Genomic DNA, 72,089 nt, shown 5'->3' on the forward strand with positions numbered 1-72,089 from the left:
ACTGAGGGTTCTGGAGGGGAGGGGGGTGGGGGGATGGGAAAAAACTTAATTGCTTTCTTGGTACAAATTACATAAAGCTTGATAAAATCATCACAGCACATGGAGGGATCAAAAAGCAGTTAACCCCCTTTCCATCATTGTCAAGGAAGTTTAAAGGAGGCCTCCTTAGGGTGAAGTAAGAATTTAGATGTTTATCCAAAAATGATGTGCTTTTTTTTTTAAAGATTAAGAAATCTTGCTCAAATTGTGTAAGACTGATGAATCACAGACCTGTACCTCTGAAACAAATAACACATTATATGTTAAAAAAAAAAAAAGAAGAAGAAGAAGATAGTAGGAAGGGAAAAATGAAGGGGGGGAAATTGGAGGGGGAGACGAACCATGAGAGACTATGGACTCAGAAAAAAACTGAGGGTTCTAGAGGGGAGGAGCGGGGGGGGGATGGGTGAGCCTGATGATGGGTATTAAGGAGGGCACGTACTGCATGGAGCACTGGGTGTTATATGCAAACAATCATGGAACACTACATCAAAAACTAATGATGTAATGTATGGTGATTAACATAACATAATAAATTTAAAAAAAAAAGAAACCTTGCTCAGATGCTTTCAATGAGTGGTTAAGGATGAAGGGGTAGAGGAAGAAATGAGCTTGTCATTCAGCACTGGTCTCAGTAGACAGTGTCCCCCAGATCCTGTCCCCTATAACACCATGTGACCCACCCCCCCACCCGATGCCTCTGAAATCTCACCTTATGTCTTCCCTCTTTCCTGAATGCAGGGAACCAAGTAACTTGGGATCCTCCCAGCCAGCCCGGTGTTGCCCATAAAATGACTCTGCGATGCTCTTCCCTGTTCTGTGACATAAATATAAGAATGGGTACACACTGTGGTAACCTAAGGAGATATTTAGTCTGTATGCCATTGGCTAATATCCCTCCCTGCCCTCAATTATACGAAGGTAGTCTGGTTCCCTGGCAGAGTCCCAAGGAGTGAGAGGAGGAATGGCTGTGGGTGCATACAGTGAAGGCAGAGTCCTGGGCATCAGAGTTCCAACCTCTGGAAACGTTCCAGAGCAAGACACTACACTTGGCACAAAGGTAGCAGAACTCCCAGGCTTCAGGAGAGAACAGGCCCTTGTATAAAGGTTACTAATAACCTTTATCAATAACTAGTGGGGGTGGGGGTGGGGCACCTGGGTGGCTCCGTCAGTTGGGCATCTGACTTTGGCTCAGGTCATGATCTCAGGGTCCTGGGATGGAGCCCCATGTCGGGCTCCCCGAGTCTGCTTCTCCCTTTCCCTCTCCCCCTCTCCCCCTCCCCGCCACTTGTGCTCTCTCGCTCTCTCTCTCAAGAAAGGAGAAAAATCTTAAAAATAAATAAATAAATAAATAACCTTTGGGGACAAAAGAGTGCAGAGATTGGATACAACCATTAGTGCAAACTATCATTCTTTATCTGGGTTCAACCCAGCAGAATTCCTGGCTGCTAGTCTGATCAGTTGTCTGGTCAGATAGGAGTTCCTATGCTGAAGAAGCGTGCAAGGTCTCAGTGTCCTGACAAGCTGGCCATTTTCCCCAGGTTACAAGTACATGGGTTTAGCCCCCTGGTGTGCTGGTAAACGTTTAACAACTGGCTTGTGGGGCGAGGCTGGATGGGAAGAGTCCTGATTTGTAGGATTTGCAGATTTCCACGGTGCAAATGGCAATTTGCAGCTACCATCCTGACATCATTGAATAGGGAGTTGAAGAGATGTGCCCACCATTATAGAGTATTTCTCACACACAGATACAGCAGTACTAAATAACTTTATGAGCACAGATAGTAAATAGTAAAATGTCATAAAATTATTTAGAAGTGATGAGGTTTTGAGTATTTCTTACCTTTGTTTTTAATATAATCTGTCAGTTTATATTATGTTAATTATGTTAATTTTAATAATATCTGTGTTCAACAACCAGATTGTGGAATTCCTGAAACTTTACCAATCAGCTGTCTTCTGCCAGTTCAAGTCAGTTCCCAGTACATCATGGATTAAGCAAAGAAGCTGGTCCAGTGAAAGGTTCTCAGCTCTCCATACATATGACTATTCCTAGGGAGCCTAGCTGCCTCTCTCTTTCTGTGTTCCCTCTACAAGCCCTTGGGAGAAGGCTGTTTGGCTCAGCTGCAAACATTACCAGCGCTGACCTAGCAGGGTCTTTGCTTCGCTTTGGGCTGTTAGAAACTGGAGCTTCCCCTCATCTAGGATAGCAGAGATGGGCCGAAGGACACAGGGACTGGAGCACCTCTGGACATCTTAGCTCCGGAACACTTCTGGTCCCACGGCAAATTCTCCATCACTCCATGTTTTTTTATACAGTGTGCTCAGATACTCAGTGCAGGTTTGACTCCGAAGTGCCAGACCACTGGAAACAGGGAGAAAATTTCCAAAGTAGAGCCTAAGGAAAGCCAGGCTGGGTGGGATTGGGATACAGTCCCGTAACACCAACCTTAAGGAAAAGAGAGAGGAAAAGTTGGAGGCTGAGGTTTAAGGAGTGATCATTCAGGCTTTAGGTCCTGCCTTTCAATACTGTGACTCCTAGGGAGGGGTGAGGCTGCGATATTCCACAAAGTTGCAAAAAAAGGGTGCCACCAAACTTAAACTGGTGGGTGGTATACATAGTGCCTCTCCCTTTCCATAAATTTCCACGGCTTCTATCAACAAAAGTCTAACTCAGTATGATCCGCCCCCCCTTTTCTCCGCACTCTCTCCACATGGAGAAAAAATGATCAACAACATGCTCCTTCGTGCGTTTATCCACTCCACAGAAGCCCAGCCTCAGACCCACAAATCCTAGTTTTGTCCTTCAACACATGCCAAGTAGGGTAGGCCTCCCTCTGCAACTTTTTTTTGACCCCTGGAGATCCCGCTTTCTCCAGCTGACCCACAATCTTTATAAAGCCAGCCCACTCTAAGAGCTCTCTATAAATTTTCCTCTGTGAGGCAGAGAGAGGCCCAGAAAAGGCAATTCATCCATTCCTTCATTCAGAAAGCATTTATTAAGTATGTATTATGTGGCAAAGCAAAACTGCCACTAGATAGTGGGGATACTACAGTGATCAAGACAGACAGGGATCCTGCTTTCAAGGAGCTTAGGGTCTAATGGAGGAGATAAATAGTAAACAAATAATTAAAAGAGTGATAAATGCATCTATTCTGGATCCAGCTTTCAGTATTACATGAAACAAAGTGGTCCAAGGGAGGTGGGCAGGGAAGAAGTAGGAGGTAAGGGCCAGAGTATCTCTGCCACGCAACCCCCAGGAGTTCTAGCTTTCTACCAGGTGGATGCCTCACTGCATCCATATTCTACCCCTTGAGAGAAATTACAGCTCAAGGCACAGCTTTCAACAACCCCTTGTTGATCCCTTTTTGGGCCCATATCATGCATTTGTCATTTGTTTCCTGCTAAAACCAACATGTTAGCATAGCCTGGCTGAGAACAGGAGCCATAGAAGATAGGGCACCGAACAGAAGCTTTGTCCTGTCAAGACCCAACCAGTGTTAAAACCATGGCAGGAAAGGAAGTACAATAAATAGAGAATAAATATTTCAATCTCAATCTGTGTGTGTGTGTGTGTGTGTGTGTGTGTCCCCCTCTAGTCTTCCACTGGCTAAATCCAGTCTGAAGCCAAACACAACCAGCATTCAGGCGATCAAGTCAATAGAGATTAGCCTGCAGGGCCAAAAAAAAAAAAAAAAAAAAATCAAAAAACCAAAGAGCCAAACACAAAATAATCAGCCAATCATACCTCATTGTCAAGAACATTTCAAAAAGAGAATAAATAGCTTTTAAAATTTATTACAAAGAGAATATGTTATTTTGGTAATAGGATTTTTTTTTTATAGATAGGGCAAAGAGCCCCAATAGACCATGTTATACATGGCAAATTTAGCCTTCACCTGCACCGTTTGCCCTGAGTTGTTAGAGAGCCATCCTGCCGAAACAGCCTGTATGAGAATCTCAGAGCTCAACCCATTGTGAGGCACATGGGTGGTCTCTGAGGTTCTAGAATTCCCAGGAGCTGTAGCTTAGCATTGGGAGCTTCTGCTCACAGTTTTCCCTCACAGCTCTTGGGTGTCCTACACCAGAGTCTCCTCTTTCCCAAAATCCAGATGAAGTTTCCCTTACTAATGAGTCTTTATCTGATTGGATGTGCCAGAGGTGAGTCCCCTATCTTAGCTCTGGGAGACTTCTTTCAGGTCTTTTAGCCCTTAAGAAGGAGGACCAGAATATTAGTTATCCAAACCAATCTAACTCAGAATCAGGAATAGCTAAACCAGTTCAACTCTGAGAACTCCTGAGCCAGTTGATTTCTCCTTGTAATGGCTTTACCATCAGAGAAGCCTGCTGGCTTGGCACTGTCTCATTCCTACTACTTTTTCAGCCACTCACCATTCGCGCCTGATGCTCTGTGAGATGAGAAAACAAGTCTAAGGGTTCTGTGGAAGTCCAATGAAGGTTTGTCCCAATGAACTGAGTGCAAGGGATCCTTATGTAGTTAATGTAGCAAGGAAAGATAGAAGGAGATAGGAATGTGATGTACCCAGAAAGCCATCTCAGAACACAGCAGGGCTATGGGCAAGAGACCTTATGAGCCTCGCCTTCATGGCCAGGTTCTACCCATCCAGTTTTCTGTATTTCTTCTTTCAGGGTCCTCATTCATGGTGGGCTGTGTTCCCTCATTCCTCCTAGAGGAGAAGAAAGAAGCCATGAGCTCTGAACTGTCGGTTAAATGACAAAGTATTTTCCATAATGTTGGTTGTCCGAGATTTTATTTTTTGCTTTCTTAGACTTTCAAAAGTTGACTCAGAAATTTAGATACATAGCTACCAAATGGTAGTATATGCCAGCCACATGGCGAAGCAGTGAGTTGTCAACTCTAAGAATGACTACGAAATGAGTATGCTTTTTCAAACCTCCTTTCTACATCAGAAATCTCTTTATTATAACTTCTGTTAACTATTAAAGAATCAATCAAGCAAATAATATTCAGTAACAACTTTTAAAAATAAGGATAGCCTTTCCAAACCTTACCTTTCCTTTATCAACATATTCTAAGCATAGTCTTTCAGAAAGTCATTGATTATAAGGATGGCAAATCACCCAGAATATGCATATCTATTGCAGGACTCTTACAGAGATAAGGGTAATTTGGAGCCCTAGGCTACCTTGTCCTCAACAGATCTTGTCATTCCTCTCAGCTTTTGGCTAGGATTAATAACTCATGTTTGTAGTCTACCCACCCTCCTCTGGGTTACTCAGTCTAATCACAGAGTAATAACCAAAATTTTTGGTGCTACTTCAATAAAATGAAAAGTACCACCTAAAGAATATTTGTCTGGTAGTCATTGGTGAGATGGATTAAAGGTAGGAGGGACTGGCCAGAAGAGAATGACCGGCTAAGAGTTTTTTTAAGTCCCAGTGTAAAGTGGGGAGGAGAGAAAAATAAAATTAATTGAACACTTAGGCGATAAACTAGGCACGTCACAATTTATCTTACTGAAACCTCATGCAACTACCTGAAGTAGGTATAATGGTACATCACAAGGAATCTCAATTCAGAAATAAATAAGCAAAGAATGTTTTTATCTTAATAAGTGATCCCAACTTTGAGTCTCCAACCCACATGGATTGGGGACTGAGTGTAAGAAAGAACTTGAATTCGCCAAATAAAAATGTCTTAAATCCCGTCTGATCATTTTTGTGGGTTCATTAGATATTTTGTCATCTCTGGTTTAAAATTTATCCTGTCCAAAGGGTAAAATCTACCTTCAATTTCAGCAAGAATTACTTAGCTATTGAACTGAGTTGTTTTCTCTTTCCCTTTTGTATTTTCATCCTTCCTGCCTTTCACCCAGAGAGGAACTGGAGGGAGGGCTTGTGGTAGACTTCTGATCTTGTGATTGATGGCATATTGATTTCCTGATGCTGGCTTTGTCAGGGAGGCACACCATTTTCCCTTTAGGTGCTTTTGGTACATGGGCTAGTGGGCCCTCCTGTACATTTCTTAATAATGTGGATCTTAAAATTCTTCCTTTAAATGCCAGAGGCAGTCTCCGTGTATTTCATTAACACCTCTGTCCTTCATGGTCTCTTGGGTAATTAGTTGACTTCCTCCAACATCTGCAATATCTTCAGATGCCTGACCAGGCCCACAGGAAACCCAGGAATCCCACGTTAGCCTTATTGCATAAGAAAAGCAGTCTTTATCCCAGACATTCTTTCTCTCACCTTCCTATCTCTCTTCTGTTCCTCTCCATCCCAGGAGCATCAGGTCAGCCTGATGAGCCTCCTGGCTCTATGGGTCATCAAGCTTCAGTTCAGCAATTTTCAGGTGAGTACTTTTCACTTGGAAACCCTTCAGATGGTGAGACTTTATATGAGACTTCTGCAGGCGAGAGCACTTTAAGTGAGCATACTTCAGGTGAGCACACCTCAGCTGAACATGCTTCAAGTGAACACGCTTCAGGTGAACGTGCTTCAGGTGAGCATGCTACGGGTGAACATACTTCAGGTGAACATATTGCCAGTGAGCACACTTCTGGTGAACAACCTTCAGGTGAACAGCCTTCTGGTGAAAAGCCTTCAGGTGAACAGCTTTCCGGCGAACAGGCTTCTGGTGAAAATATTTCTGGTGAACAGTCTTCCAGTGAAAAACCTTCAGGTGAACAGGCTTCAGCTGAAAAGCCTTCGGGTGAACAAGCTTCCAGTGAGAAGCCTTCCGGTGAACAGGGTTCAGGTGAACAAGCTTCAGGTGAACAGGCTTCAAGTGAACAGGCTTCAGGTGAAAAGACACTGGGTGAACAGTCTTCAGGCATTCCACCATCAAGCACATTTTCAGGTGAGGCACATTTTCAGGGGAATTGCATCTGGATGGGTGCTAGTCCTTGACTTCAGGGGAGAAATAGGCAACACATCAAGAAACCCAACTTTTAAGGAGAGCGTATAGAAGAAAGATTAGTTCACAAACACTTCACAGCTCTCTCAAAGACACTCTACATCTCTTTACAGTAATACCAGGAGGCAGGATATAGGTTTTGTGTAACCCTGAAGGCTAAACAATTTTGAGGGCCCTTTAAAAAAATAACACAAATACAAAATGCCAGCAATGCCTCCAACTTCACTCTATGTAAGAAATTATAAATACAAATGCCCACTGCTCCCTTGGAAGGGGCTCATGGGACACCAACCTTCATGAGCTTCATGCTAAATCTGCCTCAACAAACTATGTTAGAATGCCTCGCAAACTCTGTAAGGAGATGACTAGCCCTCAAGCTGGTGGCTCTGTTTTGTTTGTTTGAACATGGAGAATAAAGCATGAACACACTTTTGTCTGTTAGATTCATAAAGAACTTCCCAGCACAACTGCAATTCTTTGGCTCTTACTAAAAAGGGGTTGTTCAAGGAAGGACAACAAGATCCAGAGTTTGATGACCACTCAAGATATTACCAGACATAAGCACTTCACATTTCCTCCCATTGCCTAAGTAGTAGTATTCCAAATCTTCAGATGAGAGAAGTGGGGCTAATATCACATAGCTAGAAAGTAACAATCCTTGGATTCAAACTTAAGTTGGTCTGACTCCAAAGCCCACATCCTTCCTATTTCTTTATGCTTCCTTAACTAGGGAATTGGCAATGGAGATAGTAAAAGAGGCAAAATAGAAGCATTTCGCAAAGAATGCCCTTTGTGACAAATTGATATTGTTGAAGGTCAACTTGAAAATGGAGAACGATCACTCTTTACAGAGTTTGCAACATTAGAGCATTCTAACATAGCTTACTAATCAGCCAGTTCTTACTCTAAGTGTGCCCTGTGGGTGAGAGTATGATGGGGGAGTAAAAAGGGGAACCAGTCATGTGATTAAAGCTCTACTTTGCTCCTACGGAGTTAGACATGGCAGAAGCCAGTGGGGATATGAATTGGAGTAAACATCAGTATTATAGAGAGAAATTTGGGATTCTTCAGCAATGAAAATTATAGATGAAGCAGTAAGAATGAAAGAATTTCCTCTGGCCCATAAGAGAGACTATGCTCTATCAGATGCAGGGCCCTCAAATGCCCAACAAGAACCAAACAATGAAATGTGTTGTATCCAGGCTACTTACTGCCCATCATTCCTCTCCTTGTGATTTGTGGCTCCCTGCCTGGTCCATCAGGAGATTTCATCAGGTTTGTCTTAAATTTGCAGGCCCAATATTAAATTGCCACACATGCTCATATATGAATGATCATGGAAAATGTCTTCGTGGAGAGGGAGTCTGCTCCACTCAGAATTCTCAGCAGTGCATGTTAAAGAAGATCTTTGAAGGTATGTGGGGACTTCATAATACAGTCTGCCAGGGAAACACATCAATTAACTTCAGTACTCTTGGGAGCAGCTGGGGTGGTGGGAGCCTGAGGAGGGGTCAAGCTGTGATTCCCTAGAAACTTGGAGATTCAGGAGAAACTTATCCTAAATTAAGAGCAGAATTCTAGCTACTGATGGGGAGGCGGAGGTCCTTCCCAGCAGGCCTATGATGTCTTAAAAGGAGACAGGGAGACTGGCTCTCTTCCTACAAAAGAAATATATGAGTTACACCTTGAGATGTTGAGACATTAACCATAAGCTCAGGACTGTATCTGTCTTGTTCATGGTTATATATTCCTAGCACTTAGTACAATGTTTAGTACATGGTAGGAATTTAGTAAATACTCAATAAATGAATAAACAATTGTCTATCAGTCAGTGTTCACAGGTTGCCAGACGTGTCTTGCTATATTCCCATACTTTCTACCCTTATACTCACTCCTCATCCCCAAAATAAAGGATCTTGGTTACTGCCATCCCGTGAACCATACTGCCTGACTTCCCTTGTGATTTGTCTAGTCCCTCAATAGAGGCAGTGGGCAACAGATGTGGGGAAGGGCCCAGAAAAGACAGATGGAAGGAGAGGGGGAGGAAGAATCCAAAAACTGGAGGTCTTGGTCGTGCCTGCATGGGGACACTGGGGACCATGGATGAAGGTGAAGGTCGGAGGAGGAAGCCTTCAGCTCACTACAGTCTGTCTCTGCTTCTTTCAGGTGGAAAACTCCAATTCATGGTTCAGGGGTGTGAGAACATGTGCCCATCTATGAACCTATTCTCCCATGGAACCAGGATGCAAATTATATGCTGTCGGAACCAATCTTTTTGCAACAAGATCTAGAAGTCTGTGCCTTTGCTTCCTGCCCTGACTCAGGCAGTAAAAATTCTCCATCACCCTAAAGGGCTTAATTTATATTTTGTTTCTTCCCCAGTCAATAAGTAATCACGTCTGTCTCTGCCTGAGTGTCAGACAGGATGTTCAAATACCTCACCCTTCCTCTCCTATCCATGCTTCTCTGTCTTCTGTCTTCCCTTACCCCATCTCTCAACATTCTTTGCTTTCTCAATAAATCCTGCATGGTCAAGAATACAGACTGGTGATGGACTTCTTTTCCCATCAGCCAGCTGCAGGATCAGCCTGAGCCTGCTTCCTCCACATACTAAAGTGGATGTGTTTTAAATCACTCCACATTCGTCAAAATGGAGGGGTCCCCCAGGGCAGAGATCACAAAAAGGAATGCAGGGTAGCTTAAACAATACTGTGGGACCTTCTCTGACCCCCCATTTCCATCCCAATAGAAACCTTACCCCGTTCTACCACCCGTGATGGTGTCCAAAACTCACCCCTTCTTTGGCTCTTGAGTTTTCAGTCTTCAAGAGTCTGCTCTTAACAAAATTATAACAATAAAATGGCTCTTTTTTATTTGCTATGTAAATATGTAGTAGGTGATAATTGCTTAAATCTTTTTCTCACACAATGTTACCAGATCATCTCAGTATAGAGGAGCAGGTGGAAATACTGTAATAGTCCCTCTCTCACCTTGTATTAGTGTTATATTCTTTAACGTATTTGCACATACATGGTCTCATCTGATTCTCAGAAAAGAGCCCAGTAAGGCAGACAAGAAAGACAGAATCATCCTTAGTTTAAAAATACATAGAATTTATTTATTAATACACCATGTTGTTCCAAACTGGCCATGGTTACAGAGTTAACATTGAGCCAGGGCTGGATTTCAAAACCAAATCCGCATGATTTCAATTTGAGTTGCTTCTACAACATGATAAATATTAGGCAGAATGGTTCTTTCAAGACAAAATCAATCCTCTCTTCCAACACAAGCCCATCTCCTTTTACCACTGCTCTCCCACATCTCTATTTAAAACCACCTGAAACCAGCTGCGTGGTCTTAAGTGTCTTGTGCAGAGCAAAAGCCTCAATTTTAATAAAATCCAATTTATTTTTTATTTTATGGACAGGGCTTTAGGTTTCATGCTTAAGAACTCTTGGAATACTACATCAAGAAACAAATTTTACAGGCACCTGGGTGGCTCAGTCAGTTAAGCATCCACCTTCGGCTCAGGTCCTGGTCCCAGGGTCCTGGGATCAAGCCCCATATTGGGCTCTGCTCAGCGGGGAGCCTGCTTCTCCCTCTCCCTCTGCCCCTCCCCCCTGCTTGTGCTCTCTATCTCTCTCTCTCAATAAAATCTTTAAAAAAAACAACAGATTTTACTGTTTGTGAGATTTAAAAAATTATACACATACACACATCATGGACCTTCTCCCAAAAACATTGGTAATAACTGTTGGCTAGAAGACAATGGAACTTACCTTCAAATTTCTTTTTTTTCCCAACAGTTATTATTTTTCCCAGTATATATATAATTTTAATTTCCATTGTCTAAAATTCAGTGATGCTTACATTCATATTTATTTGTTTTTAAATGGGAATATCCAAATTGACAACACATTAAATATTTTTATACTTTAATAGAGAAATATAAGCTGTGGTTGATTTAGTATTTTCACCTATGGATTTAAGTATGTACTATTTGCTGAAAACCAAGTGGGCTGGGACTTTGAATAACTATTTCCATGAAGACATTCATCATTGTGAAGAGAGTGGTAAGTAGCACTTACAGAATATATACTCTATGCCGTGTGATGCATTTAGCAGTTTTGTTTATACTTTCTTTTTTTATTATTTTATTATTATCTTATGTTAATCACCATACATCATTAGTTTTTCATGTAGTGTTCCATGATTCATTGTTTGCATTTAACACCCAGTGCTCCATGAAGAACGTGCCCTCTTTAATACTCATCACCAGGCTAATGCATCCTCCCACCCCCTCCCATCTAGAACCCTCAGTTTGTTTTTCAGAGTCCATCATCTCTCATGGTTCGTTTCCCCCTCAAATTTCCCCCCTTCATTCTTCCCCTCCTGCTGTCTTCTTCTTTTTCTTCTTCTTTTTTTAATATATATTGTATTATTTGTTTCAGAGCTGCAGATCTGTGATTCAACAGTCTTGCACAATTCAGAGCGCTCATCATAGCACATACCCACCCCAATGTCTATCACCCAGCCACCCCATCCCTCCCACCCCCACCACTCCAGCAACCCTGTTTTTTTCCTGAGATTAAGAATTCCTCATATCAATGAGGTTGTATGATACATGTCTTTCTCTGATTGACTTATTTCGCTCAGCATAACACAATCCAGTTCCATCCACATCATTGCAAATGGCAAGATTTCATTCCTTTTGATAGCTGCATAATATTCCATTGTATATATATTCCACATCTTCTTTATCCACTCATCTGTCGATGGACATCTAGGCTCTCTCCATAGTTTGACTATTGTGGACATTGCTGCTATGAACATTGGGGTGCACATGCCCCATCTTTTCACTACATCTGTATCTTTGGGGTAAATACCAAGTGATGCAATTGCTGAGTTGTAGGGTAGCTCTATTTATAACTTCCTGAGGAATTTCCATACTATTTTCCAGAGTGGCTACACCAGCTTGCATTCCCACCAACAGTGTAGGAGGGTTCCCCTTTCTCCACATCCCCGCCAACATCTGTTGTTTCCTGATTTGTTAATTTTAGGATTCTGACTGGTGTGAGGTGATATCTCATTGAGGTTTTGATTTGGATTTCCCTGATGCCAAGCGATGCTGAGCACTTTTTCATGTGTCTGTTGGCCATTTGGATGTCTTCTTTGGAAAAACGTCTGTTCATTCTTCTGCTCATTTCTTAATCGGATCACTTGTTCTTTGGGTGTTGAGTTTAAGAAGTTCTTTATAGATTTTGGATATTAGCCCTTTATCTGATATGTCATTTGCAAATATTTTCTCCCATTCTGTCGGTTGCCTTTTGGTTTTGTGGACTGTTTCTTTTGCTGTGCAAAAGCTTTTTATCTTGATGAAATCCCAATAGTTCATTTTTGCCCTGGCTTCCCGTGCCTTTGGCGATGTTTCTAGGAAGAAGTTGCTGCGGCTGAGGTCGAAGAGGTTGCTACCTGTGTTCTCCTTTAGGATTCTGATGGACTCCTGTCTCACGTTTAGGTCTTTCAACCACTTGGAGTCTATTTTTGTGTGTGGTGTAAGGAAATGGTCCAGTTTCATTCTTCTGCATGTGGCTGTCCAATTTTCCCAACACCATTTGTTGAAGAGACTGTCTTTTTTCCATTGGATATTCTTTCCTGTTTTGTCGAAGATGAGTTGACCATAGAGTAGAGGGTCCATTTCTGGGCTCTCTATTCTGTTCCATTGATCGATGTGTCTGTTTTTGTGCCAGTACCACACTGTCTTGATGATGACAGCTTTGTAATAGAGCTGGAAGTCCGGATTTGTGATGCCACCAGCTTTGCTTTTCTTTTTCAACATTCCTCTGGTTATTTGGGGTCTTTTCTGGCTCCATACAAATTTTAGGATGATTTGTTCCATTTCTTTGAAAAAAGTGGATGGTATTTTGATGGGGATTGCATTGAATGTGTAGATTGCTCTAGGTAGCACTGACATCTTCACAATGTTTCTTCTTCCAATCCATGAGCATGGAATGTTTTTCCATTTCTTTGTGTCTTCTTCAATTTCTTTCATGAGTATTTTATAGTTTTCTGAGAACAGTACAGTTTCTTTGCCTCTTGGGTTAGATTTATTCCTAGGTATCTTATGGTTTTGGGTGCAATTGTAAATGGGATCGACTCCTTGATTTGCCTCTCTTCTGTCTTGTTGTTGGTGTATAGGAATGCCACTGATTTCTGTGCATTGATTTTATATCCTGCCACTTTACTGAATTCCTGTATGAGTTCTAGCAGTTTTGGAGTGGAGTCCTTTGGGTTTTCCACATAAAATATCATATCATCGCAGAGAGTGAGAGTTTGACTTCTTCTTTGCCGATTTGGATGCCTTTGATTTCTTTTTGTTGTCTGATTGCTGTGGCTAGGACTTCTAATACTATGTTGAATAGCAGTGGTGATAGTGGACATCCCTGCCACGTTCCTGACCTTAGGGGGAAAGCTCTCAGTTTTTCCCCATTGAGAACGATATTCGCTGTGGGTTTTTCATAGATGGCTTTTATGATATTGAGGTATGTACCCTCTATCCCTATAGTCTGAAGAGTTTTGATCAAGAAAGGATGCTGTATTTTGTCAAATGCTTTTTCTGCATCTATTGAGAGGATCATATGGTTCTTGTTCTTTCTTTTATTAATGTATTGTATCACATTGATTGATGTGCGGAAGTTGAACCAAACTTCAGCCCAGAGATAAATCCCACTTGGTCGTGGTGAATAATCCTTTTAATGTACTGTTGGATCCTATTGGCTAGTATTTTGGTGAGAATTTTTGCATCCATGTTCATCAAGGATATTGGTCTGTAATTCTCCTTTTTGATGGGTTGTCAGGTTTGGGGATCAAGGTAATGGTGGCCTCATAAAACGAGTTTGGAAGTTTTCCTTCCATTTCTATTTTTTGGAACAGTTTCAGGAGAATAGGTATTAATTCTTCTTGAAATGTTTGGTAGAATTCCCCTGGGAAGCCATCTGGCCCTGGGCTTTTGTTTGTTGGGAGATTTTTGATGACTGCTTCAATTTCCTTAGTGGTGATAGGTCTGTTCAGGTTTTCTATTTCTTCCTGGTTCAGTTTTGGTAGTTGATACATCTCTAGGAATACATCCATTTCTTCCAGGTTATCTAATTTGCTGGCATAGAGTTGCTCATAATATGTTCTTATAACTGTTTTTATTTCTTTGGTGTTGGTTGTGATCTCTCCTCTTTCCTTCATGATTTTGTTGATTTGGGTCATTTCTCTTTTCTTTTTGATAAGTCTGGCCAGGGGTTTATCAATCTTGTTAATTCTTTCAAAGAACCAGCTCCTAGTTTCGTTGATCTGTTCTACTGTTCTTTTGGTTTCTAGTTCATTGATTTCTGCTCTGATCTTCATTATCTGTCTTCTCTGCTGGGTTTAGGCTTTATTTGCTGTTCTTTCTCCAGCTCCTTCAGGTGTAGGGTTAGGTTGTGTATTTGAGACCTTTCTTGTTTCTTGAGAAAGGCTTGTATTGCTATATACTTTCCTCTTAGGACTGCCTTTGCTGCATCCCAAAGATTTTGAACTGTTGTATTTTCATTTTCACTTGTTTCCATGAATTTTTTAAATCTTTTTTAATTTCCTGGTTGACCCATTCATTCTTTAGTAGGATGCTCTTTAGCCTCCATGTATTTGAGTTCTTTCCAACTTTCCTCTTGTGATTGAGTTCTAGTTTCAAATATTGTGATCTGAAAATATGCAAGGAATGATCCCAGTCTTTTGGTACCAATGGAGACCTGATTTGTGACCTAGGATGTGATCAATTCTGGAGAATGTTCCATGGGCACTAGAGAAGAATGTGTATTCTGTTGCTTTGGAATGGAATGTTCTGAATATATCTGTGAAGTCCATTTGGTCCAGTGTGTCATTTAAAGTATTTCCTTGTTGATCTTTTGCTTAGATCTGTCCATTTCAGTGAGGGGAGTGTTAAAGTCCCCCACTATTATTGTATTGTTGTCGATGTGTTTGTTATTAATTGTCTTATATAATTGGCTGCTCCCACATTAGGGGCACAGATATTTACAATTGTTAGATCTTCTTGTTGGAGAGGCCCTTTAAGTAGGATAGTGTCCTTCCTCATCTCTTATTACAGTCTTTCGTTTAAAATCTAATTTGTCTGATATAAGGATTGCCACCCCAGCTTTCTTTTGGTGTCCATTAGCATGGTAAATGGTTTTCCACCCCCTCACTTTCAATTTAGGGGTGTCTTTGCATCTAAAATGAGTCTCTTGCAGACAGCATATCGATGGGTCTTGTTTTTTTATCCAATCTGATAGCCTGTGTCTTTTGATTGGGGCATTGAGCCCATTTACATTCAGGGTAACTATTGGAAGATATGAATTTAGTGCCATTGTATTGCCTGTAAGGTGACTGTTACTGTATATTGTCTGTGTTCCTTTCTGGTCTATGTTACTTTTAGGCTCTCTCTTTGCTTAGAGGATCCCTTTCAATATTTCTTGTAGGGCTGGTTTCGTTTTTGCAAATTCCTTTAGTTTTTGTTTGTCCTGGAAGCTTTTAATCTCTATTTTCAGTGACAGCCTAGCTGGGTATAGTATTCTTGGCTGCATATTTTTCTCATTTAGTGCCCTGAAGATATCATGCCAGTCCTTTCTGGCCTGCCAGGTCTCTGTGGATAGGTCTGTTATCAGTCTAATGTTTTTACCCTTGTAGGTTACAGACCTCTTCTCCTGAGCTGCTTTCAGGATTTTCTCTTTGTCTCTGAGACTTGTAAGTTTTACTATTAGATGTCGGGGTGTTGACCTATTTTTATTCATTTTGAGAGGGGTTCTCTATGCCTCATGGATTTTGATGCCTGTTTCCTTCCCCAAATTAGGGAAGTTCTCTGCGATAATTTGCTCCAATATACCTTCTGCCCCTCTCTTTCTTCTTCTTCTGGGATCCCAATTATTCTAATGTTGTTTCAACTTATGGTATCACTTATCTCTCGAATTCTGCCCTCATGATCCAGTAGTTGCTCTTTTTCTCAGCTTCTTTATTTGCCATCATTTGGTCTTCTATATCACTAATTGTCTCTTCTGCCTCATTTACCCTAGCAGTTAGAGTCTCCATTTTTTATTGCACCTCATTAATAGCCTTTTTGATTTCTACTTGGTTAGATTTTAGTTATTTTATTTCTCCAGAAAGGGTTTCTCTAATAACTTCCATGCTTTTTTCAAGCCCAGCTAGTATCTTTAAATCATCATTCTGAACTCTAGTTCCGACATCCTACTAACGTCCATATTGAGTAGGTCCCTGGCAGTCAGTACTGCCTCTTGTTCTTTTTTCTGAAGTAAGTTTTTCCACCTTGTCATTTTGTCCAGAGGAGAATAAATGAATGAGAGAACAAAATGCTAACAGGGTAAAAATGTCCCCAGAAAATATACACTAAACAAATCAGAAAAGACCTGAAACTGGAGGAAAAGAAAGGGAAAGAAAGAAAAAAGAAAAAGATAAAGATAAAGATAAAAACAAACAAAAACAAAAACAAAAAAAACAATATGATCGAATATGATCAGGCTGGTGCACAGATCAGTGTCACACACTAGATTTTGGGCATATTTTGGTCTGTTAGAAGAAAGTACGTCCCAAAATTTTAAAGAAAGAAAAACTTTTATATGTACAAAAATAAGGGTTAATATGATAAGGGGATGGAATATGACTATAAAGGTGAAAATTATAAAAGATCTTATAAAAGGAATTGATAAGATAAGAAGTTGGTTGAAAAAAGAAAGAAAGAAGAGGATTTAAAAAAAGGGGGGGGAGAGAATGTGATCAGGCAGGAGACTAGAACAAAGCCATACACTAGAGATTAGGGTATATTTTGATCTGTTAGATGAAATTGTATCTCAAAATTTTAAAGAGAGAACAACTTATATATATATATATATATATATATATATGCCAAAAATAAGGGTAACTACTATGAAGGGATAGAATATGACTCTAAAAATGAAAAATAAAAAATGTTTTTTAACAAAAAGGGATTGATAAGATGTTGGTTGAAAAAGGGAAAAAGAAAAATTCAACAAAAAAAAGAAAAAAGAAAAGGCAGTTAAAAAAAATTAACTTTGAAAGACTAAAGAATCATGGTAAAAAAGCCATGAATTCTATGTGCAGTATTCCCCTAGCGCTGGCACTCTGCCATTCTCATTGATGGGTAAACTTGGTCTTGGCTCGCTGTTCTTGCTGGTCTTCTGGGGGAGGGGCCTGTTGCCGTAGTTCCCAAATGTCTTTGCCCCGCCCTTGTCGGTCCGGGCTAAGTAATCTGCTCGGGTTTGCTCTCCAGAACTTTTGTTCCCTGCAAGCTTTCCCTACAGCTTTGGAGGACGAGAGTGAAAATGGCGGCCTCCCAATCTCCGCCCCAGAGGAGCCAAGAACTTGAGGCCCTGCTCCTTAGTGGACCCCCAGAGAAAAGCAGTAAATCTTTTTTCTCCCGGTCTCCGGCCGCACTCCATGCTCACCCAGCCTGTGACCGAGCGTTTCTATCTCTAGCACCCGACCCCGTGTGGAGTCTGCAAACCCAGCAGATCCCTGCGGTGTGCTCCCGTGCCACTCCTTCCGGGGGGGAGGAAGGGGAGTCTCCCCAGATCTGCCTCCTGTTGGGTCCCTGCTGGAGGAGCAGGGGCCTGACTGTGCCGAGGATCACGGTTTATGGCCACCCCAAGCAGAGAGCCCACGCCTCGGCTCCGTCTCTGCAGCTGGCTTCCCCGCTCCGATACCTGGGAGCTCTGCCGCACTCAGGCACCCCCGGTCTTTCTGTGACCCCGAGGGTCCTGAGACCACACTGTCCCGCGAGGGTTCCACCCCCCGCTTAGCCACTGCAGCGACGTCCCTCAGCGGAACCGCCTTCTCAAAGTTCCGATTTTGTGCTCTGCGGCTCTAGCACTTGCCAGAAGCAGCCGACGGAGGGCCCCCTCCCCCGCCGTCTATCCTCCTGAATATCGCCTCGGATTCACTTCTCCGCATGTCCTACCTTCCAGAAAGTGGTCGCTTTTCTGTTCAGAGAGTTGTTGCTATTCTTTTCTTCGATCTCCTGTTGAGTTCATAGGTGTCCAGAAAGGTTTGATCCCTATCCAGCTGAATTCCTGAAACCAGACGAAATCCAGGTCTCCTACTCCTCCGCCATCTTGCTCCTCCCCCCATGCTTTCTCTTTTAATCCTGAAAACAATTTTACAATATTATTAAGATTAGGGGAGGCTGGTGGCTCAGTCGTTAAGCGTCTACCTTCGGCTCAGGTCATGATTCCAGGATTCTGGGATGGAGCCCCACATAGGGCTCCCTGCTCCGCGGGAAGCCCGCTTCTCCCTCTCCCACCCCCCCTGCTTGTGTTCCCTCTCTCGTTGTGTCTCTCTCTGTCAAATAAACAAATAAAATCTTTAAAAAAATTAAGATTACAGGATCCTAAGCAAGACAAATTGGAGAGTTTTGTCATAAGCCAAAATAAATGGTGGTGGTCCAGAGACTCCTTCAGGCTCCTTTTAAAATTTCTGAATGAAAATTATTTTGGATACACAGTACTATCTCTTCATTAACTGCCATTCAAAAATAAAGGCCCAAAACCTTGGAATTCCAAAAGAATTCTCACCTTGAAATATGGTCTACTGGGGTGCCTGGGTGGCTCAGTCTGTTAAGCATCTTACTCTTGGTTTCAGCTCAAGTCCTGATCTCACGGGTCCTGAGATCAAGACCTGCATGGGGCTCCCCACTCAGGAGGAATTTGCTTGGATATTTTCTCTCTTCTCTGCCTCTTCACCTACTTGTGCTCTCTCTCTCTCAAATAAATAATAAAATCTTAAAAAAAATACGGTCTACTGAGGGCAAGAAGAAAAATGAAATTCTACTAACATTATTGACATTTTTTTGAGGGAAGGGGATAAATATTAGCTAAATCTGTTCTATAAATATAGCTACATATGTTGAGGAAATAAGTTCAAACATGTGGTTAAAATGTAATGGAAGGAAAGTTCTGGCTTCCATTAATAGTGGAAGAGTTTGGTTGAACTAACCCTCCTTTAGATAACAATTATAAACGGGGTGAAAAATAAGAAAGAACTATTTGAAAGTTCCCTGAAAGGTACTGGAAAGAAGTCACCCCTAAAAAGACAGGAACAGCGCCGAGTGAGATTTGCAAGTCTGTGGCCTTATGCCTGAGAGGACTTCTTAGTCCACATATCAAGGGAGAGCAAAAATCCAGTTTACTGGTTTGAGGATTCAGAGAACAAAGATTAGAGCAGGCAGAGAGTTGTAAAATTAGGGAAATCCTCGAAAGAAAGAAACCACAATTAAACCTCAAAATGAGTATAAACTGTGACCAAATTCTTGGCTGATCACTGACTCCAGGAGGTCTGACAATAGCAAATAGAAGCTGAAAGAACTGAGCAGAGATGTGTGCTGCTGTCTATCTCAAAGAAGACAGAGTTTGGACTACAAGTCAACCTAGGAGAACACAAGTCAACACTCTTCAGAGGAACACAGAGTCCAGAACTCCACATCATTCACTATGTCCACTATATAATAAGAAATTAGTAGACACAGAAATAAAAATGTGACCCATAGTAAAGAAAAAAAGGTTATTGACCCCAGATGTACCAGACGTTGGAATTAGTGAACAAAAGCAATAAGCAGCTATTAGAGATGTGTTCAAGAATCTAAAGGAAAATAGTGTCATATGAATGAAGAGATAAGGAATCTCAACACAGAAACTAAAACTATAAAAAAGAACCAAATGGAAATTTTAGAACGGAAAAGTACAATAACTGAAAAAAAACCACTAAATTATCTTAACAGCATAACAGGGACCACATCAGAGTCAGCAATTTTGGAGAGAGCTCAATAGAACTTATCCAATTTGAAAAACAGAGGGAAAAAAAGTATTAAAGAAAGTGAACAAAACCTCAGTGACTTGTGGGACACTATCAAGCAATAAAACGTATAATTAATTGGAGTCCCAGAAGAATAGAAGAGAGATGAGACAGAAAAAGCATTAAAAAAAATAATGGCCAAAATTTTCCCAAATTGGGTGAAAAACACAAACTTACACATCTAAGAAGTTCAGTGAACTAAAGGTAGGATAAACACAATAGAAAACCACATAGGCACATAATAGTCAAATTACTAAAATTCAAAGATAAAGAAAAAAAACTCAAAATTGGTCCAAACAAAAGATACATTGTAACATGTATATAGAACACTGACACAAATGTCAGCTGACTTCTCATCAGAAACAACAGAGAGCAGAAAACAAGAGAATTATATGTTTAAAGCCATAAAAGAAAAAAACCTGTCAGTCAAAATGTTACAAACAAGACAATTATCCTTCAAAAATGAAGGTAACAAAGACATTTTCATATACCCAAACAGGAAGAGAATTCATAACCAACAGACTTGGAGACCAGGAGAAAAAAAAAGGCGCTAAGGTAATTTCTTCATGCTCAAGGAAGCTAAAGGAAAATGATGCCAAGGCAACTCTGATCTACAGGAAGAAATGTGGAGAACAGATATAATGTGGTAAATTTAAGACATGTATACTATTTCTTCTAATTTTAAAAGCCATGCCTGTTTAAAGCTAAAATTATTTTTTTATTTATTTATTTTAAAGATTTTATTTATTCATTTGACAGAGTGAGACACAGTGAGAGAGGGAACATAAGCAGGGGGAGTGGAAGAGGGAGAAGCTGGCTTCCCACTGAGCAGGTGCAGGGCCCGATCCCAGGACCCCGGGACCATGACCCGAGCCAAAGGCAGATGCTGAACAACTGAGGCACCCAGGTGCCCCTAAAATTATTTTTAATGTAAAAAGATATAACAATAATAGCACAAAGGAAAGAGGAGGTAACTGGAACTATACTTTCAAAAGTTTCTTATTTTGGGGGCGCTTGGGTGGCTCAGTTGTTTAAGCATCCAACTCTTGATTTCAGCTCAAGTCATGATCTCAAGGGTTGTGAGTTCAAGCCCCATGTTGGGCTCCATGCTGGGCATGGAACCAACTTAAACAAAAAGTTTCTTATTTTTTTTTAAAGATTTTATTTATTTGACAAAGATAGAGCACAAGCGGGGGCAGTGGCAGGCAGAGGGAGAAGCAGGCTTCCCGCAGAGAAGGGTGAGCTTGATGCGGGGCTTGATCCCAGGACTCCAGGATCATGACCTGAGCCAAAGGCAGTTGCTTAACCAACTGAGCCACCCAGGCGCCCAAAAGTTTCTTATTTTTAAGTGAAGTAGTCAATGTTAATTTAATTCAATTGTGAAGAGATATAGTAATCCTTGGAGAAAAATTATTTTAATAAATACACAAAGGCATAGCTAAAAAGCCAATGGGAAAATTAAAACGGAATACTAAAAAGTATTTGATTGACTCAAATAAAGGTAGAAAAGTATGGCTGTGGGGGAGGGTTTTCCATTTTCTCTCTTGACTGGCTGGTTCCTCCCTTGGAGTACACTTTAAAAAAACTTTGCTAAGATCAACAAGGAAATAAAGACTTTAAATGACACACTGGAACAAATGGACTTCACAGACATATTCAGAACATTCCATCCCAAAGCAACGGAATACACATTCTTCTCTAGTGCCCATGGAACATTCTCCAGAATTGATCACATCCTAGGTCACAAATCAGGTCTCAACCGGTACCAAAAGATTGGGATCATTCCCTGCATATTTTCAGACCACAATGCTTTGAAACTAGAACTCAATCACAAGAGGAAAGTTGGAAAGAACTCAAATACATGGAGGCTAAAGAGCATCCTACTAAAGAATGAATGGGTCAACCAGGAAATTAAAGAAGAATTAAAAAAAATTCATGGAAACCAATGAAAATGAAAACACAACTGTTCAAAATCTTTGGGATACAGAAAAGGCAGTCCTGAGAGGAAAGTATATAGCAATACAAGCCTTTCTCAAGAAACAAGAAAGGTCTCAAATACACAACCTAACCCTACACCTGAAGGAGCTGGAGAAAGAACAGCAAATAAAGCCTAAACCCAGCAGAGAAGACAGATAATGAAGATCAGAGCAGAAATCAATGAACTAGAAACCAAAAGAACAGTAGAACAGATCAACGAAACTAGGAGCTGGTTCTTTGAAAGAATTAACAAGATTGATAAACCCCTGGCCAGACTTATCAAAAAGAAAAGAGAAATGACCCAAATCAACAAAATCATGAAGGAAAGAGGAGAGATCACAACCAACACCAAAGAAATAAAAACAGTTATAAGAACATATTATGAGCAACTCTATGCCAGCAAATTAGATAACCTGGAAGAAATGGGTGCATTCCTAGAGATGTATCAACTACCAAAACTGAACCAGGAAGAAATAGAAAACCTGAACAGACCTATAACCACTAAGGAAATTGAAGCAGTCATCAAAAATCTCCCAAGAAACAAAAGCCCAGGGCCAGATGGCTTCCCAGGGGAATTCTATCAGACAGTTAAAGAAGAATTAATACCTATTCTCCTGAAACTGTTCCAAAAAATAGAAATGGAAGGAAAACTTCCGAACTCATTTTATGAGGCCAGCATTACCTTGATCCCAAAACCAGACAAAGACCCCATCAAAAAGGAGAATTACAGACCAATATCCTTGGTGAACATGGATGCAAAAATTCTCACCAAAATACTAGCCAATAGGATCCAACAGTCCATTAAAAGGATTATTCACCACGACCAAGTGGGATTTATCCCTGGGCTGCAAGTCTGGTTCAACGTCCGCAAATCAATCAACGTGATACAATACATTAACAAAAGAAAGAACAAGAATCATATGATCCTCTCAATAGATGCAGAAAAAGCATTTGACAAAGTACAGCATCCTTTCTTGATCAAAACTCTTCAGAGTATAGGGTTAGAGGGTACATAGCTCAATATCATAAAAGCCATCTATGAAAAACCCACAGCGAATATCATTCTCAATGGGGAAAGGCTGAGAGCTTTTCCCCTAAGGTCAGGAACACGGCAGGGATGTCCACTCTCACCGGTGCTATTCAACATAGTATTAGAAGTCCTAGCCACAGCAATCAGACAACAAAAAGAAATCAAAGGCATCCAGATTGGCAAGGAGGAAGTCAAACTCTCACTCTTTGCAGATGATATGATACTGTATGTGGAAAACCCAAAAGACTCCACCCCAAAACTGCTCGAACTCATACAGGAATTCAGTAAACTAGCAGGATATAAAATCAATGCACAGAAATCAGTGGCATTCCTATACACCAACAAGACAGAAGAGAGGCAAATCAAGGAGTCGATCCCATTTACAATTGCACCCAAAACCATTAGATGTCTAGGAATAAATTTAACCAAAGAGGCAAAGGATCTGTACTCAGAAAACTATAAAATACTCATGAAAGAAATTGAAGAAGACACAAAGAAATGGAAAAACGTTCCATGCTCATGGATTGGGAGAACCAATATTGTGAAGATGTCAATGCTACCTAGAGCAATCTACACATTCAATGCAATCCCCATCAAAATACCATCTACTTTTTTCAAAGAAATGGAACAAATCATCCTAAAATTTGTATGGAACCAGAAGAGACCCCGAATAGCCAGAGGAACGTTGAAAAAGAAAAGCAAAGCTGGCGGCATCACAATTCCGGACTTCCAGCTCTATTACAAAGTTGTCATCATCAAGACAGTGTGGTACTGGCACAAAAACAGACACATCGATCAATAGAACAGAATAGAGAGCCCAGAAATGGACCCTCAACTCTATGGTCAACTTATCTTTGACAATGCAGGAAAGAATGTCCAATGGAAAAAAGACAGTCTCTTCAACAAATGGTGTTGGGAAAATTGGACAGCCACATGCAGAAGAATGAAACTGGACCATTTCCTTACACCACACACAAAAATAGACTCCAAATGGTTGAAAGACCTAAACGTGAGACAGAAGTCCATCAAAATCCTAAAGGAGAACACAGGTAGCAACCTCTTCGACCTCAGCCGCAGCAACTTCTTCCTAGGAACATCGCCAAAGGCACGGGAAGCCAGGGCAAAAATGAACTATTGGGATTTCATCAAGATAAAAAGCTTTTGCACAGCAAAAGAAACAGTCCACAAAACCAAAAGACAACCGACAGAATGGGAGAAAATATTTGCAAATGACATATCAGATAAAGGGCTAATATCCAAAATCTATAAAGAACTTATCAAACTCAACACCCAAAGAACAAATAATCCAATCAAGAAATGGGCAGAAGACATGAACAGACATTTTTCCAAAGAAGACATCCAAATGGCCAACAGGCACATGAAAAAGTGCTCAACATCGCTCGGCATCAGGGAAATCCAAATCAAAACCTCAATGAGATACCACCTCACACCAGTCAGAATGGCTAAAATTAACAAGTCAGGAAATGACAGATGTTGGCGGGGATGTGGAGAAAGGGGAACCCTCCTACACTGTTGGTGGGAATGCAAGCTGGTGCAACCACTCTGGAAAACAGTATGGAGGTTCCTCAAAAAGTTGAAATTAGAGCTACCATTTGATCCAGCAATTGCACTACTGGGTATTTACCACAAAGATACAAATGTAGGGACCCGAAGGGGTACGTGCACCCCACTGTTTATAGCAGCAATGTCCACAATAGCCAAACTGTGGAAAGAGTCTAGATGTCCACCAACAGATGAATGGATAAAGAAGATGTGGTATATATACACAATGGAATATTATGCAGCCATCAAAAGGAATGAGATCTTGCCATTTGCAACGACGTGGATGGAACTGGAGGGTGTTATGCTGAGTGAAATAAGTCAATCAGAGAAAGACATGAATCATATGACCTCACTGATACGAGGAATTCTTAATCTCAGGAAACAAATTGAGTGTTACTGGAGTGGTGGGGGGTGGGAGGGATGGGGTTGCTGGGTGATAGACATTGGGGAGGGTATGTGCTACGGTGAGCGCTGTGAATTGTGCAAGACTGTTGAATCACAGATCTGTACTTCTGAAACAAATAACGCAACATATTTTAAGAAAAAAGAAAAAGAAGAAGATAACAGGAGAGGAAGAATGAAGGGGAGTAAGTCAGAGGGGGAGACGAACCATGAGAGATGATGGACTCTGAAAAACAAACTGAGGGTTCTAGAGGGGAGGGGGTGGGGATGGGTTAGCCTGGTGATGGGTATTAAAGAGGGCACATTCTGCATGGAGCACTGGGTGTTATGAACAAACAATGAATCATGGAACACTACATCAAAAACTAATGATGTAATATATGGTGATTAACATAACAATAAAAAAATTTAAAAAAAACTTTGCTGTGCTTTACTTTTTTTTCACTGTCCTGTAATTCTTTACTGTGGCAGTGAAAAGAACCAAGGCTTCTTTCTGTTTCCATCTCACTCTCAGTAACAAAGGGAAGGCTCATGCACTGTTGGTGGGAATGCAAACTGGGGCAGCACTCGTGGAAGCAGTATGGAGGTTCCTCAAAAATTTAAAAATAGAACCACCCTATGATCCAGTAACCGCACTGGGTTTTTACCCAAAGAATATGAAAACACTAATTCAAAACAATGCATGCACGCCTATGTTTACTGCAGCATTATTTATAGTAGCCAAATTATGGAAGTACCCCAAGTGGCTGCTGATAAGATGAATGGATAAACAGGATGTGAGATACACACACACAGACACACACACACACACACACAGACACACACACACACAGACACACACACACACACAGGAATATTACTGAGCCATAAGAGAATGAAATCTTGCCAGTTCTAACAAGATGGATGGACCTAGAGAGTATAATAAGCAAAATAAGTCAGTCAGAGAAAGATAAATACTATATGATCTCACTCACATTTGATGGTTACCAGAGGGGAGGTGGATAGGGCAATGGGTGAACTAGGTGAAGGGGATTATGATGAGCACTGAGTACTGTATAGAACTGTTGAATCACTATATTACACAGATTCAAAGAAGCTAAAAGAATCTCACACAGATGAGTACTGAAAACACCACCACAATCATCAAATTGCTTAAAACCAAAGAGAAAGAGCAAATCTTGAAGACATCAGGAGAAAAAGGCACTTTAAGTAAATTTTGATAAATTAAAGGTGTATACCATAAGCCCTAAAACAAGGTATGTCTCTGCATGATAGGAGGGGATTGCTAGTGAGATCTACTTTGGCCACTATTTTATACCTTTTTCTAAATTGAATATTTTACTTATATAATTTAAACATAAAAACAAAAATTCCAAAACAACACCAACCTAAAAAGATACAGGATTTATTAAGAAAAAAGCTACACAGTAGAAAGGGGGAAAGACTGAGGAAGTTGTGTGTGTGTGTGTGTGTGTGTAACTGAAAGGCTGGTGAAGGAGTTCCCTCCAGCCCTAAGTTCTATGAGTAAGAGGGAGGCAAGATATTGGAGCCATTGTGACTCTGGTCAGCCTGGCAGAAAAGAAGCCTCTACACGGAAGGCACATTGAGGACAGGGATCAGGTCTGTTTTATTCACTGTTCTAAAATCAGCATCTAATTACAGGACCAAGCAGGCAGAAAAATATGCATTGAAGGAAGGAAAAGAGGGAGGGGGGAAGGCTTGCTATCTGGCAGCCAGTGACAGGAGAAAGGAGGGAGGGGTGGAGGTACAGAGAGAGAAAGGGAGGGGACAGGAATCAGAGGCAAAGAGCAGCAAGGGCGATGGGAAGCAGAAAGCCTTGATCTGGTGGGTGAAGCTGTACGAATGTCATTACCCAGAGCTGAGGAGGAGCAGGCTTTGGGGCTTGAACAGTGCTGGGGCAGGGGGGCCCCATCCTTTGAGGCTACAGGGGCACAGAAAAGGGCTAAACGAGTAACTGAGCGGGTCAAAGAAGGGCCAACTCTCTACAATCGTTTACAGTGTCACAGTGGGATTCAAAACCAATTTGAGCCCTTGGTCTCAAGAAGGGCATGGAGAGGTCCCCACGGTCCTGGTATCCATACGGGAGACTGTCATCTGGAGAGAAAGACAAGAAAAGAGGATCTCTGATTTGTGGCCTCCAAGATCAAGTGTTTGCCACATTCGAGATAGACGATACATATTTGTTGAAAGAATGAGTGATTCGGCCAATGGGAAGAAACAGCACATGGTCCTGAGCAGTCAGGTTGCCAGGTAAGAAGGGACATCAGCCACCCTGCAATGACAGAGGGGGGCCCCTAGTGGGCCATCTTCCCCCAACCCCTCACCTTGCTCCCAAGGCCTCAAGTTCCCAAAAGCACTACCACAAACAAGCCCCACTGCAATTTTCATCCCAGTTCCTCCCAACCCTGAGTCTGCCTGGGGACTCCCCAAAGACCTAGGTGCCCCTCAACAAGTCCTTTTCCCCCTGATAACTCTGTTGGTCCAGTCAAGGGCCAGTGGCAGTCCAGCACCAGATCCAGGACCCTTGTGCAACTTTTGTTTTTCCCAAAGGATTTCACAGCCCTTTTTTCACTATCATATGTACGCTTAGATGATATTTAAATACTGCCACTTTGATTTCAGCCCTTGGCTCAAACAATGGAAGCATTAATTTTGCAAACAGTGCCAGAACCCGGATCTGGGATAGCTTTCCCAGGGCTTGAGGGTGGAGTATGCAGGGAAGAGCCAAATGCCAAGCCCTGTAAGGAATTTCCAGATTATAATTCCAGGGAGCTGATTATAGAGCTATGGTGAAATTTAGTTAAAACCACCACCCACGGGGAAATCCATGATGCATTCTGGCCACGACCCCTTTTGTAACTTTTTAAGGGGAAAAAAAGAACCCTTCCCAGTCTCTCAGCCATTGACCCCAGGGCTCCTGAGAGCTACCTCCCTCACGATCAGGTAAAGGTCACCCAGGTGACATCTCAGATCCCACCTACCTTCATGGTCTGTCCTCAGAGAGCTTTGTTGGCTCCCTTCAGTCTGGATGGCACTTTGCCCAGCCTGGGAAACCCCAGGGTAATGAAAGCCCTACAGATGTTGACTCTTCCATTCTGGAAATAGTCTAGGATTGGAAAGTGAAACAGACATAATGAGGCTCTCCAGGCCCTGCCTTCCCACAGGTCAGGAGGGTGCACACCGTCTGGGCCACTGGCAGCCTGGACAATGCCAGTTCCCAGGCCCGAGGAGGTGGCTGAAATCGGGGGATTTCTGGATGCTTGGCTCATACCTGCGAGTACTGACAGGATCCCCCTCTCCTCCCAGGGATGGACTGTGCTGCCCGGGGAAGGTTGCGTCCTACCCTGTAGCCCCTCCAGCCCCACCCATATGGCCCCGTGACCATTTTCCCAATCCTTCCCAAAAGGCAGCCCACATTGCCTTCACCACCCACAAAACTTTCTTTGCTCCCTTTCAACTCAAATTTAGGGCTCTCAGCAAGAAAGCCTGAGGAACTGGGGAGTGTCAGGGATTAGAACTGAGGTGGGAAGGAGGTGAAGTAAAATTGGGAAGAGGAGAGGAAGGAGAAAGGGAAAAGCAGGGACAAAAGTGGAGGAAGCAAAGGGGAGGGGAGGCAGAGAGGGAGGAAACCCAGTGGAGTGAGGGGGCAAAGGCTGTGATGCCCCCTGAGGTTAAGGTTAGGCCCTTGTGCCTTGCTCTTCACCTCTCCGGGGCCGCCAATTCACAGCTCACCTAGAGCCAGACCCCAAAGTACTTCCCGATGCACAGCAGGGTCTCTACTGGAAGCCCAGCAGGAAGGGGAGGGACAGCAACAGCACCACCGGGGGCAGCAGGAGCAGCAGTTGGGGGAAGCCAGGTCCCATTGTGCCTGAAGGACCAGGGCGCAGAAGAAGATAGGGCAGAGCCACCGGCACACAGGCCCTGAGTATAGGGCTTTACAACCCCAGCTGGGAAGGGCCGCCGATGGGAGCGGGGGCAAAGGGTTGCACGTCCACCACAGAAGGAGCAGAGTGGCCGGTGGGAGCCCAGGCTTCCTGCCTGCCTTGCAGGGGCGGGGCACACCACCACGTGGTTTCTCATCCTTAGGCCACTTGCCTGAGTATGCTGTGAGCCCAGACTGAAATCTCCTTTCTTGGAAATGGATACGTGCCTTGACTGTTGCAAAAACAAACAAACAACAAAAAAAAACCGCACTATAGTGAACATCCCCTTTGACAAAACAGCAGGCTAACAACAAGGGGTTCCCCCTAGCAGCCCTAGCAAGGGCTAGCCACAAAAATTTTCCCCACCCCAAGACAGCAGTACTCACCGCCTGAACCCGAACCTGGAACTAGCCCTCAGCCTGTAAGCTGTAAGAGGGCTCCAGCCTTAGCTGGTGACGCCGTCTGCAGGGTTCTGTTGCCACAATAACACCTGTGTTTGCCATAGAGCTGCCATCTCCCTCTCTCCTTCACCCCGCACTATGGGGATTAACCCAACATTTTGGTGCCAAACCTCTGGGCACAGGGCTCCAGCTGTGCAGGAGAAACCCATCCTGCACCCTGAGAAGCGGCGGGCAGCAGCGGCCCGCCCCGGGCTAACTCTCCTGTCTCGCTTCTGACCCTGTCTCGGCCTAGACTTCCCCCTCCTGTTGCTTTCTCTTCTCTTCCCTTGGGCTCCGGCAGGGGCCACTTCCCATTGCTGGACATCACATCCAACACCAGCCGTCTTCATACAGGTGAGTTTTCCCATTTCTCCTTCCCCCGAACCCTCTCATATTTTCTGACTGCCAGGCATCCGGGCTCTGACACCGGCGTGCCCTCAGGGGGTGCCCTCTGAGCCCTCCTTGCTCCTTCCTTCAAAAAATAGTAGAAGTCTATGGGGATGCCCCTCTCATCTAATATTTTTCATTTCTTTGGGGACTGGAATCTTCATTCTCTCAGCCTCCATCATGGGTCAGACCCCCTTAAAGCCCCCTTGCGACCTTCCTCTTGGGTGTCTTATCCATAATATCCTTGGGCCTGACCTCCAGCATTAAGCCAAAAGCATCTCATTTTCGATTGCAATATGGCCTGGCCTCAGTATGAACTAGATAATGATAATCGCTGGCCAAAAAATGGCACTTCTAATTTCCAAATATAGCGTGACCTCAGAAACTTCCTCCAACACAATAGAAAATGGTCTGACTGAGGTCCCTTATATCCAGGCCTTTGTCCACCTCTAATCTAAACCCGCTCTCTGTCAACCCTATTGCCCTGCCAAGTCCTTCTCCTCAAAAGAAAACCCCACTCCTCCCCCTCTTCCCTCCCAAAAGAACCTTCCGCCTGCAATTTCAGGCAGACGCATAGCCCCCATTACCACCTCCTACTTCTCTGCGCCTGTCTCCAGCCCATCCCTCGGTGCCTCCTCCCCTACCCCCCTCAAAAAAAAAAAACCTCATGCCCCTGCCAACATGTTCCCCTCCTCAGGGAGGTGGCAGGGGCCAAAGGCACTGTCCGCGTTCATATGCTATTCTCCCTCACTGACCTTTCCCAAATTAAAAAGTGCTTAGGCTCCTTCGTCACCAGCCCTACCACCTTCTGAAAAGAACGCCTATGCATCAAGCAGTCCTGTAATCTTACCTACTACATCTACGTCACCCTCGTCCACGCTCTCCCCCAAGGACGAGGAACACATCTGGGCAGCAGCTCAAATTCATGCAGACACCCTCTAGCAACAGGATGCCCCCACAACCCCATTGGCACCGTCGCTGTCCCCAGAATTGATCCCAAATGGGACTACCTGCCCAATACACCCGATAAGCAGAGGAGGGGCCACATGATTATCTACCTCCTGGCTGGTATGGATAACACCGATCTCAAGGCCGTCAATTATAAAAAGATAAAAAAAAGTCACCCAGGGCCCTGATGAAAAACCTGCCCCCTTCTACTCCTGGCTTTCAAAAGCTGTAACGAAATATACTACTTTCACTGCCAACACAGACAAGGAAAGGATCTATCTTCACTTACACTTCACTTCACAGTTGGCCCCAAATATCCGTAAAAACCCCCAAAATTGGAAGATGGCCCACAAACCCCACAATGGGATTTAATTAAGGTGCCCTTTACGGTGTTTGATAATAGAGAGGAGGAGCAAAAAACCCCAAAACCTCAAAAGAGATCAGGTAAAATATCAGACACTGGTAGCTGTCATCAGGCAAGTCTCCCAGGGTCCTCAAAAACCTAATGCCCCACACATAACCCCACCAGGACCACGCTTTAAATACAGCCAGCAGGGCCACCAGGCAAGAGCTTGCCCCAACCCCAAACCACCACCAAAGCCTTGCCCTATCTGTGGCAAAAAGGGGCACTGGAAGTTGGATTGTACTCTGCGAGACTGTTTCCCATCCAGCCACTTCCAACTCCAACCAACCCCCTAACCCAAATCTAGGCCTGGTGAACCTACTGGGTCTGCCACCAAAGACTGACAGGGCTCGGGGTCTGTTGCCCCCACCACCATCACTGCCTCAAGACTCAGGGTAATGCTGTCAGTATCTGGTAAGCCCATCTCTTTCTTACTGGACACAGGGGCAACATTCTTAGTCTTACCAGAGTTTTCTAGCCCCCTCCATAGCTCCTCCATCTCTACCGTTGGGGTGGATACCCTCCACACATAAACGACTGGCCCTTTACTCTGCAACCTGTTTGACACTCCCTTCATTCATTCCTTTTTAGCTACCCCACAATGCCCCACTGCAATCTTAGGGAGAGACATCCTAAGCAAATTCCAGGCCTCCCTCCAATGTGCACCCTTCAATTCAACCCCCTTCATCCTACTTTGCCACCTAGATGCTTCTCCCTCCCCTCTATCTCCTCTATCCACCCTCCTCCCCCAAGTGGATCCCACCATATACAGTGGAACCCACTGTAGCCACTCACCATATGCCTGTCACAATCAAACTCCAAAATCCCTCACTCTGTTTCATCAGCCACAACATCCACTAAGTCCTGCAGGTCTTCAGGGATTAAAGCCCATTATTTCCAAATTCCTTCAGACTCACATCCTAAAACCCACCAAATCCCCCTACAACACTCCTATGCTAGCTGCTGTCAAAAAATCAGACAAGTCCTATTGCCTTGTCCAAGACCTCCAAATTGTTAAACAGGCTGTAATTCCTATTTACCCCATTGTGCCTAATCCCTACACCCTGCTCTCCCACATCCCCCATCCACCACTTGTTTTTTTCAGTGCTCAACCTAAAAGATGCATTTTTTTACAATTCCCCTAGACCCCATCGGCCAGGATCTTTTCTCCTTTGCATGGACTGACCCTCCAAAACTGCCTAACACCAAATCTCCTAACTGCCCACGCTGAGAGAACATACACTTTTTTTTAAAATTTTTTTAATTAAAAGATTTTATTTATCTATTTGACAGAGAGAGATCACAAGCAGGGGGAGTGGCAGGCAGAGGGAGAGAAGCAGGCTCCCTGTGGAGCAGGGAGCCTGACGCAGGGCTCAATCCCAGGACCCTGGGATCATGACCTAAGCCGAAGGCAGTCACTTAACCAACTGAGCCACCCAGGAGCCCCAGAACATACACTTTCCTACAAGAGGAGTGCTGCTTTTATATCAGTAAGACCAGACAGGTCATTACTCACCTAAGTAACTCAAAGAACCTCTCCTCAATGGAAGGGGTTCACGGATGGTGGGACTTATTATGCAGCCAACAGTTATGCTGGCTATGGCCCCTCTTGCCTTTTTCTGCATAATTCTGTTGTTGGGACTTTGTTGCATACTTAACATCCTATCTAGCTTATCTCCCAAGAACTAAATTCCTTTTAACAGACAGCCATCCAAAAACACATGGTCAGCATCTCCCTCCCGTGCCAAATGAGATATCTTCTAAGCCAGAAAAACACCATAACTTCAATGCTCCCACTAAGCAGGAAGCAGCCAGATGACTCACATTGCCCTCAACAACCAAATCCCATTTCTTTTTTTAAGGAAAACGGACTGAAAGGTTAGCCAAAGGCACGCCATTTTCTACCAGCTGCCACCTCAGGTGACTGGACTGGAAAATTACCACCTAAACCCGGGGCCCATAGTACATCCTGTTTGACAAAAAAACAGTTTAACTGCAAAGCAGTCCTCCTTAGCAACTCTAGCCACGGCTAGCTGCAAAAATTTTTCCCACCCCAAGACAGCAGTTCTCACCTCCTCAACGGGAACCTATAACTACCCCTAAGCCTGTAAGCAACACGGGCTCCAGCCTTAGCTGGTGATGCCCTCTGCAGGTCTCTGTTGCCACAATAACACCTGAGTTTGCTATAGAGCTGTTGTCTCCCTCTCTCTCTTCTTCACCCCTCATCACGGGGGTTAACCTAACACGACCTAGCAATTACACTACTAGGTATTTACCCAAAGGATACAAAAATACCGATTTGAAAGGACACATGCACCCCAATGTTTATGGCAGCATTATCAAATAGCTAAATTATGGACAGAGCCCAAATGTCTATCAACTGATGGAGTAAGATGTGGTGTGTGTATATATATATATGCACACCCACACAACGGAATGTTACTCAGCCACCAAAAACAATGAACAATCTTGCCATTTGCAATGATGTGGATGGAGCTAGAGTGTACGATGCTAAGCGAAATAAATCAGAGAAAGACAAATACCATATGATTTCACTCATGTGGAATTCAAGAAACAAAACAGATGAAAATAGAGGAAGGGAGAAAAAAGAAGAGAGGGAGGCAAACCATAAGAGACTCAACTATAGAGAACAAACAGGGTTGCTAGAAAGGAGGTGGTTGGGGGAAGGGCTAAATGGGTGATGGAGATTAAGGAGGGCACTTGTTTTGATGAGCACTGGGTATTACGTGCAAGTGATGAATCACTAAATTCTACTCCTGAAATCAGTATTATACTATATGTTAACTAAAATTTATATAAAAACTCGAAACAAAAAAGAAATCTACTTTAACAACCATCATAATTAAATGTCTAAAAACTAAAAACAGGGCGCCTGGGTGGCTCAGTTGGTTAAGCGACTGCCTTCGGCTCAGGTCATGATCCTGGAGTCCCGGGATCGAGTCCCACATCGGGCTCCCTGCTCAGCAGGGAGTCTGCTTCTCCCTGTGACCCTCTTCCCTCTCGTGCTATCTCTCATTCTCTCTCTCTCAAACAAATAAATAAATAAAATCTTAAAAAAAAAACTAAAAACAAAGAAAAAATATTTTAAATTTTTTTATTTTTAATTGAAGTATAATTGACATGCAATCTTGTATTAGTTTCAGGTGTAAACAGTGATTTGAAAATTATATAGATTATGAAATGCTCACCACAGTAAGTACAGCTACCATCTGTCAGCATAGTTATTAAATTGACTATATTCCCTATACTGTACTTTCATCCCTGTGATTTATTCATAGCTGGAAGTTTTGTACCTCTTCACCCCCTTTACCTATTTCTCCCATTCCCCCACCCTTCTCTCCTCTGGCAACCACCGGTTTCTTCTGTATTTTTGAGTCTGTTTCTGGGCTTTTTTTGTTTTTTTACTTTCCACATATAAGCAAAATCATATATTTGTCTTCTTCTGACTTATTTCATTTAGTGCAATACCCATAAAGGTCCATCTGTATTGTCACAAATGGCAAATTTTCTTTTTTTTTATGGTTGAGTAATATTCCAACACACACACACACCCCCCTTATCTTCTTTATCCATTCATGTATCAATAGACATTAAGTTGCTTCCATATCTTGACTATTGTAAATAAAGCTACAATAAACATAAGATGAATATATCTTTTTGAATTAGGGTTTGGGGGGGGTTGGTAAATACTCTGAAGTGGAATTACTGGATTGTATGGTATTCCTATTTCTAATTTTTTGAGGAACCTCCATATTCAAAGAAAAAAAATATTAAAAACAGCCAGAGAAAAATGAAGCCTTATGTATAGGGAGAAAACAATTAGAACTCCACTTTTGCACATGATTTGAAAGATAAATGCATAAAAATAATTGTAAATCTATGTTAGATGTAATTTGTGACATCAGTAAAATAAAATGGGAAAGGGAAGAAGCAAAGCTGTGGAGGACTAGAGTCCTTTCATGACAAAATTAAGATGTAACATATTGTTATAACTCTAGGATGGTAAGAATGTAAAATGGTACAGCCACTATGGCAAACAATATGGAGTTATCTCAAAAAATTAAAATAGATTTACCATATAACCAGCAATTCCACTTCTAGGTATATGCCCAGAAGAACTGAAAGCAGAGACTCAAATAGATTATTTGTACACCCATGTTCACAGCAGCATTATTCACAATAGCCAACAAGTACAAACAGTTCAAATGTCCATCAAAGGATAAATGGATAAACAAAATGTGTATTATAAATACAATGGAATATTATGCAGCTTTTAAAAGGAATGAAATCTGATACATGCTAAAATATGGGTGAACCATGAAGACAAATGCTGAGTGAAATGACCCAGACACAAAAGGACTAATATTATATGATTCTATAATATGGAGGACTAGAAGTTTTCAAATTCATAGAAATAGACAGTAGAATGGTGGGTGCCAGGAGCTGGTGGGGAAGGGTAAATGAGGAGTTACTGTTTCATAGGTACAAGAGTTTCAGTGCAGGAAGATGAACAAGTTCTGAGAATGGATGATGGTGATAATTACACAACAGTGTGAATATACTGAACACTATTGAACCGGCACTTAAAAATAATTAAAATGATAAATTTTATGTTGTATACATTTTACCACAATTAAAACTAAAACCCAGGGGCGCCTGGGTGGCTCAGTCGTTAAGCATCTGCCTTCGGCTCAGGTCATGATCCCAGGGTTCTGGGATCGAGCCCTGCGTCAGCCTCCCTGCTCGGCGGGGAGCCTGCTTCTCCCTCTCCCACTCACCCTGCTTGTGTTCCCTCTCTCTCTGTGTCTCTCTCTGTCAAATAAATAAATAAAATTTATAAAAAAAACAAAACAAAATAAAACTAAAACCCAGCAAATTTCTTTTTTTACATTCAGACAAGATTATTCTGAAATGTATATGAAAAAACAAAGGACTAGAATATCTAAACCAATTTTGAAGAAGATAAACTGGAAGGAATCAATCTACCAAATTCACAATATATATGCATAGTAATCAAGGCTGTGTGGTATTATTGGACAAACAGACAGACACAACAATGAAACAGAACAGAGAACTCAGAAAGAGACCTACAAATACACCCAACTGATGTTTTTACAAAGGTCTGAAAGCAATTCAGTGGAGGAAAGATAACCTTTTCAGCATATAGCAATGGAACAACTAGATATTGAGAGGCCAAAAAAAAAAAAATTAAACTCAACCTAAGGCTCATACCTTACATAAAAATTAACTCAAAATGCATCACAACCTTAAATGTAAAATGAAAAAACAAAAACTTTCAGGAATAATATAGGAAAAATCTTTGCGGTCTAAGTCTAGACAAAGGATTGTTAGACTCTGTGTTTAACAGATCCCAAAAATGTCATTTGTAAAATGAAATAATAACTGGACTTCATTGAAATTTAAAACTTTTGCTGTTTTCAAACCTGTTGAGAGGATGAAAAGGCAAGCTATGGAATGGGAGAGCACATTTGCAAACCACATATCCAACAAGGAACTAGTATCTAGGACATATAAAGAATTTCCAAAACCCAATATAAAAAATTCCAATTAGAATATGAATGAGATGTGACACCTGGGTGGCTCAGTCGGTTAAGTGTCTGCCTTTGGCTCAGGTCAAGATCCCAGGGTCCTGGGATCAAGTCCCATGTCTAGCTCCCTGCTTTGCTGGGAGTCTGTTTCTCCCCCTGCCCCTCCCCCCACTCGTTCTCTCAATCTCTCTCTCCCAAATAAATAAAATCGTTTTTAAAAGTGTCCTGTAAAACATAAGAACTGGAAATCTGAACACTGAATGGATATCAGGAGGAAAAGGATAATCTTTGCAATTAACCAATGTTAAACTGGATAGCCAAGTGGGGGGAAAAATGAGCCTTGACCTCTCCCCTCACACTATACACAAAATCCACTTTCAGGTGGATTATAGATCTAAACATGAAAGCCAATGCTATAAAGCTTTTAGAAAATAATATACAAGAAAATCTTCATGATCTTGAAGTACAGAATGAGTCCTTAATAGGAAACAAAGCTAGCCAGGAGAGATCTTAATGGAACTACATTAAAATTACAAACCTCCATGAAATTTGAAACAATAAGCCACAGAATGGGACAGTGTACATGCTATACATGCAACTGACAAAGAACTAGTATGCTGACTGTATAAACAACTGAAATCATTAAGAAAAAAAAAAAACAGAAAAATGGGGAAAAGACTGGGGGAGGCACATCATAAGATACTCAACCTTATTTAAACTTAGGTATGAGCAAATTAATACCAAACAAATATTACACCAGTAACTTGGCAAAAATTAGACTGACAGCATCAAATGGAGGGGAAAGTCTGAAATACTAGAAACACATATTCTGCTATTAAAATTCTGATACTTTAATAGATCATTCCAAACTGTTTTTCCAGCAATTGCATCCTCTTTCCATGGCAGTGTAAATTGGTACGATCACTTTTGAAACAGTTTGCCATTATTCTACTTAAGTTGAAGATATGCATATCCTAAAACCCATCCATTCCACTCATAGGTATACACACTAGTCTCCAGGACCTAGAGAATTCATGGACATGAACAACAATGTTCTTAGCAGGAGTGTTAATAATAGTGTCGGAGTGTTAATAATAGTGTCAAACTGTAAATAACGCAAACATCCATTAGCAGTAGAAAGCATACATAATTTTAGTGGTATGCTCATAAATGGCATCCTATACAGCAATTAAAATCAATGAATTCGATACATGCAAGCTATTCATGCTAATGAAAATAAAAAAGCAACACATAAAAATTACATACAGCATAATTTCATTTATATGAAGTTCTAAAATAGGCAAAAGTAAACTACGTCATTTAAAGATGCATAAATAGGGGCGACTGGGTGGCTGAGTAGGTTAAGTGTCTGCCTTCAGCTCAGGTCGTGGTCCCGGGTCCTGGAATCGAGTCCCACATCAGACTCCCTCCTCAGCGGGGAGTCTGCTTCTCCCTCTGCCCCTACCCTGCTTGTGTTCGCTCTCACGCTCTCTCTCAAATAAATAAATAAAATCTTTTTTAAAAAATAAAATAAAGATGCATAAATAGCTGAGAAAACTAAAGGAAACCAAGGAGAGGATTATTATAAAAATAAATTTTATGATTACTTCTGGGGGAAAGGAGTGGGTTCTGAGTGGGAAGGGGTACAAGGGAAGGCTTGTGAGGGTCCAGAAATGATCTTTCTTCAACTGAGTTTGGTTAAACAGATTAACTTTACAACTGCTTGTTAAACCATACACATTGTATGTATTTATATTTATCTCAACAATCATACCCACTTCATACACCACACTATGCATACACACAACGCAGCACGCGTTGACCTTTCCATCAAAATTTTAGCTGTTATCTTTGGGTAATAATTCCATTCCCCCCATTTTTGCATTTTGCAAATTTTCGTTGCTAAGCAAACATTACTTTTAATAATGGGAGTAGGGCGCCTGGGTGGCTCAGTCGTTAAGCGTCTGCCTTCGGCTCAGGTCATGGTCCCAGGGTCCTGGGATCGAGTCCCACATCGGGCTCCCTGCTCCGTGGGAAGCCTGCTTCTCCCTCTCCTACTCCCCCTGCTTGTGTTCCTGCTCTTGCTATGTCTCTCTCTGTCAAATAAATAAAATCTTTAAAAAAAAAAATAATAATAATAATGGGAGTAAACACATTCTCCCAACAGTATAATGAACACTGCAGAAAAATTATGGCGGCTTATGTTTATTGAATGCCTTTTGTGCAACACAGTATACTATACTCTTTATACACATTAACTCATTTAAGATTAAAAACAACTCTAAAATGTCGTTATTATCAGTCTCTTTACAGAGGCGGTTGCCAATGCTCATGTAATTATTACTGTGAGAGCTAATCTGTCCAAGTCTGAATGGAACTTCCCCCTCATTCTACACAAATTCCAATAGCTGAGAAAGTTTGTTTACTATCCATCTATTCACCTTCCCCTTACAATATTCTGTAGCATTTTCTTCATCTGATATTTAATTTATTTGTTCAACAAATATTTACTTAGGGCCTACTATATTCCAGGTACTGTTCCACATACAAAATATACAAAGGGGCAGGAAGGGGCGGGGGAAGATATACAAAGGGAAAAAGAAATGAAGAAGTCTAAGTTTACATTTTGGTGTGGGAGACAGACTATAATTTCAGATAGTAATCAGTTCTATGAAGAAAACAAAACAGTGGGACAGTGATTGGGGAATATCCTCAGATATATTCTGAGGATAGACCGGATCAATGGAGTGTCTATTTCTTCATTAAACAACTATTCATTGCATGCTGTAATACATTAGGCACTCTTCTAGGTGCTGGGGACACAGAAGTGAACAGGACATATAGGATCCCTGACCTCAAGGAGCTTATATATTACATAGCAATGAGGGAAATGGACATTTAATAGGTAAATAAAAATATCTTATAATGTCAGATGGTGTTATGATGAAAAATAAAGAATGATAGAAGTGGGGTAACATTTTAGATAAGTCAAGGAAAGACTTTGCATAATGGGTGACACAAGCAAGGACTTAAAGTGAAGCACAAGCCACATGAATGTTTGGGAGTAAAGCACTCCAGGGAGAGGGAACATCAAAGGAAAAGATCTTGAGATAAGAATGTGTCTGCTCATGTAAACATGAGAACAGCAAAGCAGATACAGCTAGGGCAGGATAATAAGTAAGAAGAGGGGCAGAGGAGGCCCAGGCGCTGGTAAGAGGGCAGATCCCGTAAAGCCAGGAGGTGAGAAAGAAAATTTTGAATTTTGTTTGAAGTGTGACGAAAAGCCATGAGAATCGAGAACAGGGGGAGGATAACTGATTCACATTTTAGAAAGATCATTCTGACTCTTTGAACTGTTGTAGGATAAGTAATATGAAAAGAGAGGTAACAGTGCCTTCAACTAGAGTGCTTCTAGTAGAGGTGTGAAGTAGGATAGATTGTGGATAAATTTGCTAAATGGAATAGGATTTGCTGAATTAAATGTACAATATGAAAACCAGGTCAAGGAGGATTCCTGGGGTTTTGGCTTAAGGAACTGGAGAGCTGAATGTAGCATTTACTGGGATTAGGAGAAATTAGGGAAGAACAGGTTGGAAGACAGGGACCAAAAGCTGGTTTTGGTCTCGTGTTCACTATTAGTCAAGTGGAAATGTCAGCTTGGCTGTGTCTGTAAAGGTCTAAAGCTCACAAGAGAGGTCAAAGCCTGAGATAACTTTGTTTTTGAGAGTTACTAGTCACAATTCTCAAGAAAAAATTTTTCGTATTTGAGAATTTACTGGCTCAATTCTTAGGAGTCACCTATTGCTTCAAATTTATTTCTCCTATGGATATACTGCAGTGAACACAATTTACCAGTATATACTAATAAGCGATAAACTCTAACCATAAAATTTCACATGTTCTTAGCTTCAGACTAAAATGATTAATTTTATAAATTACCAAGAGAAAGGAATACAGGTCCCAACCTAAAACATTCAAATATTAATATAAATTTTATCAGAAGAACAAAGTCTTAGTAAACTTAATAGTAAAAGAATTAGGATCAGATCTATTTCTATCACAGCTTCCTTACTTCTCCCTCCTCTTTTATTCCCTACTACCTAGAAGCTTGGTCACCAAGAAGTCCACAGAGTTAGCTATTCATTTTCAAAATAGAATTTATTTCTGTAATAAAGAATTAAAATATGGCTGTGAAAGTAGAAAATAATATAGAAAAATATTTAAAATGTGCAATAGTAATTTTACAGTAAAGGTAGTTAAGCACTAGAGTCCATGCTCAACTTCTACTTGAAAGACAAACCAGTATTTTATATATTATTAACTACAATGGAGAAAACATACCTACTTGCAATTTTAAGTAACAGTTATAATTCAAAAACAGATTTATGTACTTGGTAAGGCCCTTGTGAAAATATAAGTACAAATCATGGGGATATATTTTTTGAAGTTGGTTTCACTTTATAGACTGATAAATCTACTGTCCAAAAGTCACAGGATTGCTTTATTACTAATCCATCCATATAATTAAATCAACATAGGAAACACCTACTTTTTGGATGAAACCAAATGTTTTGTTACCAATGCGACAAGAATATTTTTCATTACACTGGTATAAAAGCTGGTAAGCTCATGTATCCCCAAAGCTTGGTTTCCATCACATGGGTCTTTAGACACTAAACACAGGATGAAGAAATATCTAATGAGTTCTATCCATCCGTTCCCCAAAGCTTTACTTACAATGAAGATATAGGTATTGTTTGTATGAAGAACATACAAAAAGAATTGGAAAATGTTTGGCTAGAGGGAAGACAACTCTTCAGAGACTATTGTTTGCAGTTTGCAGAATAGGATAATCTTCTCTAGGAAGAATAATGTCAACATAGCAGCACTATATTCACCAGGAATCCAGTGGATCTCTCATGTGGCAGGAAGCCAAACCTTCTGGCTGCTCACAACATCGCTCAGCTTTCCTTTAATCTTCAGGAAGTGTCTCTTGAATTCTAATCCATCACCCTATATTAGGAATAATATCCAAAAATAATATCAAAAAAGAGACTGCCATAAAATCAAACTCTCTTTAGTGGTAAGTAGAGACAATTGTAGGTGGACATAGCTAAGGATGTCCACCTACAATTCTCTTCAGGTCCTCTTCTGAGGACCAAAAGTCTTAGAAGAAATAGCTACATAAGTAATTCCAACTTGCTTTTGGGCCCATCACAGTTCCCACCACACTGGGCTCAGAGAGCAGAAACAATGGCATCTTGTCTATTTCAAGCATTGTTATCTATGGACCTAAGTCACTGTTTTCCATAGGCACTAGGGGTTTGTAAACTAAAATTAAGCTACACAACTACACTGAAGTCTTGCCAAAATACTGTGGCAACAAAGCCAGTGATTCAGTTATGAGAAGAATTTCATTACACTAGGATCTTAATAATTTAATCCCATACTAAGCATCTAGACAATGGTAATGCAGCAAATTTCCAATTTTAGAATGTGACTTGTTTCTCCAACCTCCTTTAGAGCCATACACAATCTCTCAGCAAACATATTTGGTCTTACATACCAAGGCCAAACTATAACCTCAGAATCAGTAATTTCTAAAGAAATAACCAGAAATGTGAATAAGACTCTACGTATACAAATACTAATCACAGACTTACTTATGACAGATGAATGCTCATTAATTATATTGTACACTTGGACAAACATAATTGTTATTAAAAAGATATATATGGATTAAATAAGTTTAGAATGCTTTAAAATATTCAGGGTAATTACTGTTGGACAGTATAATTTAGGATTATTTTTATTTTATTTTTACTTATTTATATTTTCTACAAAAAAACTTCTATAATAAGGAAAATGTCATTTGAAAAAACTATGTTTTAGAAGGATAATGACAAAAAATAAATGTTCAGAACACTGAATGAAATCAATGTTACCATATATTTACGAATGCCATGTATATACAAATATAATGCCATTGAAAAAAAAATCTCTACATATAAGAGCATTTCCATATAGCACATACTAAAGAAGTAGTAAGACTACCATAATGAAATACAGTATAAAATAGGTCTCTGTTCTCTCTGGATGATTAGATTAAACTTGATTCATATTTTCTCCTTTATATGTTTTCATATTTTTTAGGTTTCTACAGTGAACATGTAATACTTCTTTAATAACAGTAAAACAAAGTTAAAAAAACAAACAAAACAGAAAACATATTGTTATATGTACCTTAGAAAGCCGGAAGTCAACCAAGATCTTCTCATCCATTTCTACCAAATTTACTTTGAAAATCAGTTTATTGTTTCTCCTATCAGTTGTTGATACAGTAACCTAAGGCAATATAAATAAGTTTAGCCTCAATTACAAAAACATTTGTAATACTTCTCATTTCAAGGAATGACTAAAAAATACACTGGTATACCACTATTGTGCAAAACTGGAACCTCATGTTCTGGGAAAGTACAAGATGCTTAACACATACACTGCTGGTGGAAATGTACAATGGTGTAGCTGCTTTGGAAAACCACTTGACAGCTCCTCAAAAAGTTAAACAGAGTTACTATACGCCTTAGCAATTCCATTAGCAGGTATATACGTAAGAAATTGAAAACATATTGTTATGGGTTGAATCGTATTCCCTCAAAATTCGTATGCTAAAGCCCTAACCCCTCAGAATATGACTGTATTTGAAGACTGGGTCTTTAAAGAGGTAACTGAGTTAAAATGAAACCACTAAGTGGGTCCTGATCCAATATGACTGGTATCTTTGTAAGAAAAAAAAAATTAGGATACAGAGAGAGACAGATAACAGGTACCCATGTGCACGGAGCAAAGGCCATATAAGGAGGCAGCAAGAGGACAGCCATATGAAAGCCAAGAAAAGAGGCTTCAGAAGAAACCGAACCTGCCAGCACCTTGATCTTGGACTTCTGTCTCTAGAACTGTGAAAAAATAAATTTCTGCTGTTTAAGCACCCAGTCTATGGTATTTTGTTATGACAGCCCTGGCAAAGTTTGTACAAAAACTTGTACAAAAATGTTCATAGCAGCATTACTCATAATAGCCAAAAAGTAGAAACATCCCAAATGTCCATCAACAGGTAAATGGATAAATAAAATAGTCTTCTATCCACAAAATGGAAGATTATTCCCCATAAAAAGGAATGAAATACTGATAAATGTAAACAATGCGGATTAACCCTGAAAACATTATGCTAAGTTAGAGAAGACAGACACAAAAAGCCATTTATATGATATTATATAATTCCATTTATATGAAATATCCAGAATAGGCAGTCCATAGAGACAGAAAGTAAATCAGTGGCTGCCAGGAAAGGAAGGAGTGACTGTTAATTGGTATAGTTTATTTTTGAGGCAATGGGAGGTTCTAGAATTAAATGATGGTAGCACAATCTTGTGAATATACCAAAACCACTAAATTATACACTTTAAAATGGTTAAAGTGATGATTTTTAGGTTACGTGAATTTCATCTCAGTAAACCTACCTGATTAAAAGAATAAATAAATTACCTACACAAGTGAGAGGAAAATCAGGCTGGCCTCAGATTTCTGCACAGTAACAATTTCCCCCAACTTTTAATTTTGAAAGCTTACAAATCTACAAAAAAAACCCTGAAAGAATCTACAATAATAACTATATACCCTTCACTGGTCTTATCAACCTAGATAAGTATATGTTTACTTGTCTTTTTTTATGTGGTTGTCTTTTTTTTTTTAGTTTTTCAACCAAGCTATAGAAGACAAACACTTCCACGTTTCTCCTATGAACAAAGACATTCTCCTACAAACCACAATATTATAACACTCAAGAAATTTGGCACTTATACAGAAACATTATCTAATATAAAACCATATTCAAATTTCCCCAATTATCCCAATAACATCCTTTATAGCTTTCTTTTCTTTAAATCCATGATTTAGTGAAAGATCATGCATTACATTATTTATCAGTCTTCTTTAATACATAATATTCACCTCTAATTGTTTTTTATGACATCAGATTTTTGAAAAGCCTAAAGACAGATTAGAATTTCAATGTTACAAATATGCTATAATAATATAAACAACAAAAACTGGTAGGTGGGAGCAGGGGAGATGGAAGAAATATGGGACTGTTAATGTATTCATCTTTCATAGAAGGGTATCTTTGTTACTGTTACAATTTAAGTATATATAGTTTTTAAAAACAATGATTTGCCTCTCGATATTTTTAATAACCTTTAAGAAGACTTTCAATATTATTTCTTAAGGTAAAGAACATTTTACTTAAGTCTTTTCAATCTCAGTTGTTTCTTTTTAAGATTTTTTTTTTTTTTTGGTCAGAGAGAGCAAGCGAGAGGAAGAGGAAGAGAGAGAGAGAGAGAGTACACAAGCAGGGGGAACAGCAGGCAGAGGGAGAAGCAGGCTCCCCGCTGAGCAAGGAACCCGATGCAGGAAGCAATCCCAGGACCCTAGGATCATGACCTGAGCCAAAGGCAGACGCCTAAGCGACTGAGCCACCCAGGCATCCCCCAATTGTTTCTTTTTCAAAAATATACTGATAATGATCGTTTTTTACTTAAATATTTACATTTTTCTTCAGGAAAATCAATGAAACATACCTGATTCATACAACTCTTTTTCCACTGATAGCCCAATTTCTCACAAGTCTCTTTCAGGCATTGATAAGATTTGTCTGCATCCAATTTGGTAAAAAATCGTGTCATCCTTTTAACCAAGCGCTGCCAAGGGTTCTACATGTCAAAGAGAGGAAACCTGAATAAATTTGGTATTACCAAAAGCAGTCATATCATAGCTATTCGGTCTGAAAATTCTTTTATGTGACTTAAGATTCTTATACAGGAAAGCATCCTCTAATTCTCTCCTCCTTGTTAAAAAAAAAAATCTGTATACACTAAAGTGTTAATACTATATTTCTAAGATTTATACATTTAAAAAAAGGTTATGACAAAAACTAGAAGTTTTTCATCACTTACTTGAAAAAACTAAATTCCCTTACCTGTGAGGATCCTGGGGTGCCAAGTAACTGACTATTCAGCAGCATATGATCAGGACATGTGGGTTGGGAAAAACTGATCCCTTGTACCAATTTATCAATATATGAAGGGCTGGTGTCCCATAAAGAAAGACCTGTCCGTGGTTCTGGCTGGGAACTGGAGTACTTCACATTTTCTTCACTGGAGCATTAAGATATGGGAAAAAAATATATCTTCAGATAAAATCAATCAGGCCTTTCTTATATGACATTACCATTCTCACACTGATAAAAATCACATTCATTATTAAGAAAAAATCTATACATGCATTCCTTCTTATGGGAACATTACATTCAACAACTATTTGATCTTTATTGATTAATCTTACCTAGAGGCACTGTTCACTGGAGAGAAGTCCAAATTGGATTGAATGTGTTTAGAAAAGCCACTAGGAGACTCTGATACACCACCTGAAGTGACTCGGGGCCTCTTTGCCCCTAAAAAAGAAAACATAAATACAAATGTTTTAAAACCACATCTAAATCCATTTATCCAAAACAAAATAGTTATATGACAAATAGTGGCTCCTTGTACATGATTACATAAGAAATGTGGTCATTATAAACTTAGGAGGACTCACTTGTCAAATTACACATTTCACAAATCCTGACTTGTAAGTATGTTCCAAGTGTGGGGTTTCACATAAAGGTCATTATTTTAATGGTACCATTTATAGTAACAGACAATGGTCTATGAAGACAAAGAGACCTAGCTAAAAAAATCAAAACTTTTTAAAATAAAAAATAATTTATGATAATGGCAATAAACATTATCAATCTACTCTATCCAACATTCTTTGCTCCCCTGAAAAAGGCACCAAGAATAATTATTATATAGAAAATGATGCCACTATAAATTCATGGTTACTATCCTTAGCTGGATCCTCAACACTGACAGTTAGTCCTATGTTTCTCTAGTCAGTTTCCTCTCCCTTTCTCCAAATGATTACTTCAAAACTTCTATACTCTTGTGAAATTTCCACAACTACCCACCCTTCCTTCCCTTCCATGCTCCTATCCAATGCCCATCCCTCTACTTGTATGTGAGCCCCATACCCTCCTTTCTCTTCAGGGGTCTTGATGCTCCTTCATTCCTTCTCTCTTAGACCTTCAGCCTTTTCCTATCAACTGGAACTGTCTCAAAACCATTTACACACACTTTTATTTAGCCAAACATTTTATTTATTAATTCATTTATCCAAATATTTTATTAAAGCTACTATGCATCAGGCAGTAAGATGAAAGAACAGCATACTGGCATGTTAATGAGAAAGCAGGAGAGAGAGAAAAATTAATGATACAGGACAAAAACAAAAGAATTGCTAGACAATGTCCCTGAGTAAGCAAAGGAGAACTGGGCATCGTGCACAAGACAGAGTTGGCTTATATCTGGAGCAGACAATTTATTCCTAGCAACTGAGGAGAAAGCAGAGTATACGAGCACAGAGGCAGCTGGTTAGGTGAGTAGAAATGGTGATGGGAGCTTGTGGAAGTTTCCTTATGATTGTTTCTACTTCTCAGTGAAGCAGGAAGTACTGTCACCAACTGAGAGTGAGGATGGGGAAGGAGGTATTAGAAGTTGAAGAAAAAAGAAAAGGCATACAAATGTGATTTAGGAGAGTGAGGTTGTGAAAGAAGTAAAGAAAGGCATTATAATTGCCTGGCAGAATTAAGGGCTCACTTGAGATTAGTGAGCCTGAATTTAAAGTGAACACTGTCATATATTTTGGTCCAAATGTGATCAGCTATGCAGGTGTTAAATGTAGAGTAGGCAGAAGACTGGATTAAACTTGGGTTAGGTTTTGACCAGTAAGCATAATGAAGAGAGAATAGGGCCGGAAAGCTGAAGCTGAATGTAAAGAAGACATTATAATGACTGACCTTGGGATTTAAAGTAGTGAGGATGGAAATGAGGACCTAGGGAGGGGGCAGATAAGAGATAGTGAAAAGGAAGTAGAATTAGTGGATTACATATCCAAGTAGGGTCAAAGGATTGCTGGAGTCAGGGTACTAGAGGAGGAAACCAGAAAAAAATATACCAGTAATCAAAGCAGGATGCTTGAAGAGATCAATAGAGGAGAGAGGGTCAAGGAAATATGAGATCAAGATATTGGAAGAATCATCCAAATGAATATTTAAATCACCAAGAACCATGACAAAATGTACATCAAGAGTCATGTTGGAGAGAGTGACAATGTGGCAGGAATTTTAATTGGGGGTTCAGAAGCTGACTGTAACAAGGATGGAACTGTGGGTGGTAATCTGATAATATGAGATTCAAAGTGAAGAGGGGGAGAAATGTAGGAAAAGGGGGAAAAGTGGCAATGAAGAACAAAAAGGATGTCTGCCCCACCCCGTGTTTCAAGGGTAGGAGCATGTGGGAAAGAAAACATCTACCACTGGAGAGGAAGCCTGTGTTCTCAGAAGAGAGTTGGATTCCTATTAGAACAGAGTGAAAGGTAAAAGACACATTCAGAGAAGAGTTAAAAACTCCTCATTCATCTCTAGCCATTGTGGTCTCTCCTCCCATTCACAGCCAGACTGCTTGAATGAGCTGTCTACACTCTGCTTCACTACCTCTCTTTTAGACTATAATCACTGTACTTAATTACTCCCAGGTCTCCACCAAACCTGTTCCTGCCACAATCCTGAATAACTATCGGGAAATTTTAGGGTTCGTTATTAATTCACTTAACAGTATTAGCTAGTATCATGCGTTTTCTTCTCTTAGCCTCAATTCCTCCATATTCTCCTATTATTCCTCCCATCTCTTTGGCTATTTTTCTCTGTTTCCCTGGCCTCTACCTATCTCTTAAATGTTAGAGATTTAAGTTTCCTTAAAGTTTCATACACTCAATTTCATCTACTAGTTTAAATTACTGTCTATTTGCAGAAAACACCTAAATACTGACATCTCAAGCCTGGTCCTATCTCCTGAGTTACACACATACACACATCTCTTGATTAGACAGTTTTACTTCTTAAATTCAACATGTCTAAAATCAAATAAAATTTCCCCCAATTCTGTTTTTCCTGAGTTATATTCCAGTAAATGGCACCACCACTTTCTGAGTTGGTAAACCCAGAAAGGAGTCATCCTGGATTCCTCATCCTCCTTCATTTTCTATATATAAACAATCACCAGTCCTATCAATTCTAATTGGTAAATTTCTTTGGAATCTACTTCCTCCTTCCAATCCCACTGCCACTAACCTCATCCAAGGTACCATCTTCTCACATTCAGGATCAAAAATGTCAAAAACAATAGGGAAAAAAAGGTAGCTAGAAAGATCTTTTAAAACTGAATATATTTAAAACCAGATCACGTATTTCCTGGCTTAAAATCTCTCAAAGGCTTCTTCAGTGGCCTCAAGTTAAAGTCCAAAATCCTTAATGTGGTTTATAAGGTCCCCCTCCACAATTTGGTCACTGTCTACCTTTCAACCTTCATCTCAAACCTCTCTCCCTCTCCCCCTTCTTTATTCACTCATTTATTCAATAAACATTTACTGAGAGCCTACAATGTACAACACACCGTGCTAACCTCTGGTGACAACCGTGATGAATAAGCCAGATACAGTCCATGCCATACTGGCCTTCTTTCAAGTTCTTCAAATGTACCACCTTCCAAATTCCAAGACTCTCCAGATGCTGCTTCTTCTGTTCAGAATCTGACACTCATCTTGCTAGTACTCATCTAGCTAGCTCCCCTTTAATCTTCAGACCTTAGATTTAATGTGATTTCCTCAGAAAGACAAGTTTTCTCTGTCACTTAAGACTTGGTCAAACACTTAGCTATAGTACTCTGACTTTCCACCTTATTAATAAACTTCAAAATTCATTTTTGTATTTCTGTTTTCCCTACTAGACATTATAACCAACCAACATGAGGACTTAGACCACAGGTATCTTGTGTTGTTGACTTGTAATACTGACTGCCAAGGGTCTTTTCTTTCACAGAAAAAAAATACTTGTATTTTTCATGATATTACCTTTCTTGAGAGGTTTGTTGTACCATCGATCTTTTTTGATGTCTGGGATGGTAATTCTTACTGATGGATTCTCAACTAGGATTTTATGCAGCAAAGCTGAAAATAAAATATTAATACAACATTTACAAAAGAGTCATGCAGATTAGAAACTTGTGCTGTGGAACATATTCTCTATTAGTCTCCTTATATCCAAATATTTCTGGGCAAGAGAAAGAATAAAGCTACTACATTATTGCTTTAATTTCATGTAGTTGCTCTTTGCTACTGTCTATATCTTAGAAGATCATTCTCAGATCTAATTCTCAGCTGTCTGCAAGTAAGCAGAATAAGAGTCTGGTGGAAATGTTTCTCCCCATGTGACAACATTAACAAAAAGATACAAAAACCCTCATCCGCTTTCAATACCAAACTTCATTGTTCCAATATGTCATGTTACATCCTCATTCACACAGTTTTATAAGGAAAATTTACTTTCCAGTAACTTTTTAAGAGACAATAATGTAAGCAACTATCATCCTAAAGTATCTTAATTATCTTGATAAAAAATTCATACATCTCCGAAAGCCAAAATTATTTTCTAATGGACCAAAGATTTAAATGAAAAACTGAAGCTATAAAAACACGAAAACACAGGGAATTTTTTTCTAAAGTTAGGGGTAGGGAAGACCTTTCCAAACATAACAATACAGTCAGAAAACCACAAAGAACAAAATAATAGATCTGAATAAAAATATAAAATTTCTGCATGTGAAAATAACATAAACAAAATAAAAATGCATGGCAAATTGTGAAAAATATTTGTAACAAATGCAAAGATCTAATGACATTAATGTTAAAAAAAAAAACTCATACAAAGTAGTAAGAAAACCTCACTGCCACAAGTGAGCAAAACAGATCATCTATAAAAATGGACAAAAAGCTAGCAATGGATGTACAACCTCATTGGTATTAAATTAAAAATAAAAATAAGAAAACAGTGAATACAGGGGTGCCTGGGTGGCTCAGTCGGTTAAGCAACTGACTCTTAGTTTCCACTCGGGTTGCGATCTCAGAGTCCTGAGATCGAGCACCATGTTGGGCTCCATGCTCAGTGCGGAGTTTGCAGAAGACGGTCTCTACCCCTCCCCACTGCATGCATCATGTGTGCTCTCTCTCTAAAATAAATAAATCTTTGGGGCGCCTGGGTGGCTCAGTCAGGTAAGCATCTGCCTTCGGTTCAGGTCATGATCTCAGGGTCCTGGGATTGAGTCCCAGATCAGGCTCCCTGCTCAGTGGGGAGCCTGCTTCTCCCTCTGCCTGCCGCTGCTCCCCCTGCTGGTGCGTGCACTCTCTCTGTCAAATAAATAAATAAATAAAATCTTTAAAAACAAATAAATAAAATCTTTAAAAAATTTTTTTTAAATATTAACTAATGAGATTGTGATGAAATGGTACAAACTTTCTAAAAAAGCAATTTGGGGGGGTGGGGGGGTGAGTTAGCCTGGTGATGGGTATTAAAGAGGGCATGTATTGAATGCAGCACTGGGTGTTATACGCAAACAATGAATCATGGAACACTACATCAAAAACTAATGATGTAATGTATGGTGATTAACATAACATAATAAAATAAAATTTTAAAAAAATTATAAAACACAGAAGAAAAAAAAGCAATGTGGCCAAGTAAACCATAATAATTAAAAACTGCATACATTCCTGACACTTGTGGATTTTTTTTAATTACATGATTTAAAGGTATGTGCATTACGTGGATGATCACCGTATCTCTTTCATAAGTGAAAAATTTTAAAAAAATATATAAATCTCTAAAAGAAGTGAATTGGATGACTATAGTAAAACATACCCACATAGCAAAATTCCATCACAGCCTTTAAAAACAATGATGTAGACCTACAATTACAGTCATGGAAAAATGTCCATGACTACAGCATTAAGACAAAAAAAAGGTTATAAAATAGCATGTGTAGTGTGATCTCATTTTCTATAAAAACATACATAGTTATAAATAATATACATACATAACAAACATATTTGTTATACATTTTTACAACAAAGTGTAGAACTGCATATCAAAATATTAAAAGAAGCTATTTCTGAGTGCTGGAATTATACAGTCGGCTTTTTTTAAAAAAATTATTATTTTCTAATCTATCTGCAAGGACCACATATTACTTATGTGATTATTTAAAAGTTAAAAAGAAAAATATATATATATAAGAAAAAATTCAAACATCACTAAGCTTCATTATCCAAGAAATCAGTACTTTCAATCAACATAACCCAGTTACCTAGAGGAGCTGAATCAATTTTTTTCCAAGGGTTGAGGTATGTCTTTTTTTCTTTCCAATCAGAATATTCCTGACAACTGTCACTGGGCTGGTCCCATGGCAATTCTAAAAAAGAAACAAGTCCCGGTTTTCTGAATGTTCACATTATTATATAGTAAAGTTTTAAAGGAAAATAGTCAATGATACAAACCCATTAAAAGTTTCCTCCAAATTAATTCAATATGGTTTTCAAAGTAAGAATGCCAACTCACAGACATATGAGGCACTTCAAAGATAAACTATCACTTCTGCTCTACTGTTTCCAAAATTATTCACATGAATCTTAAGAGATTGCTATTGTGATATTTTATTTAATAGCTATACATACCTCATTTTTAAAAAGTTTTGGGATTCAAAGTTCCAACTTAGTTATAAATAAGTTCACTATTAAAATACAATCATATAGGGGATGCCTGGGTGGCTCAGTCCGTTAAGCATCTGCCTTCAGCTCAGGTCGTGATCCCAGGGTCCTGGGATCGAGTCCCACATCGGGCTCCTTGCTCAGCAGGGAGCCTGCTTCTCCCTCTGCCTGCCACTTCCCCTGCTTGTGTTCTCTGACAAATAAATAAAATCTTTAAAAAATTTAAAAAAAAATATTATCATATAAATATGGATTTCCTTGGTTTGTTTAATTTATTTTGGTATAACAAATCTGGCTTTCCATAGGACAGGAGTTTCATCATGATTAATTAAACAGCTCTTACCTCCAGCCAACATTGCCGTAAGTACTATTCCACAGGACCAAACATCAACTGGCTCTGCATGAAATTCTTTTCTCTTTAGAAGTTCTGGAGCAACATAAGGTAAAGTACCACACATCTTGTTCAATAAACGTTCACGATTATTATGCCGAAACACTGTTGCCAAGCCAAAGTCAGAGATTTTGAGGTTATCTAAACCAAAGGAAAAATGAATGGCACTGGATAAAAATGTTCTATAAATAGATATACTTAAAGGAATTAAGTTTTACTGGAAAATCACTGGTGTTAAAGTGTGTAGCACTTTTCTACCTTAAAATGACAAAAAAGAAATTTTTTTTAAGATTTTACTTATTTAATAGAGAGAGAGAGAGCGCACAAGCAGGGGGAGAGGCAGGCAGAGGGAGAGAAAGAAGCAGGCTCCCCACTGAGCAGGGAGCCCAATGCGGAGCTCTATCCCAGGACCCTGGGATCATGACCCGAGTGAAAGCAGACCCTTAACTGACTGAGCCACCACGGCACCCCAAAAAAGAAATTTTAAAAAAGAAGAAATAAAAGATATCATCACATAACTAAAAACTAGAAAAAGGCCTCATTGTTTCTATTAAGAGAAAAATCATCAACACACAAAACAGTTTGGACCAGGTTCAAGAAAGACACTGGAGTCAAAAGGGGTTGCCCTTCTGGAAAAAGGACACTCTAGTCTTAGGTTGAAAGCGAGCCAAGACCTTCATCAACTTGTACAGAGGGCAGGAAGGAGACATCAATAACATGACAGGCATAACTTTCTCAGCAGCAAACAAACCCAGCTGGCAGGAAGAAAATATGTAAAGATGTACCAAAGCTAAAGATCCACAAACCACTAGAACTTCTTGTCAAAGCAGCTAAGTTTAGAAAAGGAGGAACTCTGCACAAAAAATAAACCAGAAGAGCAAATTTCCTCTAACTTCCCATCTCTAACACACAACTGCAGGCAGAGCTTTCAATTATCCTGTTCTTAGTGAATATCCGCTGTAACTGAGTGACACTTTGCTAGCCAATGCAGGTACACAAATCACTGAAGATTAACAATAGCCAACTGCTACGAAAGTTATAAAAATACAAAGCATTATAAGATCTTATAGCAAGGGAATCTAATCTAATCTTAGGAGGGAGGGAAGTCCCCCTATTACCAAGGTGTCAAACGGTATAACCTTTTTAGAAGGCAATCTGACAATCTGGAAATTTGAAATATTCACTCTTGGAACTAGCAATTCCCATTTCCAGGACCACAAACACAGAAATACTCCCTAAAATTCACAAATATAAGGATATTCCTAGCAATATCATCTGTAGATAGCTTAAATATCCATCAATAAAGAAATGATAAAATCTTACTGCACATGTATACAATGAAAACTATGTTGGTAAGTTGTTATTTAAAGAAAAGGGGGGGGCGCCTGGGTGGCTCAGTCAGTTGAGTGTCCAACTATTGGTTGTGTCTCAGATCATGATCTTGAGGTCGTGGGATCAAGCCCTGCGTCCACCGTCCACCCCGCATTCAGTGCAGAATCTGCTTGTCCCTCTCCCTCTGCTCCTCCCCCTGCTTTCTCTCTCTCCGGAATAAATAAAATCTTAAAAAAAAAAAAAAATCTATCTATAGTACAGACATGGAATAGGGTGTAAGTGAAAAAAAAAGACAAGTGCCATAGCAAATATCCATTATAACACGACCCAATTTTTATATTGGGCCTGTGCACAAATTTATAGAACAGACATTGCTGTTCTATCTTTTTAAATCTAGAAACAACTTTAATGTCCTAAAATGAGGATAAAATCAAGTATATCCACACAATATAATAATGTAAGGCATGGATGATGTTTACCTGCATTTGAATTGGGAGGTAGCTCCTCTAATTATCCTTTTAATAGCTATACATGACACAATCTTGACAAACCACTGGGATTAAGAGTGCCAAGTTACCAGTGAAAATGCTAATGAATAACTGTAACATTCCTCGTATTTTGTTGTTTCCATATGTCTGCAACATAATACTCAGGTTAAAGACCTGCATATAATAAATTCTAAACTGAGGGGTGTGGTTATCTCTGAGAAAAAGGGAATACATTTGTGAAGGAATACACAGAGCTTGGACTATATTCACAATGTTTGCTTTTTAAAAAAAACTATTGTTAAATATTGAATAGGAACAAAAGAATATTTATATAATATGCAGGATATGAGGATATAATGAACATCCACTTATCCAATACTCAATTTAAGAACATTCTATTTCCTTTGAAACCCCCTATAATTACTTGTCTCAAGATAGTCCCTTCCCTACTTTCTCAGAAGTGACCACCATTCTGATTTTTAATATATTCTTTTTTCTTTGTGGTTTTCCCCATATGTGTATCTCTAACTGATATATTTAATTTTACATATTTCTGAACTTCATTTAATAGAATCATACTTGTATGAATACTTCTACGAAACATATCCATGTCATTACTTTCACTACTTGTACCTATCAACAACAGAATAGACATTTAGGTTGTTTCAGTTCTTTGCTATTATAAACACCGATGCTTTGAGCAATGTACATATGTATAATGTTTTTTGTTTTATTTTTAAGATTTTATTTATTTTTGTGAGAGCGCAAGCATGAGTGGAGGGGGGCAGGGAGGGGGCAGCGGGAGAAGCAGACTCCCCGGGGAGCAGGGAGCCCAATGCTGGGCTTGATCCCAGGACCCTGAGATCATGACCTGAGCCAAAGGGAGACACATAACTGACTGAGCCACCCAGGCACCCTAACGTTTTATTTTTTAAGCCAGGTTGGTACACAGGTAGTTACTGTATTTTTATATTATATCACATGTGTTTTAAATAAACTTTTATATGCCTGAACTTTCTTAAGTAAGCTCTACACCCTGGGCACCTGGGTGGCTCAGTAGGTTAAGCATCTACCTTCAGCTCAGTTCATGATCTCAGGGTCCTGGGATTGAGCCCGACATTGGGCTCCCTGCCCAGCAGGGAGTCTGCCTCTCCCTCTGCCCCTCTGCCAATTTATGCGTTCTCTCTCTCAAATAAATAAAATCTTAAAAAAAAAAAAAAAAGTAAGCTCTACACCCAACCTGGGGCTCAAACTCACAAGCCCAAGATCAAGAGTAGCATGCTCTACCAACTGAGCCAGCCAGGCACCCCATGTCTAAATGTTTTTTTAAGTTTTAAGTAACGTAAAGGTTTTTATACACTATAAATACAAAATAAAATGAAGTCCTGAAAAATAAAGTCCACATGCACATTAAAAAAGCATATATCCTATGGTCCATGCCATGCCAGGTCCCTAAAGTTTGGAGTTTTAAAACTCAGCCAGCCTGCCTGGGATAGAACACAGGTACACTGCGATGCTGGCAGGCAGACAGCCCAGACACAGACAGGGTGAAGGAAGCGATCTGAGGGATTCCTCTGGACACACGCTTTTCTGGGAGGGCTTCCTGGACAGTGGCAGGTACAAACTCCCCTCTCCAGGGATGAGGGAGGGGGCTGATGCCATTTCTCTCCCCTGCCCCTCAGCATAAACTAACTTCAGTAAGCAGCACAGCACCAACACTGGTAGCGTGAACTGCTTATACCAAGCCTCACCCACCCAGTGCTCTGAAGGTGCTGTTTTTCTCAGACAAGTATGCCTGAGACCGGTGCAGCAGACCGCTCCCTCAGAAGACCAGCACAAATCCCCCACATGCACCAAGTCTACTGACAAGAGAGTTCTGCGGAGCTTCAGCACTAGTGGAAATAGCATCAGGTCTCTTTTAACAAGCAGACCAGAACATACCTAGCTAAAACTCAGCATACTCTGGCCAAGGTCCAAACACTCCCCACTGCAGGCAAGGAGAAACTCTGCAGAGGACTAACCTGAGGGAAAGAGCAACCAAAATACAGCCAGAGAGTACATACACATACCTCAGAGACACTTCCTAAAGCACCAGGCCCTAGACAGTGTAGGACCTCTTCTTTATAAAGCCATTACTCCCAGAAGCAGGAGACATAACAGGCTTTCCTAATACACAGAACAAAATAAAGACCTAGACAAAATGTCAAGATGGAGGAATTCATCCCAAAATAAAGAACAAGAAAAGGTCACAGCCAGGGCTCTGATTGAAACAGATATAAATAATACGCCTGACCCAGAACTTAAAGCAACAATCGCAAGAATACTAGCTGGACTTGAAAAAAGCACAGAAGACACGAGGGAGTCTCTTATCTCAGAGATAAAAGATCTAAAAACTAGTCAGACCAAAACAAAAAATGTAATTAACTGAGATTTAAAACCAACTGGATGTAATGACCACAAGAATGGAAGAATTGGAGGAATGAATAAGTGATACAAAAGATAAAATTACGAAAACCAATGAAGCTGAAAAGAGGGAAAGAAAAATATTAGATCACAAATGCAGACTTAGGGAATTCAGTGACTCCATCAAACATAATAACATTCGTATCATAGGAGTCCCAGAAGAGAGTGAAAAGGGGACAGAAGGTTTATTTGAGAGAATAATAGCTGAAAATTTCCCTAATCTGGGGAAGGAAACAGATATCCAGATCCAGGAGGCACAGAGAACTCCCATCAAAATCAACAAAAGCAGGCCAATACCAAGACATAACACAGTTAAATTTGCAAAATATAGAAATAAGGGAAAAAATCCTAAAAGCAGCAAGATAAAAGAAATCCCTAACTTACAGGGGAAGACAAATAAGGTTAGCAGCAGATCTCACCACAGAAACTTAGCAGGCCAGAAGAGAGTGGTGACATATTCAACATACTGAATGGGAAAAATATGTAGCCAAGAATACTTTAGCTAGCAAGGTTGTTATTCAGAATAAGAGGAGAGGTACAGAGTTTCCCAGACAAACAAAAACTAAAGGAGTTTATGACCACTAAACCAGCCCTGCAAGAAATATTAAAGGAGACTCTTTGAGTGGGAAAGAAAGACCAAAAACAACAAAGACTAGAAAGGAACTGAGAAAAATCTCCAGAAACAACAACTTTATAGGTAATGCAATGGAACTAAATTCATATCTATCAATAATTACTCTGAATGTAAATGGACTAAATGCTCCAATCAAAAAACATAGGGTGTCAGAATGGATTAAAAAACAGAATGGATATGCTGCCTACAAGAGACTCATTTTAGACTTAAAGACACCTGCAGATTGAAACTGAAGGGACAGAGAACCATTTATCATGTTAATGGAAGTCAAAAGAAAGCTGGCGTAGCAATATTTATGTCAGACAAACGAGATTTTATTTTATTTTATTTATTTTTTAAAGTAAGCTCCACACCCAGCCTGGAGCCCAACACAGGGCTTGAACTCACGGCCCTGAGATCAAGACCTGAGCTAAGATCTAGAATGAGATGCTTAACCGATTGAGCCACCCAGACACCCCGAGCCGAATGAGATTTTAAGCCAAAGACTGTAACAAGAGATGAAGAAGGGCATCATATCATAATAAAGGGGTCTATCTAACAAGAGGACCTAACAAGTATAAATATTTATGCCCCTAACTTGAAAGCACTCAAATATATAAAACAATAACAAACATAAGGAACTCATTGATAATAATACAATAATAGCAAGGGACTTTAACACCCCACTTACAGCAATGGACAGATCATCTAAGCAGAAAATCAAGAAGGAAACAATGGCTTCAAATGACACACTGGCCCAGACGGACTTAACAGATATATTCAGAACATTTCATCCTAAAGCAACAGAATGCACATTTCTTTCAAGTGCATATGGGACATTCTCCAGAACAGACTACATACTGGGTCGTAAATGGGCCCAACACGTACAAAAAGACTGAGATCATACCATATATACTTTTTGACCACGACGCTATGAAACTTGAAGTCAACCACAGAAAAAATTTGGAAAAACCACAAATACATGGAGATTAAAAAACATCTTACTAAAGAATGATTTGAGAAACAAGGCAGAGGATCATAGGGCAAGAGAGGAAAAAATGAAACAAGAAGAAACCAGAGAGGGAGACAAACCATACAGACTCTTAATCTCAGGAAACAAACTAGGGTTGCTGGAGTGGAGGTGGATGGGAGGGATGGAGTGGCTAGGTGATGGACACTAGGGAGGGTAAGTGTTGTGGTGAGCACTGTGTATTGTGTAAGACTGATGAATCACAGACTTGTACCCCTGAAACAAATAATACATTATATATTAATAAAAAAAATTCAGCTCAGTCACAATAGGCATATTTTGAATGCTCAATGGCCACATGAGGTTAGCAGTTACTCTTGATGTACAGAGGTACAGAACATTTCGATCATTGCAGAAAGTTCTACTGTACAGTGCATTAGTCTAAAGAAAACTGACTGCTACACAATTACAATAAATGAGGTACTTTTACTACTCATTTTGGCATATAAAAAAAATATGCTACTAAATAATGAATGGCCCACCCAGGAGATTAAAGAATTAAAAACCACATGGAAACAAATGATAATGAAAACATGAAAAAGCCTTTGGGATGCAGCAAAAGCAGTCATAAGAGGGAAATATATAGCAACACAAGCCTGCCTCAAGAAGCAAGAAAAATCTCAAATAAGCAACAACCCTTACACACAAAGGAGCTAGAAAAATAACAAATGAAGCCTAAAGCCAGCAAAAGAAGGGAAATAAAAAAGATTAGAGAAGAAATGATACAGAAACAATCAAAAAACCCAGCAGAACAGATCAGTGAAAACAGGAGCTAGCTCTTCAAAACAATAAAATTAATAAACCCCTAGCCAGACTTACCAAAAAGAAAAGAGAAAGGACCCAAATAAACAATGAGAATGAGAGAAGAGAGATAACAACCAACACCACAAAAATATAAACAATTATAAGAGAATAGTATGAAAAATTATATGCCAACAAATTGGGAAATCTGCAAGAAATGGATAAATTCCTAGAAACATGAAAACTTGAACAAACAAATAACAAGGAAAGAAACTGAATCGATAATCAAAAATCTCCCAAAAAAAAAGTCTGGGGCCAGATGGCTTCACAGAGGAATTCTACCAAACATTTAAAGGAGAGTGAATACCTATTCTCAAACTGTTCCAAAAAATAGAAATGGAAGGAAAACTTCCTAACTCATTCTACGAGGCCACCTTACTTTCATTCCAAAACCAGACAAAGAACCACTAAAAAAGAGAACTACAGGTCAATATCCCTGATGAACATGGATGCAAAAATTCTCAATAAGATACCAGCAAATCGAATCCAACAGTACATTAAAAGAATGATTCACCGCAATCAAGTGGGATTTATTCCTGGGTTGCAAGGGTGGTTCAACATCCGCAAATCAATCAATGTGATACAATACATTAATAAAAGAAGAACAAGAACCGTATGATCCTCTCAATAGAGGCAGAAAAAGCATTTGACAAAGTACAGCATCCTTTCTTGATCAAAACTCTTCAGACTATAGGGATAGAGGGTACATACCTCAATATCATAAAAGCCATCTATGAAAAACCCACAGCGAATATCATTCTCAATGGGGAAAAACTGAGAGCTTTCCCCCTAAGGTCAGGAACATGGCAGGGACGTCCACTATCACCACTGCTATTCAACATAGTATTAGACGTCCTAGCCACAGCAATCAGAAACAAAAAGAAATCAAAGGCATCCAGATTGGCAAGGAGGAAGTCAAACTCTCACTCTTTGCAGATGATATGATACTTTATGTGGAAAACCGAAAAGACTCCACCCCAAAACTTCTAGAACTCATACAGGAATTCAGTAAAGTGGCAGGATATAAAATCAATGCACAGAAATCAGTGGCATTCCTATACACCAAGACAGAAGAGAGAGAAATTAAGGAGTTGATCCCATTTACAATTGCGCCCAAAACCATAAGATACCTAGGAATAAATCTAACCCAAGAGGCAAAGAAACTGTACTCAGAAAACTATAAAATACTCATGAAAGAAATTGAGGAAGACATAAAGAAATGGAAAAACATTCCATGCTCATGGATTGGAAGAACAACTATTGTGAAGATGTCAATGCTACCTAGAGCAATCTACACATTCAATGCAATCCCCAGCAAAATACCATCCACTTTTTTCAAAGAAAACGGCATAAATCATCCTAAAATTTGTATGGAACCAGAAAGACCCCGAATAGCCAGAGGAATGTTGAAAAAGAAAAGAAAAGCAAAGCTGGTGGCATCACAAATCCGGACTTCCAGCTCTATTACAAAGCTGTCATCATCAAGACAGTATGGTACTGGCACAGAAACAGACACATCGATCAATGGAACAGAATAGAGAGCCCAGAAATGGACCCTCAACTCTATGGTCAACTAATCATCGACAAAGCAGGAAAGAATGTCCAATGGAAAAAAGACAGTCTCTTCAACAAATGGTGTTGGGAAAATTGGACAGCCACATGCAGAAGAATGAAACTGGACGATTTCCTTACACCACACACAAAAATAGACTCAAAATGGTTGAGAGACCTCAATGTGAGGCAGGAGTCCATCAAAATCCTAAAGGAGAACACAGGCAGCAACCTCTTCGACCTCAGCCACAGCAACTTCTTCCTAGAAACATCGCCAAAGGCAAGAGAAGCGAGGGCAAAAATGAACTATTGGGACTTCATCAAGATAAAAAGCTTTTGCACAGCAAAAGAAACAGTCAACAAAACCAAAAGACAGCTGACAGAATGGGAGAAGATATTTGCAAATGACATATCAGATAAAGGGCTAGTATCCAAAAATCTATAAAGACCTTATCAAACTCAACACCCAAGGAACAAATGATCCAATCAAGAAATGGGCAGAAGACATGAACAGACATTTCTGCAAAAAAGACATCCAAATGGCCAAAAGACATGAAAAAGTGCTGAATATCACTCGGCATCAGGGAAATACAAATCAAAATCTCAATGAGATACCACTTCACACCAGTCAGAATGGCTAAAATTAACAAGTCAGGAAACGACAGATGTTGGTGAGGATGCAGAGAAAGGGGAACGCTCCTACACTGTTGGTGGGAATGCAAGGTGGTGCAGCCACTCTGGAAAACAGTATGGAGGTTCCTCCAAATGTTGAAAATAGAGCTACCCTATGACCCAGCAACTGCACTACTGGGTATACCCCAAAGATACAAATGTAGGGATCCGAAGGGGTATGTGCACCCCGATGTTTATAGCAGCAATGTCCACAATAGCCAAACTATGGAAAGAGTCTAGATGTCCATCAACAGACGAATGCATAAAGAAGACGTGGTACACATATCTACAATGGAATATTATGCAGCAATCAAAAAATGAAATCTTGGGGCGCCTGGGTGGCTCAGCCAGTTAAGTGGCTGCCCTCGGCTCAGGTCATGATCCCAGGGTCCTGGGATCGAGCCCTGCGTCGGACTCCCTGCTCCGCGGAGAGCCTGCTTCTCCCTCTCCCTCTGCCCTGCCGCTCTACCTATCTGTACTCTCTCTGTGTCAAATAAATAAAATCTTAAAAAAAAAAATGAAATCTTGCCATTTGCAACGACGTGCATGGAATTAAGAGGGTGTTATGCCAAGTGAAATAAGTCAATCAGAGAAAGACAATTATCATATGATCTCACTGATATGTGGAATTTGAGAAACAAGACAGAGGATCATAGGGGAAGAGGAAAAAATGAAAGTAGACAAAACCAGAGAGGGAGACAAACCATAAGAGACTCTTAATCTCAGGAAACAAACTGAGGGTTTCTGGAGGGGGAGGGGGTGGGAAGGATGGGATGGCTGGGTGATGGACACTGGGGAGGGTATGTGCTATGGTGAGCGCTATGAATTGTGTAAAGACTGATGAATCACAGACCTGTACCTCTGAAACAAGTAATACATTATATGTTAATAAAAAAAAATTCTTCTTGAGCAATCCAAGCAAAATTGTTAAAAGCACATGGATCAGGTTGATGTAAGTGAAATAAATGTATTACGATTAAAAAAAAAAAGAATGATAGAAATCTGTTGGATTTCTATACACCAATAAAGCAGCAGCAGAAAGAGAAATCAAGGAATCGATTGTACCAAAAACCGTAAGATACCTAGGAATAAAACCAAAGAGGTAAAAGATCTGTACGCTGAAAACTACAGAACACTTATGAAAGAAATTGAAGAGGACATGAAGAAATGGAAAACCATTCCATGCTCATGGATTGGAAGAACAAATATTGTTAAAATGTCTATACTATCCAAAGCAATCTACTCATTTAATGCAATCCCTATCAAAATACCACCAGCATTTTTCACAGAGCTAGAATAAACAATCCTAAAATTTGTACGGAACCACAAAAGACCCCAAATAGCCAAATCAATCTTGAAGAAGAAAAGCAAAGCTGGAGGCATCACAATTCTGGACTTTAAGCTGTATTACAAAGCTGTAATCATTAAGACAGTATGTACTGGCACAAAAACAGATACATAAATCAATGGAACAGAATAGAAAATTTAGAAATGGACCCACAGCTATCTGGTCAACTAATCTCCAACAAGCATGAAAGAATAACCAATGGAAAAAAGACGGTCTCTTCAACAAATGGTGTTGGGAAAACTGGACAGCAACATGCAAAAGAATGAAACTAGGGGTGCCTGGGTGGCACAGTCCATTGAACATCCAACTCTTGGTTTCGGCTCAGGTCGTGAGATCTCTGTACTCAGTGTGGAGTCTGCTTGAGTTTCTCTCTCCCTCTCCATCTGCCTCCCCACCTCATACTCTCTCCCTCTCTCTTAAATTAAAAAAAAAAAAAAAAGAACGCAAATGGACTACTTTCTTACACTATACACAATAACAAATTCAAAATAGATGAAAGAGCAGGGGCGCCTGGGTGGTTCAGTTGGTTAAGCATCTACCTTCGGCTCAGGTCATGATCCCAGGGTTCTGGGATCGAGCCCCATGTCAGGCTCTCTGCTCAACGGGGAGCCTGCCTTTCCTTTTCCCTCTGCCTGCTGCTCCATCTGCTTGTGCTCGTGTGTACCCGCTCTCTCTCTGTCAAAAAAATAAATAAAATCTAAAAAAAAAAAATAGATGAAAGACCTAAACATGATACAGGAAACCCTCAAAATCCTAGAGAGGAACACAGGCAGCAACCTCTTTGACATCGACAGTAGCAACTTCTTACTAGACACATCTCTGGAGGCAAGGGAAACAAAAGCAAAAATGAACTATTAGGATTTCATCAAGATAAAAAGCTTCTTCACAGCAAAGGAAACAATCAACAAAACTAAACAGCAACCTTTGGAATGGGAGAAGATATTTGCAAATGACATATCTGATAAAGGGTTAGTATCCAAGATCTATAAAGAACTTCTCAAACTCAATCACCTAATAAACAAATAATCCAGTTAGGAAATGGGCAGAAGATACGAACAGACATTTTTCCAAAGACATACAGATGGCTAACAGACACACAAAAATGTGCTCAACATCAACAGGGAAATGCAAATCAAAACTACAATGAGGTATCACCTCACACCTGTCAACAACACAGGAAACAACAGATGCTGGTGAGGATGCAGAGAAAGAGGAATCCCCTGGCACTGCTGGTGGGAATGCAAACTGGTTGCAGCCATTCTGGAAAACAATATGAAGGTTCCGCAAAAAGTTAAAAATAGAATTGCCCTGGGGTTCCTGGGTGGTGCAGACGGTTAAGCCTCCCACTCTTGATTTCCACTCAGGTCATGATCTCAGGGTCCTGAGATCAAGCCCCAAGTCGGGCTCTGCACTCAGCATGGAGTCGGCTTGCCCCTCTCCCAATCCCCCCCACACACACTCTCTCGCTCACTCACTGTCTCTCAAATAAATACATAAATAGATAAAATCTTAAAACAAAAAAACAGAACTACCCTATAACCCAGCAACTGCACTATTAGGTATTTACCCAAAGGATACAAAAATACCGATTTGAAAGGACACATACACCCTGTTGTTGATAGCAGCATTATTAACAATAGCCAAATTATGGAAAGAGCCCAGGTGTCCACCGGCTGATGGATAAATAAGTTGCGGTATATAATGGAATATTATTCAGCCATGCAAAAGAATGAAATCTTGCCATTTGCAATGAGGTGGATGGAGCTAAAGAGTATTATGCTAAGAGAAATAAGTCAGTCAGAGACAAATGCCATATGATTTCACTCATATGTGGAATTTAAGAAACGAAGCAGATGAACATGGAGGCGGGAAGAGAGGCAAACCATAAAAGAGACTCTTAACTATAGAGAATAAACAGGGTTGCTGGAGGGGAGGTGGGTGGGGGGATGGGTTAAATGGATGATGGGTATTAAGGAGGGTACTTGTGATGAGCACTGGGTGTCATATGTAAGTGATGAATCACAAAATTCTACTCCTGAAACTAATATTACACTATATGTTAACTAACTGGAATTTAAATAAAAATTTGAAACAAACTAACTATCTACCTAATTAAATAAAACAAGATAAGGCTAAAGTCCAGGGTATTCCAACAGAAACTTTAATTCATTGAAAAGTCATTTTAAGACTATTCATACAGCTATTCATTTAGTGAGCATCTAGGTTAGATTTCTCTCTCATCCACAACTGTATCAGGAAGGACTTGTGAAGTCTAAATATATGGAGTCTCTCAAACTTCCTAGACTTTTCAGATTTTCTGCCCTAAGATTTCTTTTTTTTTTTTTTTTTTAAGATTTTATTTATTTATTTGAGAGAGAGAGAATGAGAGAGAGCACGAGAGGGAAGAGGGTCAGAGGGAGAAGCAGACTCCCCGCTGAGCAGGGAGCCCGATGTGGGACTCGATCCCGGGACTCCAGGATCATGACCTGAGCCGAAGGCAGTCGCTTAACCAACTGAGCCACCCAGGCGCCCTGCCCTAAGATTTCAATAATGCAAAAGCTTCGAACCTGCCTTCTATGGATTAAAATAATTTAGGCAGGGACGTCTGGGTGGCTCAGTCAGTTAAGCAGCTGCCTTCGGCTCAGGTCATGATCCCAGGGTCCTGGGATGGAGTCCTGCATCGGGCTCCTTGCTCAGCGGGGAGCCTGCTTCTCCCTCAGCCCGCTGCTCCCCCTACTTGTTTTCTCTCTCTCTAGGTTTAAAAAAAAATAAAATAAAATAAAATAATTTAGGCAGCAGTGACAAAATGCTCAACTTACCCCTTTCATCCAATAGGAGATTTTCTGGCTTAATATCCCTATGAGTTATCCCAATACCATGTAGATAAACCTAAAAGAGAAACAGAGGGAAACATACCAAAATTTGGTAACTTACTTCATTCATAATAATTTTAAGCAAAAGGAAAAGAGACAACTGTACCTACCACCCCTGCCATGAGTTGATGGAAGAACCTCTGAGCATCTTGTTCAGGCATGCCTATGTCTGGCTCTGTAAGAATTAATAATGAAAGTTAGTTTGCCAGGTAAACATAATCAGGTATCAACCACAGTCTCCTAATTAGGTTAGACTTTTGTGATGGTACTCTGGCAAACAGAATCTTATGGTAACAATTAAGACCCTGGTGTCCACTAACTTGTACAATATTTAATAACTCACATTTCCCCATCTGTTATGTGGCAAAAATAAATTAACATCACAGGAAAGTTACAGAGAGAAACAACAAACTACTATCCAAATCAAGAATGGAAGCCATACCTTGAAAATCTCTGCTTATCATACACTAACCATCATTCATTTGGTATCTTTCAAATTCTCCCCTAATTTCTTCCAAATGCTGACAATATTGTCCCCACCCCTGAAATGTAATTGCCAAAGTGTAAGCCTGGGCAAATATAAACTGATTTCACTAAATATTTAAATTTTGATCTCCCTCTTTACCTCTTGGTTTCTTTTACACTGAACTCTCTCCTGAGATACATACTGGAGAGTCTAATAATCAGCTTTTAAATATGAACACAACAGCTTTAAATAATAAATTTAGATCCACATAATATTATTCTTGTGTACTTCTCAGAGTCCTGCAATACCAAGCCTTTGAATCTACATAGAACATTGAAGTAGCAAGTACAGAATTTACTAAATATAGGCAAAGCAATTCTAGAAAATTCTCAAGTTCATTTCACTTAAATAAATAAAGAAAAAATATAACATGCTATTATGTTGGCTCTGTAAATGTATGTAATGATTTCATATAACTGGAATGTCTATAAAGAAAAATCACTGTATAGTGAGTATACATTGCACTAATGATACTTCACCATGAGATTAGTTTATCATCCTTAAACTCTACAAAACAGCAATCCTGACCAAAATCACATATACAATTTGGGGAAAAGGTTTTCCTTGATGATTCCATATATGCTTTAATGTGTTAATGTAACTTGTAAAAACAAGAAAAGTTACTCCAATTTCACTATTGCATAAGCAGTTCTGAATGGACAATGACCAAATAGCAGACCCAAGATTAAAAAACAAATTTAGAAACTTATTTAGTAGAATAGTTATCTTAAAGCTTATTTCCATACCAATTCTGTCAAAAAGTTCTCCTCCACTACAGTACTCCAGAAATAGATACTGGATATTGCCTTCTCTCCTGTGACCATAGAATTTCACTACATTCTCATGATTTAACATTTTATTGATACAGATCTCTTTCTTAATATTTTCTGGACAGTCTATGGCACGCTTCATGTCTACAATCTTGACTGCAACTGCTTCTTCAGTTCTTCTATTCACAGCAAGTTGAACCCTAAAAAGGAAAAGGAAGACAACTGAATTCGATTTCTTTGAAAACTTCAAAAGATTAACTATGACTCAACAATTTTACCTTCATTACTCTCTCTACCCAGTAGAAACCAAGGAAATAGTTTCTGCCATGTTCTCAACAGATACTACTCTTTTCTGAAATGTGAAGTATGATGAATAATGCTCTAAAGAGGTCATTATGTTGTACATCCAAAGGTTATTTAATAAATACTTGATAAAATAAACTAAAATGGAGTAACAGTAATTCCATGCCACATCACATATACACATGCTCTATTCATTTAATTTTAATAACACTACCTAAGATTTATTAACCTCATACTACATATGTCTGTGGTAACTGTTCTAAGAGGTAGGTACTATTTATTGTCACCTTAGAGCTGAGGAAACAGAGGCACACATGAAGAAGTTTGCCTAAGAACACAAACCAATGTGGTGAGTGAAGATCTGAAGCGAGGCAGTCTGACTCAAGAGTCTGTTCATTTGCTCATTTAACCACTATGCTTAAATCCCAGGATGGAATATGTGGGAGGAGAAAATGACTTCACAGGTCTCTTCCAGCTCTTTACAGAGAAAGTGTTTTTTAAAAAAAAGAGGGGGGGATTAATCCTTATAAAAGTGCGGCTCTAGTTTCCAAAAATCGTAGACTTCAAACGCAAAGATCTGTTCTCTAAGATGCCACTGTATTAGAATAAACAATTCCAAAACAACAAATACGTACTCAAGACAACAGACAGAAATCTAAAGCAAGTGTGAAGGCAGGGTAAAGGGACTCGAACTCACTCTCCATAGGCACCTTCTCCCAGGGTTTGCACCAAGTCCCAGTCTTCCACAAAGGGCACTGCCATGACTTCACGATGGACCACGGCTGTAAAAGGCAGGAACCCAGAAAAGATGGGGGTGAGGATAAGCGTCAACCATCTGCCATGATCCCTCAATATAACTAACAGTTTGGTTTCCCCTTACACCTCATCCGTACTTTATCCAAGGCTTTAAACCACAAGCAAGTATTCTAAATTCTGGCGTTCTGTGGTGTAAATCACCATCCCCATTCCCACGCAGAACGAAGCAGAAACTGCCTTCCTCAGGCCTCTGAGAAAAGGCAGCGGCTCTGCTGAGGAGCTGGGGGCACATATGCTTTGAGGGGAATGACTAGGGACGGACGGAGGGTGAGACGGGCGACGGGCTGCGAGTTAGTGGAGAAGAACAGAGTTTAACTAGGACGCCTGCAGCCCCTCCTCCCGCTTGCTCAGCTCCAATACCCACCCCACGCCGTCCCAAAGGCCGGGAGGAGCCTGGGGCGGGGCCAAACTGCCCCCAGAAGCGGAAGGAAGGGTTGGCAGGCACTCTAGACGGCCGGCGCCCAAACCGCTGGGGTCCTCAGCCGGCAAAGGGGTAGTCTCTCCAATCCCCCCACCACGGGGTTCCCCGGTCCCACACTCCTCCACCCTCCGAAACCGCCCCTCAGCGGGAGTCTCTCCGATTCCCTTCGCTCGTCACCGATAACTTTCTCTCGCCATGCCCCTCCCAACTAATGTAGACCCCGAACTCCTTCTACAGGCTGCTTTCCCACCCTACCGGCCGCCCCTCCTCACCAGGCCGTCCTTTGCCCGCCACCACAGGAATCCAAATGCAGCGCTTTTCCCGCCAAAACTCTGCCGGCGTCACGCTGTCGCAAACCCGCGCACCCTTGCCGTAAAGCAGGAGAGCGCGCGTCCCTTCGTCCCATTGCTTTAAAGGATGGCCATAACGGGCTGCGCGCCGGATGCGTTAGCCGGCGAGGCCCGGGTTAGTTTGGAGTCGAGGGGAGATCCAGGCTGGAGAGGTTTAAGAACTTTCGAGCGCATCAGCGCGAAGGATCTCTGGGCCCAAGCGCGAGCCGGTATCCGGCGCGTGGCCCGCAGCCGGGCGGCCCTCGGGCTGCTGGGCGGAGCCGAAGCCCCCTCGAACGCCGGCACACGCTATGTGGGCTGCGCGGTGCTCGCGTGCCCTCCGCGCCGCTCTGGACCTGCACACCCCCCCTGCCCGGCCCTCTGAGCCCCTTGCCCAGCGGCCTGGCAGCATTGTGCGAATCGTACTCAGAAGTGCTGCTTCTGAAACTTTAAAATGCGGTACAGCTCAGAGCCGAAAAGCTAGGAACAGCTGTTGGCGAACCGATCCTGTGAACAATGAAAGAACTTTGTGGCGGGAGCGAGAAGCACCCAAAAAAGACTGGCAAGACTGGCTGTGCTGCAGTGTGGGTGGAAGGCATTCAGCTGAAGCAAGCTACTCTTTTGTAGTGGTGAGAGCGTGTCAGGATAACCAGTTTTGCCCTGTCTTGTATCCAGGCTCCAAAACCATACCTTTTCCCAACCTTTTTGAGGGAACAGCACCTCCATAGCCGAGTCCTACCTGCTTTCTCATTCTTAGTGTGTAAGAAACAGGTGGAGGCAAAGGACTGTTTGGCCTCATTTTACGATGCAGATTTTAAATGCAGAGTAACCAGTTTAAATGGGAAAGAAAATTCTGGGGAAAGGGACTTGAGAACAAAATAATGTGGAAAAACTATAGATATTCCCCCTTTGACAATGAACTAGACTGGGAACTCAAGGTGTCAAGATCATCTCCATTAAATTCTCCAGTTCTTAAAATTGGGCCACATACCTTGCGTATAAAGCTCTTGATTGTGATACTAGTAAGAGAGTAAAATGAGCGTACATATTATCAAAAAAGCACACACTTGTTTTAAAGCAAAGTCAGGGACCAAAAAAAAGGCCAGAGCACTTCAGAGTGCTTACTGGAGAAGTTTGTAACCGTGATGTCAGCATTAGGCTTCATGTAATAAAGTTTTCCAGGTCATTTACTCCGTTTTCTCTCATTTGCACACTGCTGCAAGAATATGAACAAAGGAAGAGGAGGGCCTGCACAGTTTCTGTGTATGAGTGGAGTGAAGGTATCTTAGCCTGAAAAAAAAAAGGTACATATTTCAGGCAGAACACCAGTTAAAGATAGCATGTGAGAGAATCAGTGCACACAAAAGCCTCTCTTCCCTTCTCAGACCTTACTAGAACAGTAAATATTAAAATAATTTAATAATTAAAAAATAGTAAATTTGGGGCGCCTGGGTGGCTTAGTTGTTAAGCGTCTGCCTTCGGCTCAGGTCATGATCCTAGGGTCCTGGGATCGAGCCCCGCATCGGGCTCCCTGCTCCACGGGAAGCCTGCTTCTCCCTCTCCCACTCCCCCTGCTTGTGTTCCCTCTCTCGCTGTGTCTCTCTCTGTCGAATAAATAAATAAAATCTTAAAAAAATAAAATAGTAAATTTGTAAAATGCAATAACCCACAAGAATGGAGTATGAAAAACAAGATTTTGGAAATTGAAAAATTTCAGATAAGTGGTAACTTAAATTATGAATCGTAAAGCCATCAATAGGAAAGGAAAGCAACTTGGGTTTATATCACAGAACTCCCAAAAGGCTCGTTTGATTAGTGACTCCAGGTAATGGAATGTGGAGGTGAAGGTGGGGCTAAAAAGAGGATATGTTGAAAGACTATGTAAGAAGCCTAAAGAACCTTGGAACCCCTCCCTCCTCTGTGTACCCAATTAACTGCTCCTCCCCAAAGCTGGTACAAGACTTGAGAGGGTAAACCCAATCCTAACTGGAGAGTATCAGGCACAATCAGTATCAGGCTGAAACTCGAAGCCTTCTTGCCCCACCTTACTCCCAGAAATCTGCCAGCTGGCCTCGTATCCCTAAGAGTATATACTCATACAAGCCTTCTTGAGGGAATCTTACCTACATGAAAGATCTAAAAATACTAGTATCAGGGATCGCCTATGTAAACAATTATATAACAGAAATATGTTCCTATGTAACAATATGATAACTCAGCCAGATCACGGGAGAGAGGCCCACGTTTAGTGAGCCCAACCCCAAACAGACCTTCCAATCCACTTTTTGGGCCCCACTCTCTAAAAAGAGCAGACAACCAAGAATTTGAAAAGGTCTTTAATATGAAAGATATTAAAGGAACATTTTTAAAAAGCTTTTGGACATTAAAAAAAAATAATGACAGCAGAAAAAAAGGAAACCAGGTTAGAAAAAAAAAGTTTCGGAAATGTCCCAGAAGGAAGGATAAAGGTGGAAAACAGAAAAGTAAATATAGACTATCAGGAGACTAACCCAGTAAGTCCAACATCCAAGTAACTTAATTTTCAGAAAGAGAAGCTGTGGGAATACACAATTAGGAAAAGAAAATTTCGGGCGCCTGTGTGGCTCAGATGGTTAAGCGTCTGCCTTCGGCTCAGGTCATGATCCCAGGGTCCTGGGATCGAGTCCCGCATCGGGCTCCCTGCTCCTTGGGAGCCTGCTTCTCCCTCTGCTTCTCTCTCCCTCCCTCCCTCTCTCTCTCTCTCTCCTCCTCTGTCTCTCATGAATAAATAAATAAAATCTTAAAAAAAAAAAATTTCCCAGAACCGAAGAACTTGATTTTCCATACTTTAAAGTACCCAGCACAATGGATGACCCATTTCCGAGTGTATCATTGGTAAAATCTCAAAACATTACATAGATAGGATCTTAATAGGTCTGGGGTGGGAGTTAGAGGAATGGACACATACAAAAAAATTAAGAATCAGAATAGCACTGCAAGGGCGCCTGGGTGGCTCAGTCAAGAGTCTGCCTTCAGCTCAGGTCATGATCCAGGCTCCCTGCTTAGTGGGGAGCCTGCTTCTCCCTCTCCTGTCCCCTGGCTTGTGCTATCTCAAATAAATAAATAAA

The 72,089-nt window shown here is 40.4% G+C and overlaps 2 protein-coding genes and 1 long non-coding RNA gene across 4 annotated transcripts; 1 reads left to right on the top strand and 2 right to left on the bottom strand.

The window, feature by feature from the left end:
- The first annotated feature begins 4,152 nt into the window (after positions 1-4,152).
- On the top strand, positions 4,153-9,229 carry LOC114226029 (sperm acrosomal protein FSA-ACR.1). Its single transcript, XM_088017898.1, has 4 exons — positions 4,153-4,201; positions 6,306-6,881; positions 8,233-8,352; positions 9,105-9,229. Exons 1-4 carry the CDS (start codon positions 4,153-4,155, stop codon positions 9,227-9,229), a joined length of 870 nt encoding a protein of 289 aa, XP_087874024.1.
- A 16,997-nt stretch (positions 9,230-26,226) lies between these two features.
- LOC114226086 (uncharacterized) lies at positions 26,227-28,754 on the bottom strand. Its single transcript, XR_003612671.2, has 3 exons — positions 28,567-28,754; positions 27,816-27,940; positions 26,227-26,928 (listed from the first exon to the last, which is right to left on the bottom strand). It is a non-coding gene; the product is annotated as an uncharacterized LOC114226086 (long non-coding RNA).
- An 11,908-nt stretch (positions 28,755-40,662) lies between these two features.
- CHEK1 (checkpoint kinase 1) lies at positions 40,663-69,140 on the bottom strand. 2 transcript variants are annotated; one of them, XM_028125917.2, is made up of 13 exons: positions 68,926-69,140; positions 68,114-68,198; positions 67,090-67,313; positions 65,928-65,992; positions 65,764-65,833; positions 52,599-52,682; positions 51,856-51,960; positions 49,568-49,663; positions 45,905-46,013; positions 45,540-45,717; positions 45,142-45,273; positions 42,749-42,850; positions 40,663-41,518 (listed from the first exon to the last, which is right to left on the bottom strand). In XM_028125917.2, exons 2-13 carry the CDS (start codon positions 68,176-68,178, stop codon positions 41,423-41,425), a joined length of 1,326 nt encoding a protein of 441 aa, XP_027981718.1. In that variant the 5' UTR covers positions 68,179-68,198; positions 68,926-69,140; the 3' UTR covers positions 40,663-41,422. The 2 variants fall into 2 exon arrangements, with proteins under 2 accessions (XP_027981718.1, XP_027981716.1); XM_028125915.2 differs by having other exon boundaries at positions 52,599-52,787.
- Positions 69,141-72,089: the final 2,949 nt, after the last annotated feature.

Source organism: Eumetopias jubatus, unplaced genomic scaffold, assembly GCF_037043125.1.
Source record: "Eumetopias jubatus isolate StellerSeaLion01/CBP00866 unplaced genomic scaffold, mEumJub1_p1.0 scaffold_13, whole genome shotgun sequence".
NCBI lineage: Eukaryota > Metazoa > Chordata > Mammalia > Carnivora > Otariidae > Eumetopias > Eumetopias jubatus.

Excerpts from the sequence above, each read along its gene's own strand:
- LOC114226029 (XM_088017898.1), top strand. The coding sequence starts at position 4,153 with ATGAAGTTTCCCTTACTAATGAGTCTTTATCTGATTGGATGTGCCAGA. Across the intron at positions 6,882-8,232 it reads ACCATCAAGCACATTTTCAG|GCCCAATATTAAATTGCCAC; the intron begins GTGAGGCACATT and ends TTAAATTTGCAG. Across the intron at positions 8,353-9,104 it reads GTTAAAGAAGATCTTTGAAG|GTGGAAAACTCCAATTCATG; the intron begins GTATGTGGGGAC and ends TGCTTCTTTCAG.
- CHEK1 (XM_028125915.2), bottom strand. The coding sequence starts at position 68,178 with ATGGCAGTGCCCTTTGTGGAAGACTGGGACTTGGTGCAAACCCTGGGA. Across the intron at positions 65,993-67,089 it reads AGAACTTTTTGACAGAATTG|AGCCAGACATAGGCATGCCT; the intron begins GTATGGAAATAA and ends TAATTCTTACAG. Across the intron at positions 45,718-45,904 it reads CCAGTGAACAGTGCCTCTAG|TGAAGAAAATGTGAAGTACT; the intron begins GTAAGATTAATC and ends TTAATGCTCCAG.